General features: G+C 40.6%; 6 protein-coding genes across 14 annotated transcripts in view; 2 read left to right on the forward strand and 4 right to left on the reverse strand.

Annotated features, from left to right (window-relative positions):
- Positions 1-5,627: 5,627 nt before the first annotated feature.
- clic4 (chloride intracellular channel 4) lies at positions 5,628-28,408 on the reverse strand. Its single transcript, XM_037796364.1, has 6 exons — positions 27,972-28,408; positions 12,643-12,752; positions 10,487-10,612; positions 9,458-9,564; positions 8,209-8,390; positions 5,628-7,423 (listed from the first exon to the last, which is right to left on the reverse strand). The coding sequence occupies exons 1-6, from the start codon at positions 28,038-28,040 to the stop codon at positions 7,259-7,261; spliced, it is 759 nt and encodes a 252-aa protein (XP_037652292.1). The 5' UTR covers positions 28,041-28,408; the 3' UTR covers positions 5,628-7,258.
- Positions 28,409-31,128: 2,720 nt separating this feature from the next.
- Positions 31,129-44,106, reverse strand: srrm1 (serine/arginine repetitive matrix 1). 7 transcript variants are annotated; one of them, XM_037747527.1, is made up of 17 exons: positions 43,966-44,106; positions 41,955-42,044; positions 41,056-41,178; positions 38,596-38,766; positions 38,333-38,427; positions 38,002-38,226; positions 37,461-37,646; positions 37,215-37,334; positions 36,803-37,011; positions 36,433-36,513; positions 34,800-34,886; positions 34,458-34,587; positions 34,246-34,332; positions 33,681-34,160; positions 33,362-33,548; positions 32,126-32,299; positions 31,129-31,968 (listed from the first exon to the last, which is right to left on the reverse strand). In XM_037747527.1, exons 1-17 carry the CDS (start codon positions 43,984-43,986, stop codon positions 31,858-31,860), a joined length of 2,577 nt encoding a protein of 858 aa, XP_037603455.1. In that variant the 5' UTR covers positions 43,987-44,106; the 3' UTR covers positions 31,129-31,857. The 7 variants fall into 7 exon arrangements, with proteins under 7 accessions (XP_037603455.1, XP_037603457.1, XP_037603454.1 ...); XM_037747529.1 differs by having other exon boundaries at positions 31,129-31,961; positions 34,458-34,593; XM_037747526.1 differs by having other exon boundaries at positions 34,458-34,593.
- A 2,264-nt stretch (positions 44,107-46,370) lies between these two features.
- tdh2 (L-threonine dehydrogenase 2) lies at positions 46,371-51,527 on the reverse strand. 2 transcript variants are annotated; one of them, XM_037747535.1, is made up of 9 exons: positions 51,095-51,527; positions 50,798-50,983; positions 49,751-49,793; positions 49,598-49,668; positions 49,328-49,477; positions 49,063-49,235; positions 48,884-48,974; positions 48,515-48,784; positions 46,371-47,360 (listed from the first exon to the last, which is right to left on the reverse strand). In XM_037747535.1, the coding sequence occupies exons 2-9, from the start codon at positions 50,967-50,969 to the stop codon at positions 47,215-47,217; spliced, it is 1,116 nt and encodes a 371-aa protein (XP_037603463.1). In that variant the 5' UTR covers positions 50,970-50,983; positions 51,095-51,527; the 3' UTR covers positions 46,371-47,214. The 2 variants fall into 2 exon arrangements, with proteins under 2 accessions (XP_037603463.1, XP_037603464.1); XM_037747536.1 differs by lacking the exon at positions 51,095-51,527 and having other exon boundaries at positions 50,798-51,061.
- A 129-nt stretch (positions 51,528-51,656) lies between these two features.
- zgc:154055 (uncharacterized protein LOC556036 homolog) lies at positions 51,657-59,668 on the reverse strand. 2 transcript variants are annotated; one of them, XM_037747533.1, is made up of 11 exons: positions 59,167-59,668; positions 58,563-58,622; positions 58,082-58,190; positions 57,810-57,935; positions 56,868-57,041; positions 56,563-56,783; positions 56,317-56,478; positions 55,507-55,648; positions 53,741-53,961; positions 53,490-53,641; positions 51,657-51,942 (listed from the first exon to the last, which is right to left on the reverse strand). In XM_037747533.1, the coding sequence occupies exons 1-11, from the start codon at positions 59,349-59,351 to the stop codon at positions 51,842-51,844; spliced, it is 1,653 nt and encodes a 550-aa protein (XP_037603461.1). In that variant the 5' UTR covers positions 59,352-59,668; the 3' UTR covers positions 51,657-51,841. The 2 variants fall into 2 exon arrangements, with proteins under 2 accessions (XP_037603461.1, XP_037603462.1); XM_037747534.1 differs by lacking the exon at positions 58,563-58,622.
- A 2,084-nt stretch (positions 59,669-61,752) lies between these two features.
- fam167b (family with sequence similarity 167 member B) lies at positions 61,753-65,691 on the forward strand. Its single transcript, XM_037747538.1, has 2 exons — positions 61,753-62,242; positions 63,387-65,691. The coding sequence occupies exons 1-2, from the start codon at positions 61,904-61,906 to the stop codon at positions 63,648-63,650; spliced, it is 603 nt and encodes a 200-aa protein (XP_037603466.1). The 5' UTR covers positions 61,753-61,903; the 3' UTR covers positions 63,651-65,691.
- Positions 65,692-68,490: 2,799 nt separating this feature from the next.
- The window catches only part of lck (LCK proto-oncogene, Src family tyrosine kinase), a 15,137-nt gene continuing 12,971 nt past the window's right edge, over positions 68,491-70,656 (forward strand). Inside the window, exons 1-2 of the mRNA XM_037747313.1 lie at positions 68,491-68,749; positions 70,478-70,590. Of these exons, the coding sequence (XP_037603241.1) occupies positions 70,483-70,590 (108 nt within the window). The 5' untranslated portion in view covers positions 68,491-68,749; positions 70,478-70,482. The remainder of the gene's footprint in view (positions 68,750-70,477; positions 70,591-70,656) is intronic.

Below are 70,656 nucleotides of genomic sequence, written 5' to 3' on the forward strand. Positions count from 1 at the left end.
GAGCGAAATGGGACACTGTTCATGGAAAGATAGCTGTTGTACTTTTTACATGGGATTTTTCAATGGCATATGAGCACCACAAACACAATTCTTGTCACCTGCATTGTATTGGAGTGGCAGAGACACTACACTACTTAAGGAAAATACAGTTTTCTGTAATTTGGGTGAACTGAACCCTCTAACATGCATCTCTAATAACACGTGAACCGTTTTATTCTAACTTTGACTCCAGATAAATTGCCAAACTATTGAGATTCATTGCACTTGAGCCCCATTTTAAACACACCAAATACATAGAATATTCTCCAGTTTCATGCTTTCCTGCAGTGTGCCACTCTGCATCACTCTTAGCACAGTGATGTGTTTTTCAGAGCTATCGCAGTAACGTTATACAGGCCTATTTATGAGGAACTGTATGCCTACCAGACAAAAACCCCTGTGTTGCTGCCAAAAAAGACTTACAAGATGATGGGTCAATGACAGCTGTACAACTTGGAAGAAGTTTGGCAAGAAAAACACACCTTTTTGGAGGGTCGACGTCGACATTAGACTCGGCTCTCTTGCTCTCTTGAAGCCAACATATTTTCTGAATAAAGGCCAACATTACTGAAGATGTAAGGAGCAGATAAAGGCCAGGGAAGACTTTATGGGGGCGGTGAGGCCTACAGTACATAGTAGTCTGACAGAAATGCCTGAATTTAACCCGAGTTCACTGTAGCCAACAACAACACACTGTGTGGTCTGTGCCAGGCCAGACTGGCAGCAGGCTGTGTTTAACTTCTGCTACTTGGCTCTGATTGGCTCATTAGCTGTAGTAAAAGACCCATGATTCACACCTAGAGCGGACAGCAGCTATTTTTGAATATTAACGAGCTATTATGGTGTCATATCAATTCTTTTAAAATCTTTTATAGACCTTTTTTCACTAGCTAACATTATGGGTTCTCATTACAGTGAATGTACAGGTGGAACTAATAACATTAATTACGGTTTGGTTCCATGTAAGTGGGCCAGCATCCTGCACACAGGAGCCAATACCAAAAACTCTTGAGAACACCTGAATGGAATACAGCCATTATTAATGTTATTAGTTCATGTACAAGTGTGCTTTTTTCTTACACTGTTTTGACAGCTACAAACATTTTATTTTTGATTCAAGGTGTGCCATGAAGCACAAGCTTGGCCTCTAGCTGCTTGACATAACATGTGTTTCCTAATTTTAATTTTAATTAGTTGAATGCTGTAGGCCTAACTGCAAAAAGATATAGGAAATGAATGCTTTCATGGCTACATAATAGGGCCTTTTCACAGCATCCGTTTTGACATGTCATTGCAGGTGTACACAGATGTGAACACTAACATTAATTATGGCCCCGTCAGGGCTGTATTGTGCTAGGCCAGGGGTCAGCAACCTTTAAATCAAAAGAGCCATTTTAGGAAAAAAAAAAAAATAAATCTGTCTGGAGCCACAAAACATTTGAGCATTGTGATGAAGGTAACACAGTTTATAGTCTAAGTATATAGCATATAAGTCTAATGCAGTGAGGGCCAAAGAGCTAATGTACTACGGAGTGTTAGGGCCACATTGAGGGAAAAAACATCTGAGATTTCCAGAATAAAGTTATAATATTATGAGAAAAAAAGACTTAATATTATGAGAATAAAGTCATAACTTTATGAGAAAAAAATCTTAATATTACGAGAATAAAGTCATAATTTGACGAGAAAAAAAGTTGTACTATTACGAGAATAAAGTCATAACTTCACGGGAAAAAAAGAAAATAACACGTAAAATTACTACTCTATAATATTCTGACTTTATTCTCATAATACTACGGCTTTTTTTCTCGTAAACCTATGACTTTATTCTCGTAATATTCAGACTTTATTCTTTAAATCTCTGATTTATTTTTTTCCCTTAATGTTGCCCTAATACTCCGTCGTACCGTCGTACCAAAGACCTACAACAATGACAAATAAAAATTAAAATGTAAAACAAAAAACAGTTATTCATTTAAAAATCCACAGTGAGCCACTGGAGAGGGGCTTAAGAGCCGCACGTGGCTCCGGAGCCGCAGGTTGCAGACCCCTGTGCTAGGCCTAATGAAAGAAGCTGGGACATGGGTCATCGGGTATGGGGTACAGCACATGCGCAGTGTAACTGGAGCTGCGGCCGTGCGTTGCGATTGGCTCAATTTCGGTGAGTGCAGACCACATTTTATTGTGTTGTACCCCAAAGATATGATAAGTTGATGGCGCGTGACCTCGCCTCTTCCACCCTCCAAGTGGCCTCTGCCAAGGCCGCCTCTAGCTCTTCTGGTGCCTTAGGCACACACATTCGGACACACATCAGATATCACAATGGCTTTAAGACAATATTTTTTATTTCATAAATAACTGTATTTGTTATAATATAATTATCAAAAATATATATTTTTTAATTATTTTGCACTTTTATTAACAAATAAGTGCGGCCGGGCAGATGAAAAAGTGTGAGAAAGAGTTACAGAGGTGAAAAGTGTATTTTTTTTCTTTATTTGTTAATTTGTAACCTCAATGTAGAAAATGAGCCCATCGGCATTTTTTAATTTTTTAATTTAAGTTTTGTTTTTGTTTTTTTTCTCTTAGAAGGCGACCGCCTATATGGCGTATGGCTTAAGCCGGCCCTGTACTCTGCTTTATTATAAGGGGCCACAAAAAGGTTGGGAACCACTGCCTTATAAGTCCTAAGGCCTCAAGAACTTATTTTTATGATATATTTATCATTAAAACATGTAAGACAACCACTATAAAACCCAGCCTCAAGGCTACTTGTGGCTTATATCTCAAACTGATAATGGCTTTGAAAACTGGCAAACTGGTAGTGAAAATATCATTTACCCTTTCCTTTAATTTAGCTGTCATGATAGATTTGATAGTGTAAAAATCGAATATTATAGGCAAATACATTTTTAAACGTTATTCCCCAAAATACATTTTTATTTTCAAATTGAGAGAATCCCAGTATCCTTGCAGGCATTCATTTTCTACATATTATATTCCTGTGTGCTGTCAATCAACAGGCTAAACCAGATACAAAGCAAACTATGTAGCTGCCACATCAAATGTCAGGTGCACAGAGTCCATATGCAAAGAAGGGTTTTCACACATTGTAGGTCCAAAAAACCCAGTTGGGATATCACTGTGTACCCTTGAGCGAGCTACTTTACCAGTGTAAATATTTAGCCAGCTGTATAAATGGGTGTTGTGTAAAACCTGCAAACTGAACTGGCGCTGCAGAGAAAGAGTCGATGCCAAACAGAAAAAGGCTCCACTGAGTAGTGAAAAATACACAGCTGATTGATTTATTGGTTAAAGGGAAAGCCTGATGTATATCAAGGGGAAAGAAATTGCACTTTGGCTGCATACTTTTTCCTCATCCTAACAAAGAAAAAACCAAGGAAGCAACTAAGCTGTGTTGTTGGCTCCCTCTCATGGTGTGTAATATAGCTCTGCTCTTTACGCGCGCACACACACACACACACACACACACACGCACACACACACACACACACACAGTCAACATGTTGAGAAACAATACTCAGCCCCCTCTGGCCTCACCTTCATTACCCAATTACACTAATACACTCACCCTGCTTGTAATGAGTGTGTGGTCTGAACGATAGCCAGCCTTGTTGTGTCTCTTCTCTTACCTCACACTGACACACACACATACGTCTGTCTGTTTGCTTATGGGTGGATTTTCCTCCCTGTGTGGAGACCTTGTCTCAGCGTTCACCAGTAGAGAGCGTCTGGGGCTGAAACATGACACTTTAATGATCTGGAGAGCATCCAAAAAAACGTACGCCCCCACACCTTTTTTTTTCATTCTCTTGCGAAACTTTGGCTGCAATCAACCCTGCAGAATAGACTTGTTTGTGCTGCAGAACAGTAGGGAATTGGCTGAAAAACAGCATCAAGCTGACAGCCAGAGGGTGTCTTCAGGGGGGAGGTGGAGCCCACAGTGGGTGGACACCCACATGAGACATTCCTTGGAGAGAGAGAGAGAGAGAGAGTGAGAGAGAGAGCTGTAAACAAGCATGCTTTGGCCCAGGGGTTCCCAAACGTTTCTGTATTTCTTTATCAGTGACCTGAGAGATTAACAATAAAGTGTAAAGCATGAAACCCAATAAGATGTTTTTAATAGGGATGAAATAATACAAGAATGCAAAGCTTCCCAAAAACATTCATTTTTCAATTGATTTTACCTTTAAAGAGTGAAATAATAGTGAAGTTTCTTCTTTCCTCAAAGTCTCCCAGCCCTTGGGCGGTGTTTACACTGCAGGTAAAAATGGCCCAAATATGGATTTTCTCCTGTAGAACTGACACACATCCTCGTTTTTTTTTGTTTTTTTTTAAAGAATTCAGATAAAAACTGGTACATACCTGATTTGCGACGATGAAACTTCAGTTTGAATAGCTACATCAAAATTCATGTAACTTTTATGTCACTCCAGTGCATTTTACATCAATGATGCTTTAGGAATGATGGACAGGTGCAATAGGCTTTTTCTCGACTGAAGAGATTTTGACATGTTATAGAAGAAAACCACAGGTGTAACTAATAAAATTAATGTTTCAGTGTCCAGATCAGTTGAATGTGGCATCAATGTCAAGCCAAAGATGAGAGCCTTTAAACTAACTGTAAAGAATTTTGATAATACTTTTCAACTGTCCAACTTACTCTCGTGTTCTTCCTCAGGTGATGTAGTTGGCCCTTTGTCATCGCCATGACAACAAGATGCAGTTAAAAGCTTTGGAAACAAGTAAGTTGTACCCAATATTGAGAATATTTTTGTTAAACTGTTGTTTCCAAGTTCAAGAAAGAACCTTCAAAGAACTTAAAGACTCTAGAAAAAGGGTGTTTATGAGCCGCTAGAGTGAGAGAGACAACGTACATGTACATGATGACTTAGTTCGAAGTAGCCTCGTTGTCACTTGTACACGCATTAAAGGAACAGTGTGTAACATTTCGGGGAATCTATTAGCAGAAATGGAATATTTTCATCGAAATGTTTTCATTCGTGTATAATCACCTCAAATTAGGAATCGTTTTCGTTAGCTTAGACTGAGCCCTTCATATATACGTAGGGAGCAGGTCCTCTTCACGGAGTCCGCCATGTTTCTACAGTAGCACAGAACGAGCAAGAGCCTTTTGCATTTTTTTTTACATTACACAGAGACCACTGTAGTTCTCTGACACGCTCGTGAAACTGCAGTAACGTGGTACTGACAGCCGCCGTCAGACTTCTGTTGCTCCTAAAGAAATTAGTGTTATTATGGTAAAGATGTTACCTCAGTCTTGGAAAGGGAGGAGTGAGCGGAGGGGTACTCGGTTGGTTGCAATCTGCAACCACCCCACGAGATGTCATCAAAGCCTACACACTGTCCCTTTAAAATCTTGGATGTTAGGTCTTTCAACATTCTTTAAATTTGAGGGGGATCTTACTGCGATCGATAAAGTATATTGGTATGGGCTATGAATAGTAATTGAAAAACATGTAAGCAGTAAATAGAACTGAGGGCCAAAGTGAAGTCACTCATAGTAAACGACAAGACTGTCTTTTGTTTTTGTATAAGTGTTTTGACAGAGTGCCAATAAGTTTATTTCAATTCAGTAAATATTGTTAAAAAAAAAAAGCCATGACATAGCTCGGATATTTTCTTTGTACAACATCACACTCATGTTGTAATGAAACGATCTCTGAAAAACCGTTCTGCAAAACATCCGCAGAAAGAAAAACAAGTAAGGCAAAGAGGAGATGGTTTATCTAGAATTAAAATCCAAGCAGGCAAGAAATTAGCCCATTTTCCCTCAAAATTCAGATGAAATGTATAAAATTTACACATTGAATTCTGAGCAATCAAAACAAATATTTACAATTCCTTTTTTTTTTTTTATCAAATTTGTTTCATAACAAATGTCTGAAAAACATGGCAAACGGGAGAAAAAACAAAAACAAGGCTTTTGCTTAGTCCTCCACACTAAAGCACTTTTGGAGCTACTGTATCATAACATACATTCACTACCATAGAGATCAATCTACATACTGAAGAGAAAGGTATTCGTTTCATTGCTACTTTCCTCCATTCGTCATAAATATCTTTGTGTCCTTCATTGTGTACGCTATGGAGAAGGAAACAGTGAGAGTGTGTGGTTTCTTTTTCTTTTCGTTTAGTCATCCTATCCACAGTGAGACCAGTATAATGTGCCCCTTTTTTGGTCTGCCACGTGTAATCAAAAACTACCGCTACGGTCAGCACGACCAGAGACTTTCCTTCATGCTTCGCAAGAGAAGAAAGAGTCAGCGAGCTTTGCTGTGGTGATTAACAAAAAGGCCGCTCTAGACATCTACACCTGTACGCTACATACGGTTGAATATTTCAGGTTTGATTCGTCCTGAGTTGTTACTTCTGCAGCGGGGGACAGGAAAACACCCTACACTTCTACTGAGCTGAGCTACAATGAGGAAAATCAGAGCATGGATACCAGGTGGCTTTACCTGCAGTTACAATTATTTTGATTTATTTTAAGCAGCTCAACATTAAAATAAAAGCACCTCCCACTTGATATGTCAACCCCTCTGGTTAGGATTAGCTTCTACTGGAGCCAAAAACACTGAAGCTTCAACACTGTTTACAATGCCTCTCAACAAGCCAAAAGACAGAAAGAAAACTGCTTCTCGGTGTTCATTTTAAAGCAATCCTACAAAAGAGCTATATCAATATTAAACAGACAACAGAAAAATGAACAACAGCTCGTGACCTTTCCCCCTGCAACGCAGAGAGAAGGTCAGCTCGAAGGTCACTTATCAGGGAGCGTGTTTGACGAGGCTCCCGACATCGATAAGCACTGATACACGCTTCCGGCTGCTTCTCCGTCGCCTCGCCATCTCGCAACATTCATCGGCAAATGAAAAACAATTAATGATGAAAAGGTGGAACGACGGTGACCTTTTTTGCTAAATCAACTAAAATGAGGTCTTTGTAAAAATCTGGTGGGGGAAAAATAAATGATGGAGAAGGGTTCATGCATTGCTCTAGATGAGGAGAGAAGGAAAAGAAGTCCAGAGTTTTTTCTTTCTCGTGAATGAGCACATCAGTCCAGGTGCTGGGGAGCGGGAGGGGGCGTGTAGAGAGAGAGAGAGAGAGAGAGAGAGAGAGAGAGAGAGAGAGAGGGAGGTTAGGGGGTGTGGGATGGAGGTCAGGACAGAAGAGCTCATTTGACCAGCCTCTTGGCTACGTCTCCGTAGGCGATCTCGATCTCTTTGTCGCTGGGGCAGGTGTTGGTGAACTCTTCGCGCGTGTAGGCGTTGTTCAGGTACTTCCAGATGGCGGTCATCTCTTTGGGGATGTCAAAGCCTCGGTACTTCTTGGCCACCACCTGGAGGAAGGTATGAGAGGTTAGAAATGTCACCAACTGAGCAGCGACCAGCTCTTTTATAAACTCCAGCAAATAGACGGGTTTAGTCTCTGTGAAGCACTGTGATGCAGTTGTGATTCCAAAATCATCGGTCAAGAAATTAAAGTTATATATTTAGTTGGAGGAATTTAAAAAGTGTGGCACATTAACCATTAATGGAACAGTTATTTTAGTCATTTTTTTAGTAATTAATAATTAAATTGCTATTAAATTGCCCACAAGGCACCGCTGTTGTAAAGCTGAAACTTTATAACTTTACTTTAACTTCAGATAATGATAAGATAAAATCTCACGTGAACTCATTGGTTTTGTCTAGACTGGATTGACTGAAATGTTCAATAACATTTTATAATAATTTTTAGGTTAACATGTTTTCTCTCTTAATTTTGTCAGCTATTTTTTTAATTTATTAAAAGTAATGACTAAAAGTTGACTAAAATGTAATGACTTGTTATCAACTTAAACTGGACTAAAGCTATGAAGGATAAAATGACAAAAATGTGATTAAAACTAATAAGCATTTTTTGTCTAAAGAGTAAGACTAAAGACTAAATACCTGCCAAAATGAACACCGACTGTTAAGTACAGTCTGTGCTCTCCTACACAGTCCTGAGAGAAAGTTTAATTAGGTAAATTAAGTGAAATTAAGTGCCAACACCTGCGGTGATGTTCCATGGGTGTGTCGTGTTACACCAAAATGTCACAATTAACTCGATGAGTGATGTTTAAATTACTGGCTTGCTCACCTTGACTATATGCAGCTTGGGCAGCAGGTTACAGTCGGCCAGGGTCATTTCATCGCCGTCCAAGAATTTGCGCTCGGACACCTTGACGTCCTCGATGCTGTTGTGGTCGATCTCGTCGGGCAGCGGTGAGCGAAGATACTCGTCCAGCTTCTGCAGTGTCTTCAGAAGGCCGCGCTCCAGGGCTGCAAGGAGACACAAGGGATATTATAAAAACGGGTTTAATTCATGTTTAATTAGATATTCAGTGTGAGCAAATATTAATTTAACAGTGTTAAATTATCATGGCTTTTCCTGAGGCCTCCTACTGCAGCTGCTACACCCATCCGCAACCACATGGGGGCAGCATTTCATCAGGAGACAAGCCCTTGTGTGGATGTACACAGTGTACATTATAAATGCAGGAAACAGGCACATAATGGACACACCTCCAATCTATGACACTAGCATTGTGATATAATGGTGTGCTGCTGTATCCACCACAAATTTGAATGGATTGCAATATGATTGTACAGGTGTTGTCCTCACCTAATATCCCTCCATCTATAGATCATTCATTAACAATTTCTATTGTTTGAAAATATGATATGAATGTTCGATCCTGTAGTTCAACAGTAGACTTGAACTGTTAACTTTGGAGAGCACTTATCATTGAAACATGACATTTAGCCTCAAACTCTGTTGACACAGCCTCGGCTTTCACATCCAGCTCACCGTGGTTCAATATTTTCCCAGGGTGGAGAGCAGCCAACTAAAACATGATACTAAATCTTGGTATTTTGTGAATACCATAAACATCCTTCAAGGGGAATAATTCCACAAAATTATTTCACCCAGGATGCAACAGAATCTATGAGACAATAGACTACATTTTTTCACCATAATCTTATCTGTTAAGTTTGTGATAATATGACCCCTCTGTGACAGCAGGGAGCATGAATCAACAGCGGGAGGGATGAGATTGTGAGCGCTAGTCAGCTCGTGATGGCTGTTCTGTGGTTTTCCAGAGAGCTCCACCAGGTGAGACGGGGAGCACGAGGACAAGAGGAACAAAAGCTCTGTGTTCCTGACTGAGGCTGTAAACAACCAATCAGGGCAGGGCTACCAATGTCGCCTAGCAACCAGAGAGCTCTCCCTACACAATGTGAAGGTTTCTGGATCTCTGCTCTTAACCCAATGCACCCAATCAAGTGTGTGTGTGTGTGTGTGTGTGTGTGTGTGTTTGTGTCAAATACAGATAGAGGTAACTTACCCTCATTTCCATCTGGTTTGGAGTTCTTAATGAATGCTGAAAACTTGGCGAAGATGTCCATACCAGTTGTGTTTGACTCGGGGTGTCTTGCACCAAGCTTGATGTACCTGCACACACATATACAAGTAAATACACATATGCATGTATGTATGAGGGGGTTAAAAGATAATTCTGGTATTATTCTGTAATTTCTGTAATCCTAATTATTGTCTGTATAGCCAAACCCTTGTATATCATATTTCTCTGTGCCACAGGCCTCCACTGTTGTCCAAAAATGACCATGAACATGGGCACTGCCGTTTATTGTGAGCCACAAAATGTGTATTGTTTCGCCACTGAAAATAGTTCTCATCAAAAGCTCTATTTACTTCTGTTTGAGTATTTTTTCTTAAAAGCTACAGTGCAACAGCTGTCCAGTTGTTTAAGGCTGATTATTCAACTTAAAAAAAAAAAAAAAAGTATATATTTGTGACCCATTTTTGAAGATTTATGTCTCCAGGAGGAACAAATGGGCTTAGTTATTTTGCTGGCAATAAGAAAAATATAGAATATTGCAAACCTTCAGTAAAACATTTGTCTCAGTTTAAATCCATATAAGGCCTCTGCTGTTAATTACATGCTAACAGAGCAACAGCGTGCAAAGCCCAGTCTGCTCTGATTGGTCAGCTGGCCCACTGTTGTGATTGTTCAACCGAAACCAAACTCTTTGGCCTCCGCTCCAGCTTCGCTCGAACTAGCTTTGTTTGAGGGCGTGCCAAACTTGCCGCTAGGCAGGTATTATTCAATCACCACGTTACGGAAGAAAAGGCGGGACTTCAAGCGAGGCGTTTCAAACAGTTCAGGAGCAGTGCTTTCTGTGGGGGAGAGTAACTCCCTTTGGCGTGGACTTTGGGATTTGTAACTTTGCAGGCCTTTACATGCACAAAAAACACTACATAACACACTAATGGAAAGGGAAAAAGCACAAAAGCACAATAGGTCCCCTTTAATTGCGTCAAAGCGTGGCCACAGGGATGAGAAAGCACTCACTTGGGTGGGCTGAGGACATCCTCAAGGAACTCCTCGATCTTGTTGACGTCAGTTTTGACCTCGCCGTTGAAGGTGACGAAGGGCGGGTGTGTGCCCGGGGCCAGGTTCTGGAGGTCTGCGGGTTTCCTGGAAGAGAAGTGGAGCAAATTTAGTTGATAGAAGCAAACGGAACAAAGCCCTGCAACCAATTAAAACGTTTTTTTATAATGCATGTGGATCTAACAACAAAATAACTGGTCTGCTGTTCCCTGGTTAAACACATTGAATACAATAACATATTTTAAACTTTATACAGTTCAAGCAAGTTCAAGCAATTGAGAGTGAAAACCACATTGTTTAGAGCCTTCCAGCCCTCCTCCATCTCCAACTATAGCCGCTCGGCGCAGTAACGGTGATTGTTCATCTATCTCCACGAGTGTGTTTACGTGTCCCTTTCTCTCTGCGGCCTTCAAACCAGCACATTTTGTACCAGATGTCTCTGGCAGGCAGATGACACTGACGCACACATAAACAAAAAAAAATTAGCATGTGTTGAATGAGCTGTGTGAAACACAACTGCCTTGTGAAATCCACAGACACCAGATGCTTAAATCCCTCCAGCATAAAGACATAACATAACACACAGCAGTGTCTGTTAGAGCCTAACAGATTGGTGTTAGCCGGCAGAAAGTGTGAATCCCCTTTGACCTAATGTAACTAGCAACAACATGGATCATATAGAGACTCTTAAATGGTCCCAGGTCTTTGGTATGACAATGATCCCAATAATGGTGGCTGGGTTTTAGGAAAAGCCATCTGAGGGCACCAAAAAAAAAACGGGAAATGACTTCAACTCTCTGGCATGCGAAGGGGAAGTGGCACCCATACCCAAAGATATCAGAGAGGAGTGGGTAACTAAGAAACAAATATTAACATGGTTGCCTTGATAAGACGTAAACTCAGGTGAGGATAAAACATTATGGCAGCGACATGTGACATTCACGTCCTACAACGTGCAGTGTTCCTCCATTTAAATACCACAATAAAAGAGCCATAAATATGGCAAACACATGCCTTATTTTACAACACATGGACGCTTTATGTTTACTCAAGGTTACAGACACTATATAGCATGGAAAAAAATGCAAAGCCTGGATCACATGTTCCTCTGGAAAGAAATAAAAAATAAAAACACCAAGTACTGACTGCAGCTGAACAAAGGGTTGTTTCAGTACCGAAGGGTAACAGACACTGCTAAGTAGGCGGACATCCTACTTTGCCTTTTACAGGAAGCTCTGTTTTATGCTACTTGCCCTTTCTGCTAGGGAAAACATATGCAAATATATACCCAAAGCTATGCACTCATATTGGTTGTGCAAAGCAATATGTGGAAAAACCATATGACTAGTCAAATGGACAGTGCTTTCCTTCTTTTAGTTGTACAAAAGAGGCCCAGTATTTATCAAGTACATCTCTGTTGTTTTGTCAGCAAGCAAGTGGTCTCCATGTCCCAGAAGGAGGAACCAGCTGCCACATGGATGAACCACGTCAGGAATCTTGAATCTCTGAGTCAAACGCACATAACGAAGAAAGACCGTATAAACCATCTGACCATGACTGAAAATAATCTGGCACTTGCCTGTCCTGGCTTAGCACGTGGAAAAACATTTAGGGGAGCATTTAGATGAATCACACACACACAGAGAAACATAGTGGGTTTTTGGTAAAGAGCTTCTGGTACTGGAATCCACATGGGAAAAGTGCGTTCACTTGCAGTCGGAATTGCAGGGGATTACCGTTTTTTTGATGCTGCTGTGGTGAAAAATAACATGTTGCCCACCAAAATGTAGACAGGAAGTGAGCGGAACTTTGAGAACCTTAAATAGCCTCTCCGGAGTCTGTGTGTTTATTTTCCTCCCGATTTTCTACGGCCTGAGAAAAAGGGTCATGGGAAAACCAAATAAGCAGTGGGGAAGCAGCGAGCGTGTCAGAGGTGGGGCTGGATCAAAGCGTTACGGAGCCGCCAAGGCCTTTGTGGAAACGCCCAGAAAAGCTGTAGGAGACTATGAAAGAGAGGATTTTGTTTTTTATCCTCAGCCAATGTAAGGGAGGACAAGCTGCAGAGGAGGATGATAAGGAAGAAGAGGAAAAAGGAGGAGGATGGGAGTAGGACTCACCTCTTGAGGTCCACCGTGGTGACGTTGAAGACGACTCCTTTAAGCCACAGGATCATGAAGAGCCTCTGGGAGAAGGGGCAGTTCCCGATGCTCTCTCCATCACTTCCCGCCTTAAATAAACACACAGATAGCAGAGTAGATTAACTATCAACAATATGTTACAGGTACCATTCCTGAAGACTGAGTACACAAAGATGGCACCAGTTTTTATCTCAAGGAGAACATTAAGCAGGGGAGGAAACATCCCAGATTTAATTATCGTGAGCATAAAACACTAGATAGCAGACCAAGATCTTAAAAACATCTGTAACAGGTTTCTACTTCAGGCCCGAAACAACAATCTTGATAGAGATCCCATCTCTGTTGCACAACCTTTATGACCCGGGGCATTTTACTGCACTCACCCAGAGAGGGCCCGTTTCAGACAATGACTCTTTCACGCACATTACAGGCTGCCCTCGAAAAACACTTTAAGTAGGGAGGGAAAGAGTGGAGCGAGTCGACCCCCTTGTCTTAAATACTTCAGCACACTTCCCCCCTCCGTTAATGTGCACAACTACTGTCCAAGAGTAAGAGGAAACTTCTGGAGTGATTAAGACTGGGGACCGCCTCTTGTTTCCTCTTTTGCTAGACTGCACAAACACAACACTGAGCAGCAGCGCTGGGATTGGCATCAATGGAAGCGGCGCGTGTCCTCCAAATTAATGACGAGCGCTCGTCGGTTAGCACCAGACCGGAAACAGGACAGAAGAGATCAAAACACAACAAGTTGTTTTTTTTAAAAGCTGGAAGTACTGACAGAACAGTCTGATCACTCCATGGAGGATGAGAAAATAAACAAGAGCAGTGATTTCTGTGTCACGCACGCACACACACACACACACACACACACACACACACACACACACACACACACACACACACACACACACACACACACACACACACACACACACACACACACACACACACACACACACACACACACACACACACACACACACACACACACACACACACACACACACACACACACACACACACACACACACACACACACACACACACACAGCAGTAAGCAGACTATGGGAGGGTGCTGCAAACTGTCAGAGATATCTCCAGTCTTCCCAACAACCATCCATTTCTTTGTCACGCGCTCTCCAGTTTCTTTCTCCAACTCTATGAATTATCCCTCACTTCACAGCCATGTATGGAGTGAGGAGAGTGTAGCAGAGGACAAATATGGTTTGGACTCACGTTACATCAGAAGGCAGAGTAAGCATTGCGTTTAATTAACTGAACTTTGCACAGTATCTTAATGAAATATTCTATGCTGCTAACGGGCGCACAGCAATGTCTGCTCCAGGAAAACCTATTTCATTTTTAGTTAAAAAAAAACGGAGAAATCATTATGAAACCGAAATCAGATATTGTCCTCATTTGGAAATGTTTTCATTCATGGTGTATTGACGGAAAAAAATGTAGGGCTGTCAAAATTAACGTGATAACGCGTTAACGCAAATTTGTTTAATGCCACTGATTTCTTTAACGCATCTTGCGATTCTGGAGGTTGTTCGGGCTCAGTTTTAAAGCTCGAGTGAAGATGCTGGTACCATATGAAACTAAAAAACCTAAGGAATCCATTGGTACCAACCATGTCATACTATACGCTAAGGAGGCTGAATAACCCTCCAAACTTGTGCTAAATTTTGGCAAGGAAGAACAGTTATGGCCATTTTCAAAAGGGGTCCCTTGACCTCTGACCTCAAGATATATGAATGAAAATGGGTTCTATGGGTACCCACGAGTCTCCCCTTTACAGACATGCCCACTTTATGATAATCACATGCAGTTTGGGGCAAGTCCTAGTCAAGTCAGCACACTGACACACTGACAGCTGTTGTTGACTGTTGGGCTGCAGTTTACCATGTTATGATTTGAGCACATTTTTTTATGCTAAATGCAGTACCTGTGAGGGTTTCTGGACAAAATGTGTCATTGTTTTGTGTTGTTAATTGATTTCCAATAATAAATATATACATAAATTTGCATAGAGCAAGCATATTTGCCCACTCCCATGTTGATAAGAGTATTAAATACTTGACAAATCTCCTTTAAAAAGGTACATTTTTAACAGATAAATGTGTGATTAATCGCTTTTACTATGGAAAATCATGCGATTAATCATGGTGAAATATTTTAATTGATTGACAGCCCTAAAAAAATGTTAATCTTCATTTGACTTCTTAAATACACCACCAGACATACCACAACCTTTATCTTAGACTTGGTGCAGTGCTACGTGACTCTGTGCATACGAAGCCTGTTGAGGTATGCCATTGTCCAGGCAAGGCGAGCCAAGAAAGAATACACCTTATTCATCTATTCACAAGGACAAACATGGAGGTCACTCAAGTATCGGCGCTCTGGAATGCACCTCTTCATTCAGCGTATTACTGTCGCTGAAACCTCTGCGAAACGGCTGAATCTCTTTTTTGTCTGCCTCTAGTGTCAGTCAGTCAGTCACTCCTCATTCACTTCTGCATCTGTCCTGCATGTGCGACGTGTGACCACATGTGTAATGCAAAAGACATACACAAATCAACTGTGTTTTCACGCAGATTTGCACAAAGCACTGAATCAAAAATAAGATTCAAATCAGTTTTAACCCGCAGAATATTTCTTTAATATCAGGCTCTGCAGCGTCTTCAATAGTGGACTTTGTTCTGGAGTGTTTCAGTCCGTCCAACAGCTCCTTGCTGGTGCGGACAAGCTGGCTGCTGTTGTCCTCCGTGTGACGCCCAGTGGGATGGCTCTGTTTGATCTGCCTGCTGGCTTCCATTGTACTGTGGCTGTCCTCTCTCCCCCTCCCCTCTGAATTCAATATGTGAAAAGCTTGGATTAGATCACTGCCTTTGTTCAGCAAATGAAAGTCCCCGGTTGCACCTTACGCGATTCAATTCTAAAATAAAGCTTCGGCCATGGAGTGTTTGGGGGGGTATCGCGGTTCATGGCCATCGCTAGACTAGACTCTGATCCTTAGCGGATCAGAAAAAGACATCAATGGGGATGATCACTCCATTTTTCCCCCACAGCGCTACACCTACAGAGAACCATTCAGTTCTGGATCAAGGGGTGGCAATGCAGCGCAGCAACTGTTCCCATGGCAATCGACAGACACATATGACAAGGAAAGCAGAGCGCACACACAGTGTGAAGGGGGGATTACCAATTCACAGGTGAGCTCCCTTTCTGTAGGGACAGAAACTCAAAACTACAAGACACATTTGTAAATCAAAAGATGTCTACTGTACTTCAACATAATGAGCTGCTTTTAAAGCTCAAGTTCTGTGTCTCAAGTGGGCCAGGAAGAAGGCCACAGCAGCTGAGAAAGACATTTCACAATTTTCTTTTCTCTCTCAGTCTGTCCTCAGAGCCACGGCAGTGCTGCTACCCTCTGGAGTCTGCAGCAGAGCAGACTGCAGCTTTCTGCCAGACACTGACAGCAGGGATCTGCAGCAGACAGCTAGACAGAGATATTGCAGTAGATAGGGAGGAAACTAGGTATCATTAACACGGAGAACAAGTGGTAATAGATGCTCTAAAGCGGCAGTAGGCAGAATATTTTTGGCATCATTGGGCAAAAAATCCATAATAGACTTTCAGTATATTGTAATTCAAGTGTTCTGAGAGATAACTAGACTTCTGCACCTCCTCATTGCTCTGTTTTCAGACTTTAAAAAATCGAATAAAATTTGCCAATTACAGGTCATTTCAGAGAGAGAGCGTTCCTATTGGCTGTTCATTCAACGGAGGCAGCTGTCAATCACTCACAAACTCCGGTGAAACGGTCAAACTAGGCAGCGCTGATCAAATATGAATCAATATTCTGTTACTGTCATGACTATTTCTCGCCTCAAATGTTTTCAGAAACATTTTGAAGTGTACTGTTTAGCTGCAAAATGAAAAAGTGTGCTCTGGCTGGTGGGCGGTGCTTGGTATTTCCTCAACTGATCTCAACATGGCGGCCAGGTCTCATTTTACAGCTAAACAGTACATTAAAACTTGTTTCTGAAAAACTCTTACGTGAGAGATGGACATTACAGTAACAGAATATTGATTCATATTTGATCAGGGCTGCCTATTTTGACAGTATGATTGGAGTTTGTGAGTGATCGACAGCTGCTCATAGACGGCAGAATCCAGCTCGGCTCTGATTGGTTGTTTTCCTCCGGTCTGTGAAATCTTGCAGATGCCATCAGGAGCACCGGAGGACACAGAGGCACATGATTGTTTTCAAATGACCTGTCTCATGCACTTCTGTCAGGATATAGTGTTGTATAAAAATACATTTTAATTAGGCATACTTGCTCCAATCTGCCTACTCCAGCTTTAAGTGGGAGGAAGAGAAAAGATAGCAAGCTTCAGAGGCTGTGTGCTGTTTGTTTCTTCCTCCTTCTCCTCCTCCTCGTCTTTCCCCTTATTCTGGGCCCCTCTGTGGAGTCAGGGGGAGGGGGGGAGGTTGCACATTTGGAGAGGAGAGAGAAACTATTCCAGAAATGTCCTGTTACTCCTGCCGAAGAGGGTGCTTTGTTTAGTTTAAGTGATGATGCTGGCGGAGCTGCATTTTGGCTGTGTGTGTGCTGTTGAGGAACGGCTGTACTACATTTCAATACAGGGACTCAAGGCAGGTGGTCTTCAGCAATAATTGAGCTGAATAACATTTCCAAGTAGCACCTTAGATGATGAAAATTAAAACAAGATTTTGAAGCCTATGGCCCTAAAACAAGTATGAAGGTTTTTCTCAACCCCACTAACACTTTCCAGAGTGACGCTATTATAGTGTGACATTCAGAAAAGGGCTTCTGGAGAACCTCCTATACAGCAACAACACAAAGCGCTTTTTGTTTGTAGAGTTTTAGGTACGTCATCACCAGTTAGCAGGGGGGGGAGGAGGGGAGAAAAAAGAAAAAAACACCCCAATAAAACACACAAGCAAGGCAAGAAATTATTTCGAGCGGGCCCTTATAAGGAAAAAGTTTTTCCAAGAAGTAAAGCAGCGATTCCAAATACAAGCGGCATTCACAGGAACATTTAGCAGCAGCGGTGCCCAGTGTGTAGCCTGCTATTTTGTGTAAAAAAGTGACTCACATCTTGCAGATGGTTACACCATCTTTCACTGAGATTTCCGAGCTATAACAACGTCTGTGGCACAGAAGCAGCTGACTGCTGCTAACAGACTCTCAAGCTTTATTTAGGCTCAATGGAGGCACCGTGAGTCAACAGATGCTTGTTTATTTAATGCCAAAAACACACACAGCTGCCCAGCGGAGGGTGTGATTCAAGCTCAAGTCGGATGTTATCTAGGAGTCTGTGTCCAGGACAGCGTGGCCTCGCGGCAGAACAATGAGACCCTCAGTCGGCGAGGGGCGTCACTAAAACACTTTTACTTTTGTTTTATCACTTCCCTTATGACCAACTTGACACATCTCAGGAGTAATGAGGAGGATGCTAGGACTTGAAGGTATGTGCACTTTTAACAGGAACAAAAGGTGTCCTCTTCACGAGTCCAATCCTATAAAAGTTTATGAGCAGGCATAAAATGTAAGAGCCGTTCAAGTAGACCTCTACCTCCATTACTCTCACACTTTCTCAATCCTTTATTGATATTTCTTCTAAGTTTCTTCTATATTTCATTAAGACAGAAGTTTCCCTGTTCTAGATGATGTGAGATGACTTTACAGTAGTCAGCGTTCTGGGACAATGGATCCTGTTCAGGCTGCTTGGGCACACTCCTCGTCCCAGCCTCTGCTCACAGCCTAATTTTAGCAACATGGCTGCGGTGCCCTTCCCCTCCCCAACACACTTCATGTTCTAAATTGGGTGGGCTGCTCAGCGAGTTCAAGCCACACTTTGACCGAATAAGGAACTGACGATATAACAAGCGCTGCAGCTTTCCTCCTCCTGCTCTGACACACAGCAGGAATGTCCGTCCGTTTGAGAGTGGGCAGCCATGGTAACGTCATGGCAACGCCTCTCCCTGTTTGCTGGACGAGTATACAGTCTGGGCTGGCTTTGGGACTGGGACTTGACGGAGCAGTTGAACCCAAAGCTGGATGTACAGTATTAGACAGGGTTACTCAGCCCCTAGGTGGTCTTAGGACGTTGCTGAACTCAACCAGACTTGTTACCCCCTATACGTTTTATCATAAGTCCTACTCCAAAGTAGGGTTGGGAATCACCAGAGACCCCACAGTAAGATATTATCACAATATGATGTTATTGCGATTTGAAACATTTTGCAATATACTGAGTATTGCGATAAGATACTGTGTATTGCGATTTATTACCTTTTTTGAACTGCAAATCATGCAGTTTGTCAACATAGGTTTAAGATACAGTTTTCCCTCACTTCACCTCAGGGTCTTCATTCAAATATCTTGAGGTCAGAGGTCAAGGGACCCCTGGCCATACCAGTTTTTCCTTGCCAAAATTTAGCGTAACTTTATTTAGCATTCTTCCCGACAAGCTATATGACATGGTTGGTACCAACTGATTCCTTAGGTTTTCCTAGTTTCATATGATACCAGTATCTTCGCTCTAGACTGACTGACAACACCAGCAACACTACAGCAGCCCTACACCTGGAATGATTTGATGCTTTGCTCAAGGGCGTGTCAGCAGGGTAGATACTTGCCAAGACAGAAGAACCAAGGTCGTCAGCATGAATTACAGACTGTCTAAGCAAAAGGCCACTAACAATATTTTTAGATTCAAGCTGCTGATGTATTAACTATTCAATCAATTACTCGTTCTTCAATGCCATCCATTCTCTGGTTGCAGCTTCTCAATTGTGAGGATTTGCCATCTTATGTCAGTGACTCCCAACCTGGAGGTCAAGAACCATTTCAGTAGGTCACACAGAATAAATCTGGGGTGTTCATGAGATGCTTACTGTAATATAAAAGAAGACAATATTCGGCTGAATTCTTGTCTCCAACCTGCTTTTTTTGTGTGAAATATAGTAGTTTTACTTCTTTGGGCCTCAGAAATGGACTCAAATAAGACAATCTGAGAATTTTAGAGTCCAAAACATGTAATTAATAGACTGACAACTTTTGTTTCTTGACATCTTTACTTTGTGTTATCTTTTTCTGCAATACCCTTATTTCACAAAAGAAGCCAAATTTCTCAAACATTAATTGTCCAAACACAAGCAGCCTTTCAAGAACATTTCCCAAACAAAATAAAAGTTATCAGTAGAGTAGAGTACAAATTCAACCAAGCATCTTATGCCACCTTTTGGTACTCAGTCCTATGGGCAGATTTTGACCATCCCAAAAAAGGTATTGAAGTTTGTCCCCATGTCTGAATGACTGGTGCTGGACTGGGTGTGGCTGGGTGAGTCCTCCTGAGACAACGTGCTCAGAGAGATGAGGTTACGAAGGAGTCAGATCCTGCTGGTATATGGAAACGCCATCACATCCTTGGTGTGGCTCTGACTCAGGCTGACATCATTCAGTGGAAACCTCGAGACTTCCAGTCAGACACAGGCCTACTGTGCTGGAGCACAGGAGCGCTGTCTAAGAACCACCGCTCTCTGTGGAAAGTTGGAGAAGTCTGAAAGAGGCTTACTGCACTATCGTGCTAGGGCAATGATGTAAGCCGAGTCAATGATGTTATAAGTATTACCTCAGTGTAGAAGAGATAAGACAAATAGCCAGTTCGGGTTTCTAGAAGCACAGGACGGGCGTTTGGTGATGAGTAACACAGATCCAATATGATGGAAAAAACAAACGGACAAGCCATGTGGGAGATCAGCGTGAACCAACAATCACCTCTCGCTCTGACTGTTGTTTCAAGTGCCTAACACAAACACCGGGCTGCATACGGAGGTCGGCTCCAACTCTCCACTCACTTACACACTCAGAAACCCCAGTCTGATGACTAAGGCAGACTCATGTATTCACACCCGCATACACAAAACTCACACTTTTAATCTTCATTCTCCCCATTTCTCCTCACATTATTATAGTAAGTAACATGGAAAACTAGCCTCCACGTGTCAATCAAAGAGTGAATCCTGCAACAATTCCTCCAGGACACATGTCTCGTCTAGACAGCTGTGAACCACCCTTTGGCACCGACACAATGCCAGCAGGCTGTTACCGCACACATGCCAGATATGCATGGCAGCAAAAGCCTGCACTGTGGTGGCCACACTGGTGGCCTCATCAGTAATTCTGAGCAGACAGTGAGTCTCTCTCTCTCTGGCCACTCGCCGGTTGTGTCCACTCGGACCTGCAATTGAGTTTCCTTTCAACTCAGTCCGGGACACGATGTCGGGCTTTTCATATCATAAACATCAAACATGCAAAACAATTGAGGAATAGCTCACGCACAAGCCTTTTTGGTTTGCATGAGTCCATTTATATATCATATTACCACATGGAATTGGGATTTCTGGTGTAGTTGAAATTTTAAACAATCAATTTTAGTCCTTAGTGGGCAGTCGTGATTGGGATGTTAACATTAACAAGGGAAGTGCTGCATTAAGGCCTTTACAAACCAGGGGCGTGACGAATAAACAACTAACAAATGCGAAATACTCGCCTGTCAATAATTCGCATCAAAACATATTATACAGTCAGCAAATTTGCAATAGTTGCAACACTTTTTCAATAAAAGGTTGGAATAGATTTGCTCAGGCAAAGGTCAAAACCGGGATCCTAACTACTGTGAGCTATTTTAGTTTCCTTTTAGCCTCTGGTAAACAGTTACGCAGTGTATATGTCTAGGGCTTTTATTGTGAAAGGTAAGAACGAAAGGAGTGGATCTGGTATGCGCTGCCTTTGTCGAGGTTGAAAGGAGTAATTAAATAAGTTTGCCATCTTGGTTCGGACTACGGAGCCTCGGCGTTGTCCGTTCCGCACAAAGTGATTGGTTGATGTCTACATTTGTGATCCGAAAGCTCCGAAAAATCAACCTCGTTCTGGAAAAAAATCGTCACTTTTTCTCTGCGTAATATTCACGTTGTGTGAAAGTATTCATGACAAAAACAACAGTTCAAAAAAAATATATTGACGCGCGAATTAATCGCCCCCCAGTGTGTGAAGGCCTTTAGTCTTTTTCTGCCAGGGTCTCAAATACAAAGAAAGCCTGGATGGATATTTCGGAGGGACTCTCCACTGGGCACCTTGAAGGAATGCTGAAGCCCCTGTCATCCTATCTGCCACGTTCAGGACCTACACTTTAGGTTACATACACTTCAGTAGGCTCTGCTATGAAGAACGCAGGATGTGAAACACAAGCAGACTGGATCATGTTGAGACGGATTGAGTTACATGTGTTACACGAGCAGAGCAGATTCTCCCATCATTTAAGGGGTCACACACCTCTTCTGACAGTGAGAGGATGATGTAACAGAGAGGTACAGTCAGTCAGGGGCTCGTTTTTCCTTTGAATCCTGATCTGGTAGGTTATAATAATTGCAGCAGTAACCTGTACAGCCCTAATAGTCAACAAGTAAAGCACACCAACCCATGACTCTCTGTTGGGATCAAATCTTCAGCGTCTCGGATCCATGTTGTTCTAGGGTGGTCTCACTTCCTGTCCTTGAGCTCATAGGAGAAATGCCTCATTAGCCATTGACTTCCTTTTTGGGCTGCACATATGAGACAAGCCTTTCCTCCTCCAGGGCGAACTGAGCTTTCCCTCAGGCTATATTGGCACAACATGATATTATACAGCACATTTTTAATCAGACACAACCGGGAACAACCCAGCCTATACCGACAAGAACATGGAGTGAACTTGCCGCCCCGTAAAGATGCAAAGATTGATCTGAAAGCTCCTCTTCAAATTGGTATAAATAGTAACACAAAGCCAGATCGATCAGGCCAGTGTTCGGAGTCAGTCAACCAGACAGCTACAATGAAGAAGCACTGGTCCAGGTGCTGCAAAAGCAAAATTCACAGTGCAGAAAAAACAACAGCACAGCACTCTACAACAGTAACAAGCCATTAATCTTTGTCCCCTAACTCGTGATGCTGACTGCAGCATTGTTGCTTATATGCTTGGGAAAAATAAACTGCTCTATTGATTTTCCTATGCAAAAAAAGCAGTACTCAATTGCCTCCAATACCACTAGAGCATAGTAACTAGCAAGAAAAGGGTCATTGTGTTTCCATAAAACGGCAACATCACAAGGCATAAGTCGGATTGTCACATGTTGTGACTGATAGCACAGCTCTTCCCAAGGCCTTTAGAATAAACCTACAAGAACAGAGTCTACTGTCGACTAAGGAGATCAGGTTGTGACACATGAACCGTAACATATTTTCTCATTTCAGAGGGAAGAGAGACTTAAATCTGAGTGGGCATTGTGATGCATGTTGAGCATTAATTCGTTCTACACTACACTTCTACAGAAGTGCTGCTTTGTAGGGACCTTGCGCCGGCATGTCGCAGGCCTTCCGTCTCCACGGTTCCCATGGAATTGTCCTGAAGGACGTACACACAAACACAGACGGGCTCTTATGCCATCCAGACTTAAAAAGCACTTCTCCAACATGTTTACTGGCTCGGTTGTTGTTACTGCTGGCAAGAAGCGTAGAAGTCTGGAGGCAGCAGAAGGTTTTGTAACCGGCAGTGTGATCTTGGCATACTTGGCAGCCAAGAGACGAATACACAAGCAGAGCCTGTCTGTTTCTCTGGACTCATCTATATGCTGTTCACCGTCTTATAGCCAGGTCATATGCTGGTGGAGAAGGACTCCAAACTGTGATAAACTGAATGAAAACATAACCAAACTTGTTATGATTTAATGATGATTTGCGCCCAAAGACCATATTTAGTATGATAAGGAAAAATACCACAACATTTGTTCCGATTGGTCAAAAGTCTTGAAATTTGGTGCGGATGTACTTTGGGGGCAAGTATCTAATAGTACAACTTTGACGTTTTTAGATCACATGAAAAGTCACTTTTATTAATAGTCAAAGTCTGGATTTTTGAAAAATTAGGAAAAGCGCTAACATTAAATGTTTTCCATGTGAAATTTTTTTAAACTGCACATATCTGCATATCTTTGATATTCAACTTGCATGTGTTCATAGATACCCAAAAATACTTGATTGCGTTCCTTGTAGTTTCTGAGATACAGACATTTTCTTATCATACTATTGCTGCGTTCCATTTGAACTGGAAAGTCGGAATTTCCGTGTTCCTATTCGGAATGGCTGTTCCGCGCATCAACAGTGAAAAAAGTTGTAATACTATACTCTTTATATTACTTATGTCTTATTTGTGTCTCATTAAATCAGTCGTACACACAGTACTGTCCAACTTCTATCTGTGGACATGTTGCTGCGGTGTTTGTATGCACAAAATACCGGAGTAATGCACTGTTATCAACTGACTATTGAAATAAGCCTTAAAAAAGGTTTTCACATTGGATTTTGTATAATAATGTATAAAAAAATGTCTAACCTGGCTGGAGCAAACCCAACAAACCCCATCAACAATTCCAACTTGTTGTACTAGAATGCGGTAAACTCTGTGTGGCGTCATTCCCAGCTCTAACTGCCGACTTCCTAGGTAAATGGAAGCATATATCTAGTCTTTAGGCACATGGGACTACTTTTTTCCTCAGATATAATGGAGCCTGTTGCAAAAACAGTAGTCCCATGTGCCCAAAGACTGGATATAGTATGATAAGAAAAACTCACTTTCCAGCCGAATGGTTTGTACAATTTTGAAAATGTCTTCACATTTGTGCTGAAGGCAAACCCAGAGAACACTTCCAAAAAGGAAATTAAAAGTTTCAGTTGCAGGCACAAATGGGTTGGTCCCCATCCTGTAGGAGTAACACGAGACAACCACCTAAGTGATGTCAGAGCAGCTTTCAAGAAAGTCCCTGATTCAATCAGGTAGTGCTGTAATCAATAGAGACGGCAGGATGGACCTCGGCTTAGAAGAGGAAAGATTTCAAATACTACATAACTATATGCAGCTGTGCCCTTTCATCCCTTTCGGCTTCATGTCAGAATACACTTCCCAACTATCACAGCACATAAATACATCAGATCTCTGGTTTCATATTAATACCACTTCAGCCATGTGATGCGTGGAAGACAACGTGCCAAGTGAAACAGTCATGGGTGGATGCTGGCAAGTCACCCTCCACAGCACACCAGCTACACCACTTGTGTGTGCAAAACAATATCTAATCTGCCGCACTGTGATGAGTTCAAGGGTCGATTCCTCCCTATTACAGAGTCATTATATCATGCTCATTTGCAACCGAGAGCAATATAAACTGACAATGATAAACTTCACATCCACGCCCTCAGAGATGAGCACAAAGTGTTGCCATAGCAATGTGACAACTGTAGCTATAAACACTACAGGTAGAAAAGCTGCAAGATCATCTAAACTGGGACAGACAGCTCCTTTTAATGGGTAAACAGTGTTTACAGACACAGTGGCCAACTCATGCTCTGGAAGCGTAATTAGTCTGCTTTGATATGTGGCGGTACCCTGACAGATCTGACACTGTTGTGTGTGTGGAGAGCACACAGTTTTGTTATCAGCTGTTTCCCAGAGGCCCAGCTCACAGCAGTGTGCCTATGGCAACCTGCATGCCTGCCATTGTCTCCCATGACTGTGTTTAACGCATCACAGTAAGAACAACGGCCTCAATAATAGATGTGGACGTGTCAGACGCTGGCACGTTAACACAGCGGCGCGCAAGGGTCGATAGAGACGAAAGGCTATCTCACACACAAACACATCGAGGAATGGAAGAACTTCTGTGCACAAACGGGGCTGCACAGTCCAAGGAGGGAGGGACTGAGAGGGAAGAGTTGGCCACAATGTGTAAACCTTCCAGGCCTGGAGATGATGTAACCTCTCCTGTAAGCTGTGAGAGGTAGTTAAGAGAAATGGTGCGGGCCAGTGTGTTTCCATTTGTTCTGCCGCTCAGCCTCATCAATGCCTCACAACAAAGGCTTCTCTTTAAGGAGTCAAACAGGAACAATACAAGTAGGACAGAGGTGTTTTTGTATTTCTACTGAATCTGAAAAACTGCTACTCTCTGCAACTAAAGAGTAAAACTTGTACAGGCCTCAGCTAACAGTATCCCAGCTCCAGACAGTGGGCAGGTACACGTGGTTACAAATGCATGATTTGATTATATTTAAATAAAAGTAGATTTGCAGATAATCCTCTTTTTTATTATGCTTACCACAAGGGCTGCAAGCATCCACCATCACCATTACTATTAAAGTAGCAGTGGGTAGAAATGGAACAAATGATTACAAAAAGTTATTTTTCAATAAACGGTCACTATATCCTGACAGTAGTACATGAAACAGGTAATCTGAAAATGTCCCTCTGTGTCCTCCGGCGCTCCTAATGGCATCTGCAAGGTTTCACAGACCGGAGGAAAACAAACCAATCAGAGCCGAGCTGGAGCCTTGCCGTCTCAGAGCAGCTGTCAAATACTAGCGAACTCCGATCCAAGCGGTCAAACTAGGCAGCGCTGATCAAATATGAATCAATATTCTGTTACTGTAATGCCTATTTCTCGCATAAAATGTTATCAAAAACATCTTGTACCATACTGTTTAGCTGTAAAATGAAAAAGTTTGTGACCCAGCAGCCATGTTGAGATCAGTTGAGGAAATACCAAGAACCGCCCTCTAGCCGGAGCAAACTTTCTCATTTTACAGCTCAACAGTACACTACAAGATGTTTCTGAAAACATTTGAGGAGAGAAATAGACATTACAGTAACAGAATATTGATTCATATTTGATCAACGCTGCCTAGTTTGACTGTTTGATCGGAGTTCGCGAGTGATTGACAGCTGCCTCCGTTGAATGAACAGCCAATAGGAAGGCTCTCTCTCTCTGAAATGACCTGTGATTGGCCAAAGTCTCCCGTCACGGGCTAGATTTTTTTTTAAAGTCTGAAAACAGAGCCATGAGGAGGTGCAGAAGTCTAATTATCTCTCAGAACACTTGAATTAAATGCGCTGAAAGGTTATTTTGTAATTTTTGTCCAGTGATACCAAAAATATTCTGCCTAATGAAGCTTTAAGTGTTTACTCTTCTGGTCAGTGACACCCCACTCACATCCTCTCCCAGTCAGGACCCCATAACGCCCTCCCACTCCAGCTCCCCCCTATCCCAGCCCCAAACGCTCCCCCTTTTTCTTTCCTCTGCCATTTTCCCGCCCTGCAAAAGCAGCAGGCTGAATAAAAGGAAAACAGCATTCGCAACCCTCCACCATCACTGCTGCTGCTGCTGAGGCAATCTGATAACAAGGCTTACAGTTTGGGGGAAAGCAGTACTGATAGCATGAAAAAAAAAATCACAATCCATCAAGCTCTTTAATGCATCATCATATCTAAAATGTGATGAAATGTGCTTTTTCCAGAAAGCAATAGTAAAAGTTATATGACATTAAATAACACGATTAATGACACACGCCTGCAACATACAGTTGCAATAGCCCACTATTTTTCTTTCATCCCCTTATAGCCATAATCAGTTAAGTAAACTTGGAAAACTGTGCATCTCTCTCACAGGAATCTTTGATGGCAGACTGGGTGATGACAAGGTGACCCAACAACACACCAAACTTAAACAGTCAAATGTCAGGTTTGAGTGTATGTACCCCATCACCAGTATATCCATGGATGGCTGCATAGAAATAATGTATGCAACATATATATCCATCACTCTGCTTTGAAGCTTTAATCATAACCAGCATTAAAATGCAACTGCAGCAGGCCAGCACATGTTACAGTGTACAGTCAAATGGCAGGTTTGAGTGTACCCCACCAGTATAATATCCATGGATGGATGCATAGAAATAATGTATGCAACATATATATCCATCACTCTGGGAAGCTTTAATCATAACTAGGATGAAAATGCAGCAAGCCAGCACATGTTACAGTGTAGAAAAAGGCTGTTATGGTCCACTACTACTACTACTGGGCTGCTTTTGTTAACGAATTAGCGCCCAGTCTTCAGCATGGAGGAGGAAAAGCTGCATCCGCCCTGCTGCAGCCTGTGTGACACTGCAGGCTCCACATGGCCACAGTGGAAAAAACAGGAATATAGATATAAAAACCTTAAACAAATTAAACTTAAAGCGACACAAGTTCTTCTTTTTGTCTATCAAATGTATAGAAAAAAAAAACAGTGAGTGAAACAACAACATATATAGCTATCTTAAACGGTTTTAGCTCAACAAAATGACAAAGCACTGATGTGGGTTTTTATCCAAGCTGCTCCAACTTGTGCTTCTCGGTCTTACCTTCACAAACAGCTCGATAACGGGCTCGTTGTCCGCCTTTACTCCGTTCTGCGGTACCGACAGCGACATGGTGGCTGCTACTTTCTCAAGTTTTGGCTAACAAAGATGAGGTTTTGTTTTTCTTCTTGCTACCACGCCCGACTTAGCTCGGACCTCTTCTTCTCCACCTCCGCACTGAGGAAGCCCAGTAGGCGCGTTTTCTCCCCCAGTAGGAGGACCTGGTCAGCGGACAGTGAGGGCAGCGGTGTCTGCTAGACTAGATACGGTTGTTTCAACTTGAACCAAAGCTACGAGCTACAGACACATCGTTGGTTGAACACCGTGAGTCTCTTTCTTTCTTTCTGCTGGTGGAGTAGTGGTGGTGGTGGTGGTGATGAGGACGGTGGGAATAAGCAACGGGAATATTTAAAGCCGTGATGTCATCTGAGAGGCGCACACACACACACACACACACATGTGGGAGGTGTCTGAGGCTCTGAGGAGGGCAGTCTGCTGCTGGGAAGAGGATGAGGAGGAGGAGGATGCATCAGAGCTGTCTTCACACACATATACACTATATTTTGCTTTTTGTCAAGCAATAACATCATTTTTTTAATCTCCATCCAGCACTACATTTTCCCTTTAAAAAAACGTATTTGTTTATTTAATCTATTATTACTCTCTTATTTTTCTATTATTATTGTTTTTTTTTTGTTTTGTGTGGTTTTTTTAGGTTTTTTTAAAAACTTTATTATTTCTTTTTATCATTATTATTATTATTATTATTATTATTATTATTATTATTATTATTATTATTATTATTATTATTATTATTATTTCTTTTCTTAATTTTATTTAAATTTTGAATGTTGAAGTTGTTTTCTGTGTACTTAATGAGTTTGTCTACTTAAAAATTGGTTGATAAACTATTGTAATTACTAACTGTAAATTGCATATATGAAAACAACCACGAAAAATGGGAAAAAATAAAGTATATATAAAAATAATAAATAAATAAAAAACTCAGCAGATATTTCTTTATTAGTTATTTGAAGGCTTCGTATCCAAAAAAAGGTATCTTTATATTTTTTAATTTATTTTACTTTTTTTTGTGCTCCAGGGAATATCAGCCAAACTGCTTTTAGTCAATAAATAAGACCATTTTAATCCCCCAACCAGCACTACATTTTCCCTTTAAAAAACTCAGTAAAGATATTTCTTTATTCATCATTTGAAGGGTTCATTTACAAAAATAGATATATTTTTTAATTTATTTTCCCTTTTGTTTTTGCACTCCAGGGAATATCAACCAAACTGCTTTTTTGTCAATAAATAAGACCACTTTAATCCTCCATCCAGCACTGCATTTCCCCTTTAAAAAAATCAGTGTATGTGCCAATGTAAATGATATTTGCCCCCCCCCTTTTTTTTCTATTAACTTATTTGTTTATTTAATTTATTATTACTATCTTATTATTGTATTATTATTATTGTTTAGGGTTTTTTGATTTTTTTAACTCTATTCTTTCTTTTTATCATTATTATTATTTCCTTTCTTAATTTTATTTAAATTTTGATTGTTGAAGTTGTTTTCTCTAGTGTACTTAATGAGTTTGTCTATAAGCTCAACTACTTAAAAATTGGTTTATAAACTATTGTAATTACGAACTGTAAATTGCATATATGAAAACAACCTCGAAAAAGGGATAGTATAAAAAAAGAATTAAACAAATTAAAAAAGAAATTAAATTAAAAACTCAGTAAAGATATTTCTTTATTCATCATTTTAAGGCTTCATTTGCAAAAATAGATATCTATATATTTTTTATTTATTTGCCCTTTTTTTTGCACTCCAGGGAATATCAACCAAACTGCTTTTTTATCAATAAATAAAACCATTTTAATCCTCCATCCAGCACTACATTTCCCCTTTAAAACACATTAAAGATATTTCTTTATTCATCATTTGCAAAAATAGATATCTATATATTTTTAATTTATTTTCCTTTTTTTTTCACTCCAGGGAATATCAACCAAACTGCTTTTTTTGTCAATAAATAAGACCATTTTAATCTCCAACCAGCACTACATTTTCCCTTTAAAAAACTCAGTAAAGATATTTCTTTATTCATCATTTGCAAAAATAGATATCTATATATATTTTTTTTTTCCCCATTTTTTTGTGCTCCAGGGAATATTAACCAAACTGCTTTTTGTCAATAAATAAGACCATTTTAATCTAAAACCAGCACTACATTTTCCCTTTAAAAAACTCAGTAAAGATATTTCTTTAATCATCATTTTTGAAGGCTTCATTTGCAAAAATAGATATATTTTTTTTTATTTATTTTCCCTTTTTTTTTTGCACTCCAGGGAATATCAGCCAAAATGCTTTTTGTCAATAAATAATACCATTTGAATCTCCATCCATCACTACATTTTCCCTTTAAAAAACTCAGTAAAGATATTTCTTTATTCATCATTTGAAGGCTTCATTTGCAAAAAATAGATATCTATATATTTTTTTTATTTTCCAATTTTTTTTTTGCACTCCAGGGAATATCAACCAAACTGCTTTTTGTCAATAAATAAGACTATTTTGATCTCCAACCAGCACTACATTTTCCCTTTTAAAAAAACTCATTAAAGATTTTTAAAGGTTTCTTTTTCTGTTTTAGCAAATTAACTAATTTACTTTAATCTAGGCAGTTCACTTCACTTTAATTTGCATGTAGTATTTTTTATCCGACTGCTCCATATTTGTTTAGTTATATACAATGCATTGTGCTTTGTCTAGTTTTTCACAATATTACTTGCCATTTTATCATTAAAATCAGTCGGTGATTAACTTTCACTGGTGTGAAAGGATTACAGAAACAAATTTAGATCGGCAACTGGGATTTTCATAACTAATGCTAGTGTGTAAGTAAATTCAAAGTTTGTTTTAGCTACAATGAACAAATTCCGTTATTAAATATGCTGAAGCATGATGTGCAGTGGTAGGTTTTGAGTTTGCAGGTCCCGTGGGTCGCTCATGTCTCATTTCAGTTATTAGGCATCATCCCAACCCAATAATTAACTCTTTTTTCTTAATTTATATTTCCTAAATTAAATTATGTGTCAGTTTGACAGATCCCATCAAAAATAGAAATGACAAAAACATAAAGGAAAACACAAATCCTATAAAAAGGTTTTAATTCTGAAAGGATGACAAGATGACAAGAGCCAGGGGTACTAAATACAAATCATATCGCAGTCCCACAGAGATTAGCTTGGTGCAAGGGGTGTCAACATAAAATTGCATATCAATCCATTTGGAAAAATTAAAGCATACTCTGTTATCACATCAGGTTGTTTTAGTCTTAAAACAAGACAATTTCAAAGTCAGAAAAAACAGCAGGTTAAACGATGCTAAACACCTCTCTTAAGTTACAATATGGGACAAGACATTCTGTTACGGCCTCTTAACAGTTTCCACTACTAAAAGGCAAGAGTAACAGTATGTTACTGTATGTTGGGTTTTTCTCTACACTCCATAAGATCAGTGGTTCATGCACATCAGAGACAATCACTGCACATGCAATCATTTCTCAATGGAATCTATTGTAGGCTGTGGAAAGTATCTTAAACCTGCCCAACTCAAACCTCTGAGATTAAACCGTTACCCCGCTCAACAATTTAAAATTATGGACAACACAAGCTTCTTTACAGTTAAGATAATACACTAACTGACAAATCAAGCTCTTAATGAAACACACTCTTCAGAATGTACCAAACCAGTAAAAAGAAAACAAAAAAAAAAAAAGACTCAAGATTTAACAATTTGTACATTCTAAAGCTGAACCAGGTTGATGACAAACATCAAGAGTGAGTGGAAAATTCACAAGTGAGAAAGCCCCTTTGTTTTTCAGGACATCTGTGATGGAGACAATTGGGCCTTCCTCATGGAGCGTAGGGCTTTCTCTCTCAGGTGCTTCTCCAGGTCATCTAAGCTGTCATCTACTTCACTGTCTGATTCCTAAACGAAAAACAGCATGAAACACACGCCTCTCAACTTGCCACCTGGACACAAATAAAGAATGTTGGTGCGTGACAAACAGCAAAATCATATTCACAACTGTTGAGCAGAAAGCAAAATGCCTTGGTAGCTAAAAAACACAGAAACTAGACATCACCTTTCTTGACTCTCCATCCTCCTCCACGCCGTGGTTTTCATGTACATCTCCGGTCACAGTGGCACCACTCTTCTCCTTCTTGTGCTTCTTGTGCTTCTTGTGTTTCTTCTCTTTCTTGTGTTTCTTTTCCTTCTTCTTCTTCTTTTTCTTTCCACTACCGTCAACGTCGGAATTCTGCAATAAAACAAAGAAACAAAAAAGATTTTTATGAGAGCAACGTTAACGGTGCTAATAAATAACACCACAAACAACATCACAGGAATGATGTTTGAAGTATTGCTGTGCCAAAGATGGATTATGCCACAACAGGGTTCCCACTTACTTTAAGACTCAATTTCCAGGTATTTTTTTTAACAATCTATTAACTTTCTTTTTGAGTTTCAGAATGCATTCAAGGACTCTCAGTAATCAAGGTCATTAAAATCATTTAAGTGATGGGTTGCATATTTAATCTCCAGAATAAAGTTCACAATACTGTATATTTCCAATTTATTGAAGGAATTATTGAGATGATGGTGGGACGGCAAGATAATGATGGCTAATATAATCATACTAAGACAGTTTTGGCTTGCTGCATGCCTATTTACACAAATGCAAGGTACCTGTATACCTTCATTTAAACATCATCCAACAAAACCAGAATTTAAAGTGCCACCTGTTACAGGACACTGGACACATACTAATTTGATACGCATTGTATTTTTACATTGTTTTCCAGAATGCAGACTGTCCAAAAATACCCATAATATTCAAGACTCAAGTTATGAAACTGTATATATTAGGAATGTCATAAGAACCAATACTTTGGTACCAAGTATGTGCCAAAATTCTGAAAACATGACGGTACTCGTTTTTCTACAATACCACAGGTACCGTCAGGGCTCGAGACAAACGGCGTCCCATTTTCCTGGGGACGATAGAAAATGTGTTTGGGATGCAGTAAACTCACTATTGATGTGTCCAGGGGACGATAGTAGTTCAGACTGATTAATAATTTTTCCCTGATAATGTTACATTATGAACAACAAATCCGTGTTGAAATCAGCAGGACGAGAGCTAGTTAACGTTAGCCGTTAGCTAAGTGCAGGACTGTGCTGCTTACCGGCTGCTACCAGCTAACGTTAACTAGCTCTCGTCCTGCTGATTCCAACACGAGAGGTACCATTGATTTGATCCCTAGTATATATGCAGCCGAACTTAGAGACCCATTTTAGTCAATACATTTAAATATCAAACCTTGCTTGGGGACTGACTGCCGGAACCACTGCTGGCTTTCTTGGCTGGTGGTGGAGACCCACTGGCTGAGCGAGACGGTGAGGGGGAGGCAGATGCAGGGACTGGACGTTTCTGAGCTGCTGGTTGAGGGGAAACAGATCTGGATCTGGAGGATGCTCTCCTCATAGGCTGGGGACTTGGAGATGGTCTGTGGAGAGGACAAAGGTGTCGTTCAAAAGGGCAATGGCACATGTAAAAACAGGTTATAGAATACAAAAAATTTAAACTGCATTATTCTGACATAATCATAATGGAGATTTATGCGATCTGCTTTGCTTACCTCTGGTTGTTGCGTGGCTCTGGGGTGCGGGACACTCTGCGGATGGGTTTGCCACTGTGTGAAGGGGACTGCTGTCTCCGCTGGTTAGATGGAGATGTACTAGAGGTTTCAAAACGTCCCTGAGGACTGGTGGAACCCCTAACAGGGCGACTGCGGTTTGCAGGGGACGGGGAGAGGCGGCTGGCTGCTGCAACAGGGGATCGTGTATCCCTGCTTGGCCTGACAGAAGGCAACATGGGGCTCCTCCTGTGTCTGGGTGGAGAGGACGATGGAGACGTGCGTCTCCTTTGGGCAGGAGGACTTCTGCGCTTGGGGGACCTGGAGACGCGCCGCTTGGGAGCTGGAGAAGGGCGTTTTGTGGGAGAGCTAGACAGCTTCCTCTTCTGTGGAGGCAAAGGTGAGGGGCTGTAGCGACGCTGGATGGGGGGAGAATATCGTCTGGGGGATGGAGAGCGACGACGGGGAGGTGGGGAAGGAGACCTGGGAAGCACCAAATGTTATTGTCAGTTGTCAGGTTATTAATATTCAAATGATAGCTTTAGAGATAAAATGAAGATGCCTATACCTTCGTCTAGGAGGAGAGGGTGATCTGCGACGTCGTGGGGGAGATGGGGTGCGACGTCTGCGTCCAGGAGACGGAGAACGTCTTTTCCTGAAGGGGTACAAACACAAAAATAAATACTTACGAACAACACAGAATATGGTCAATTTAGAACATCAACATTTGATCAAGTCAAATCATTCAGATAAAAATAGGTACTGTGCTAAGTGTCCAACCTTGGAGAAGCATCTCTGTGTCGCCTCCGTGGGGAGGGTGTACGGCTGCGTCTCCTCCGGACTTCCCCATTTCTGGCGCCAGGCCCCGCTGTTGGTCTCTTGGGCCCCTCGTCTTCGGAGGAGGTAGAACCTGTATCTGAAACAAACCAGACAGAGATCAACAATTGTTTCATTGTAGCCATAACTGTATGAGGTGAGGAAAAAACACCAAGGTTGAGGTTAGGGCACAGCTTCAAAAGTCCATGAGACGATGAGGGCAAGATGACATGGACAGAGACTTTTGTTAGAGAAAGAGGGGTTGGGTATGGGAGAGGACAGAACGGGGATAAAAACGATTATAACCTGAGGACGTCTGTCGATTCTGCCTGCGATACTGACGTCGCTGCTGCACGGAATCTGCTGTTGCCCCTTTCTCATTTTTATCCTCCTCTGAAATGTAGAGCATTGAGTGTCTCATCAGTGAAACTGACTGCCATGGAAAAGTTCGATAACACAGAAAAAAAGATTCATATTCCTGTGTCTTGATTTATTATTAGGTGTCTACATGGTATAGGTAAGGCAAATTTATTTATATAGCACATTTCCACCTAAAGTGCTTTACAGATTGTACAGGAAACAAATGATAAAAAAAACAATAAAAGCAAGCAAGCAAAAGCACATAGAATAAAAACAATAAAAGCGAACAGGCAAAAGCAAAAAATAAGAACAATAAAACAAACTTAATTGAAAGCAACGGTAAACAGGTAGGTCTTAAGCTTGGATTTGAAGGCAGTCCGAATTGTCTCTAGTCTTAGCTTTTCTGGCAGTTTGTTCCACATTTGAGCAGCATAGATGCTAAAGGCAGCTTCACCACATTTAGTTTTAACCCTGGGAACAGCCAGTAGTCCAGAGCTAGCCAATCTGAGAAGTCTGCAAGGTTTGTACTGGGTCAGGAGATCTGATAAATATCTTGGACCTATACCGTTGAGTGATTTATGGACAAGCAATAGAATTTTGAAGTTGATCCTGTGAGAAACTGGTAGCCAATGTAGTGATCTGAGAACTGGAGTTATATGCTGAGTCTTTTCGGTCTTTTGTTACAACCCTGGCAGCAGCATTCTGGATGAGCTGAAGCTGTCTGATTGCTGACAGACCTGTGAACAGCCCATTGCAGTAATCCAGCCTGCTAGAGATCAAAGCATGTACAAGTTTCTCTAGATCAACATTGAGTCTCTGATCCTTGCAATGTTTTTAAGGTAGTAGAAGGCTGATTTTGTTATTGATTTAATGTGACTACTGAAACTTACGTCTGAATCCAGGATGACACCAAGATTTCTAACTTGATTTTACTCTTCAAGGACAGATTGTTATGGTAAGAACCGTCTTTCTTTGGCCCCAAAAACAATGACTTCAGTTTTGTTCCCATTTACCTGGAAAACATTTTGGATAGTGCATAATGCAATTTGACGATAGATTTAAACTACTATGGTCCTTTGTGTTAGTATAAAGTGTGTTTCATCATGTCGTTGTTCACTGTTTGTATTCATACTCTAAGCGGGATCAAAACACAATTACCAAAGCAGCTTAACAAACTACTATAACAAGGTTCCATCGCAAAAAAAAAGTATTTGCTACAGTCTACAATAATTTCTATCAAAAAAACTGATACCGAACTAAAGGGAAAATATTCATTTTCACACAAAACCCTGGAAATCAACTTTTTTTCTGCTCATCTTAGCTTGTAGTGCATTTTCCCAAATCCTTTTCATGTTATTGGCACAATGACTAAAATTAGGAAATTTGTCATGGCACATATTGTTTACACCAAGTATGGTAAAAGAACATCTGCCATCGTGTCCCTTCCTGCTGAAAACTGGGGCAAACGGACCTGACAAAAAGTGTCTGGGAACCCCATACGAGGCCGGTCATCACAGTTTGTGAGTCGTGAAGAGACGGGCCAATACAGTTCTTTAAACAGACATAATTTAACGCTTACCTGACTCAGACCCTTCAGAAGGTCTGGGCTTGGTATTATCAGATGGAGAATCACCCCGTCCTCCTGATTTACGTTTTAAACCTGAAAAACAAGACGCCAAGATTTATAGATGCACTTACGATAATCATACTCTTTTACTATAGATCTTGAAATAACGGCTCCTAAAATTAGGCACACTTTAAATGCACAGGAATAATTTTGCTCTCTGTAACCTCATCTACAAAAGAATTTAAGCATCACAAGATTTTAAATAATGAAATCTAATTTCTAAAACACAGAAGGAGCCGAGGAGCTGAAAGCATCATGTGGTTGTCAGTATGAGCCAAATATGTAAATATTATGAGCAATGAAAAACTTATAAAAATCCTACCGGATGATCTGGCTGGCGATGCAGAGCCTCTGCCCCTTCTGGCTCGTGGAGATGGTGATCGTCTGTCCTTCCCTGCAGGGCTTATGGTGTTGTCAGGGTGATGGACCTGTTTTCGGGGTGGCGTGTTAGATATTCTTTTCACTGCTTTTTTAGGTGAGCGAGAGTTGGAGGAGCTGCTGCCAGAGGATGAAGCAGAGCGGGAGCGCCTCCTGCAGGACACAAACACAGTAACAACATTAAAAGCTTATTCTCAAAAGGGAAAAGCTGGTCCCACATCTTCTGAATGGCCCAGATCTACTGTAACACAACTGCGGTGGCCAGTAAAATAATAAAAATAGGAAGATGTCATAGAGGAACTAAGCATGTAAGACTTAATGATTGTTCCTTTAACCACAAGGTTGCGGCCACTGACCTGCGGACAGGGGAGCGTCTATGTCTGTGTCTGGAGCTGGGGGGGCCACGTCTAGGGGGGCTCCGACGACGAGGAGACATCCTCCTCCTGGGACTCGGCCTTCTACGAGGGGAGTAAGATCTGAAATGGGGTATAGAGGGAGAGAAGATTTGAACTCTTTTCTATGTTTAAGAACTTTGAAGTTCTTGAATTTACACAAGATCACTTTTGAAGAACCAGAGGACACCATTATAACTTAGAATTTACCTGGAACGGGAACGTCGCCTGCGAGTGCGGGAATGAGAACGAGAACGGTGGTGAGGTCTATCCCTCCTGGTGTCCTTCTCCCTTTCCCGAGATCTTGGCCTTTCCTCTTTCTTATGAGTCTTCTCTGGCGAAGGTTCTTTGACTTCAGTCACTGGGTCTGGTTTCACCACCTCCACAACTGTGTCACTACAGGCCAGAGGAAGAAGTTTAAATTCTCAATGTTACACTTCATGTTATTTTTTTATATCTCAAATCAAAACTTCAGTATTATACTAATCGTTTCCAAGCTAAACTCAAATAACTATGGATAAATATTACTTTTGGTTTCCAGTGTACTTCTACAAAAAACAACCCCCTCAAATTAACCCTGTGTGAAAAGACTAATGTGGAAGAAATTGAAAAAAGTACGACTCAAATAAAACTGACATGGAATACAAAAAAAAAAAATCAAGTGGATACGAAACTAAAATTAACATTAAGAACAAATAACTACTGACTTTGTATCCCAGACAAAATGGTAAATTTCAAGTATTCTACAAACCAGGTGGGAGGAATTTCTTGGATGACTGGTTCTGGCAGGGCTCTTGCCAATGTATCTGGCTCCACAAGCTGCTCCAGAGGTTTTGTGGGCAGCTGCATCAGGGGTGGAGGGGGTGAACTGCCACCAACTGGACTGGGTTTGCGTCTTGGGGAGCGCGAGGCACTGCGTTTCCTTTCCCGCTTCACTGGCGACCTTCGCCGTGGTGATGGTGACCTTGTCTTCCGCCTGGACAGAGAAGAAGCAAACGGAATTTGTTTTCATGTCCTGTGATAAATACACAAATCCAACTTCTGTCCACTGGTGCAAATATTAAAAGACATATTTTTCTTACCTCCTTGGGCTTTTTGACTGAGCCCTCTCTCTCATGTCCTTTTCCTTCTTATCATCATCAACCTTCTTCAGAGAAGCTAGCTTCTCCTGTTCAATCTACGGGAAATGGGGGGGAAAAAATCACATCACTATCACCAACAATATATGTTCTATCCTGCAATGTTTACTGTATATACTGTCTTCTGGGGTGTCAACCACAGATCCATGACCTTCATAACAGCTAAGAAAGACAATTTGCCAAATTCACCTTGGGGAGAAGCTCACCTGTCTCTGTTTAATTTCCTCTTTCTTCTGTTCCAGAAAAGCAGAGGGGATGCCAGCAATGTTCTCCTGGGCACTCAGCAGCAGGGGCCACAGGTCCCTCATGAACTCTCTGGCATTCTTCCCATTCAGGAAGCCCGTCAGGTTGATCTGCATCATCTTGCTATCCGGGTGCTGTAACACACACACGAAGGGGGGAGAGAAAAAAACCATACGGCCATTGAAATAATGGAAGAAAAAATATCAGAGGGGGGTATTAGGATCCTGCCTACCCTCTAGTCCTCAGTAAACTATACCTGTGACTATGTAATTAACCTTACTCAAAACATGTAAGACACTGACTAGAATACTTAACATACCTGGGTCCAATACTTGATTCAATAACCTATCAAGATAAATGTGTGACTGATTTAAATCATACTCACAAACTCATCAAACTGAGAATGCGAGCTAGCTGAGGGGAGACATATCTAGTGATATAAAAACGGCATGCAATATTGCTGTTATACCAATTTCTGATTGTTATTCACAAAATATACAATCAATAACACAAAACAAATTGTCATTATTTGATTTCCTCAGTACTATCCCCACTACTTTACATGTGTGTCCCTACCCACCCCTTGATCTCCAGTCTCCCCACAGTCTACACTTCAGGAGTTAAAACAAATAGCCACAATACAGAGTGCATTAAAACCCAACACTGCAAGTACAGTTCCGGTGTCTTCAGTGAGTCCCGTGGGATCAGTGGGCACGGAGCTCCCTTGGCTTGCTTCCGCCTCCCTACTGCTTGAGACTCAACCACCTTGAGCTTAATGTTATATCATTTATCTAAATTGCAAGAGACGAACAAGCAATAATGAGTACACAGTTACACAAAAAAAGTAGTTTTATTTCAACAACTGATAGAATTATTGTGAGATGCCGTAATCTCAATTCAATTTCACTTTTTTACCATTATGCAAAAGTGCCCTTTAAACTTAGCTGTAACAGCCCGACCCACCCCCCAAAAGCTATGGCAAGCAAAAGATCAAAAAATTATATAATTTGATGTGCAGTGCTGGTGTCACATATGCTATTATTAAATAAATATGTGGTATTTAGCATCTTAGGAGAATGAAAGTCATTAATGTGGGTTATATGCATATATACTAAAACTTGCATTGAAGTAAACTATGGGATGGAATTCTTTAATAGTCTAAAGAAGGGTACTTTGTATAAATTACCTGTTTCCTATTTCCAAAAGGAAGCCGGTGCAATGGAAATTACCCATTACCCAGACATCCCAAGTGGTTTGACATATCAGTGGGGTACACATTATAATTAAATAAAGGAAACTCTACTTAAATAAAATAGCCAATAGACCATGGGATGAAGAACATGCACAATTAAGTTATCAAAAATGAAATACATAACATCAGTGGGGCTCAGCATTACAGCTCTACTGGCAAGAAGGATTTTGTTATGGTCAAAAACATGACCATTAAAGATATTTCAATGGCATTCCAGTTTAAAGAGCTACTTAATACCAAACAGAAAAGTATCGTTTAGGTTTAATAATCTCAAACGTGTTGCACATCTGACGGCACGCAACTGAGATGCTGAGTGCTGTCAGAGGTTTAACCAATTCGTTACAGATAACTCAAAATCAGATGTTTTTTGTTGACCTCCAGAGGTTGAAGTTCTCAGCTTGCTACAGTGACCTGGGGTGTGTGTTCATGGCACCCTCACATCACTGTAAGGTGTGGTTACAAGTGCAACAGAAGACACTTCTGACCACACCCAACGAAATTGCAAAAGACATGAAACTCAGGAGGTGGCAGTGAAACGATACTTTTCAGCTTGTTTCAGCTTTTCAGGTGTTAAAATACTCCTAAAGTTACTCTTTAAAGAATGTGTAGGAGACCCATTACTCTTAACAATAGGCTGTGGCAAATTGTTAAACCCTCCCTACTTTCAGCCTATAATTCCAGTTACATTTAAAGGGATCTGGGCAGTTAAAATTATGCACTGCAAATACCTACGGAACATGATTATGGCATTGTTCAGGTGTGTCTTTCACTGACATAATATTGGTAATCCCTGCATATAACTCACCTCAAACCACACACTGCATCATGAAGGGAGAGTTGGGCTCAGTGACTTTGGGCTCAGGAGAGAGCTAATTAGGTGTTGGTGCTATACTTCTGATGCAAGGTATAACATCCATATTGGTTCAGGCCTTTTAAATCATAAATCACATCATCATTAGAAGTTTGCTGAATATAGGCACTTTGTCACATAACAGCAAAACATAGTTATGTCATTATCAATCAGATTTACACCAATTGTAACTTTACCCATTCAATTTCAATTTGACTAGGATGTGCAATCATTTGCTTATATCCCTTCTTACTGACTAAACAATGCCCTCAAATTTATGATAGCTTTGAAAAAACAAAACAAACACATTTAAGACATTACCTTATCCTCAAGCTGGTTAAATATGAACTCTATGACGACGTCATCCTCGAACCCCAGAATCTCTGTCACTCGCTGAGTAATCCAAGGTTTGATGACTTCCAGGTTCACTTTGGTCATGTCCACCTGGTGGTAAAACAAGCAACCCATGGCAGTTAGTAAAGACAATCAATGACTAAATGACCTGAGGCTACAGCGTCCATGTGTTTCACAGTTTCATGCGATCAAAAACTAATCTTTATAATAATAATAATAATAATAATAAATTCAACTTATATAGCGCTTCTCAGGGACTCAAAGACGCTTTACACTATAGGGGGGAAACGGTGTGAAACAAACTGCAAACAAACGACAACACAGGCGCACTCTCATACATACACACGGACAAATGGGTAAGGGGGGGGGGGGCTTGGAGTAGGCAGAGGAGAAAAGATGGGTCTTGAGGCGGGACTGGAATAGGGTGAGGGAATCGGAGTCTCTGATGTGTTGTGGGAGGGAGTTCCAAAGCTTGGGAGCTGCCCTGGAGAATGCTCTGTCCCCAAAGCTGCGGAGGTTGGACTCGGGGGTGGAAAGTAGACCAGCTGAGGTGGATCTGAGGGACCGTGGGGGTCGGTAGGGGGAGAGGAGGTCAGCGAGGTAGGGGGGGGAGGAAGGTATTGGAGGGCTTTGTAGGTGAGGGACAAGATTTTGTAGGTGATCCGGTGGGAAACAGGGAGCCAGTGGAGGTCTTTGAGGACTGTGGTGAAGTGATGCCAGGATTTGGTGCGAGTTAGGACAACAGTGACTTACACGTCACAAAACTAACTAGTCATTACATCTTTCAAGGCTACAAGTTTGTTTGGGAAAGAAATGAGTACTGACACAGTGTAAAAAACATATTACAAATGTGGATGATCATATACCTTCTTGTCCAGACATTCTGCAAACTTCAGCTGCTTCAGCAGTTTCTTCTGCTTGTTGCTGAAACGGTTGTCTTGCTCCGCACTTGTACCCTAAAAGAAACATCAACAATCGACTCTTAGATGGCTTATGCTGCTGCTCCCCAAGTGCTCCACAGACAGACTCAGAAAATCCTTATACAAAGGAGGAAATACAAAGAAGGACAGTCTGCAGGACAGATAATAATGCACTATATTCACTTTTTTTAATAGTCTTGTATCACAGCTGTTATCCTGCAATATATTCAGTTTTAACAGTTTTCTTCATCTCCTTGTATTTTCACATCTGGTATATTTTTTGTACTTTGTACTAACTTTTTTTACTGCCTTTTTATTAACATGTTTTGCACAATGGAACTGTGATGCTGGAAACTTGAATTTCCCTCAGGATCAATAAAGTTACTATCTATCTATCTATCTATCTATCTATCTAATGTAAGTTGACTATCACATCTACATGCATATATGCTTGAAACATGCCTTCGCACATTATTTAGTTCAGTTTCAAAAGAACTTCCTTGGTAACGTATTTGGCCTGTGATATTGACATAGAAACCAAAACACTGAGTTAAGTTAATTTTGATACATGTGCTAACATATGGCGTTACGTTGAAAGCTTAAACATTAGTTACGTTCACGTGACCATACACTTTTAAAGCACAACTTGGTCTGACCCCAGAATACATAATGGATCTCTTATCATCCTATATGCCTGTACGTGGTCTGAGATCATCTGATCAGCTACTTCATGCTGGTCCAATTTTGTGAGGAGAGGCGATCAGGCTTTTGCTGTCAGGGCTCCTAAACTCTGATATGTACTTCCTATAGAGATACGATCATCTAACTCTGTATCCACTGTTAAAACACTTTTGAAAACACATTTTTTTAGGATATAGCATTCCTTTAAGTAGAAGGGTATACATATCTGTATGTATACATCCGTTTCTGGACGCACGTGTTATTGATATGTTCTGTGATGTTGTGTTTAAGCAGTTACCATATATTTTACTTTATTTATCTGCTGTTCTGTTTTAGCAGTTACTATATCTTTTACTTTGTTTATCTCTTGTGAAGCACTTTGTAACATCTGTTTTGAGAAGTGCTATATAAATAAATGTATTATTATTATTATAATATAACCACAACGTCAAACTGAGTCAGTTATGACACTGATAGCAACGAGCTAACGTTAGCTAGGCTAGGCTAACAGTTAGCCTACTTAATCCTCCAAAGGGAAACAAGACATGCTAATATATTAGCATGTTAGCCTCGTGGCTATCTTCACCGGCTACAGCGCTGCCACAGAGACAGGACATAAAAAGTCACGTTTTAGTGGCGTTTTATATTTTAAATACACATTAACTTATTCTAGCCATCGTTATTATCTCAGCAGTGGTCGTGACTATCCGACATAGAAACGATGCACCGCCCGGACGCCATCTTCAGCCGAGGCTAACACATTAGCAGAGAGCTAACGTTAGCTAGCTCGGTTCAAGGCCTATTAAAGGAGGTTGGGTCACGGCTCTTGGTAAAGGGGTATTACGCATGCGCAGTGTAACTCGTTTTTTACTGCGCATGCATTTACCCGCAAAAGATATGACGCGTGTCTTAGCCTCCTTCTATAGGCCTTGGCTTGGTTGTGCTCGTCTATTTCCTGCAAATGCGTGTGTCTTGCAGATAAATGTGGAAAAGCTACGGCGTGTAGACAATGTATGGTCACATAAAGCTGTAAGGTAACAAACATTCATTTAGTAAAGATGCGTTAACTGTGGAGATAACCGAGTGGAAACACGGCTGTTGTCGAGTAACGTTTATCAGGTGATAGACGGAGCCCGGACCATAACGTTACCACTAACGTCTGACTGGCCCTTACACCCTAAACACAGCTTATTAATGCTCCAAACGAGCAACATATCTACATGCAACTTATCAGTAAGACACTTAAAAGGTTTGAAGTAAATTTCCAAGAACTTACGCGGAAGAATCCCGCGTCCATTATCGGAGAAAATGGATGTTAACAGGCGCTGTTGAGAAAGACGGTGCGTGTCTCCGGTGAAAGTCTGAGAGGAGAGCCGGATGAAGGGTGCGCCTCTAGAGGAGGAGACCAGCACTGCAGCTACTCTAATCACTGGAGAGGAGAGGAGCACGTCCTCTTCGTTTATGAACACTATACACCAGGGGTCAGCAACCTTTACCATCAAAAGAGCCCTTTTAGGCAGATAAAAAAAAAAAATCTGCCTGGAGCCACAAAACATTTGAGCATTGTGATGAAGGTAACAAAGTTTATATACTATATACTATAAGTATATAGTATATAAGTCTAATGCAGTGAGGGTCAAAGAGACAATGTACTATGGAGTATTAGGGCCACATTGAGGGAAATAAAATCGGAGATTTACAGAATAAAGTCATCATATTACGTGAAAAAAAGTAGAAACATTATGAGAATAAAGTCATAACTTTACGAGAAAAAAAAAGAAAATAGCACGTACAATTACTACTTTATAATATTCTGACTTTTTTCTCTTAAACTTATGACTTTATTCTCATTATATTCTGTATTTTTTCTCATAAACCTTTGACTTTATTATCATAATATTCTGACTTTATTCTCAAAATCTCAGATTTTTTTTTTTTCCCTCAATGTGGCCCTAATACTCCGTCGTACCGTCATACCATAGACCTACAACAATGATAAATAAAAATGGAAATGTAAACAAAAAACAGTTATTAATTTTTCCATTTTTATAAATCCTCAGGGAGCCACTGGAGAGGAGCTAAAGAGCCGCATGTGGCTCCAGAGCTGCAGGTTGCAGACCCCTGGTGTAGTACAGCGAAATTACATTGTGACAATCCCATAGGTGCTAATGAAAAGATAATACAATTGAAAAAAAGAGATAGTGCAGTATAAATATTAAAAATATAAAAGATAATACAATATAAATTATAAAAAATTAAATATGTATATTGTTGAGATGACAGTTTTGCCAGATTACAGTTTTGCCAGATTATTGCACAAAGTGTCCATCAGATAATTAAATAATTATTGCACAGCATTAGTATTTACATTGCACGTGCTCAACTCAGACAGAGGAGATGTCAAAGTTCAGGAGGTTTATGGCAGTTGGGAAAAAGAGAAAAAATAAATATATAAAGTATATAAAAAAATATATATCTTATATGTTTGTAATTATTGTATATAAAGGTGTTTATGCAAATATGGTGAATTTTGACTCTCCCAAATAAAGAAAAAAAAATCAACCTAAGGAATTTGAATTTTAACCATCAGAGTACGTAATACATATAAACAGATACACAAAATGACATATACAGTAGTGGTTCAGATTTTTTTTTTTTTTTATGGTTTCCATCACTTGTTTTCACTAAATGTTAATTTTATACATTTTCCTTTTTTATTTCTATAATATTTTCAAGACATTTTTTTTTTTTAAAATAAGGGATTTCATGATTTTCTCTACCGCCTGAAAAAATGTAGACAGTAATCATAGATGTCAGTCTTCATACACAAAAAAAAATCTAAAATATATTGTGTTTTATGACAGATATTGCAATTCTAATGTCTAATGTATTTACCATAACACCTAAAGCTGTTGCGGTAAAGACATTTTTGCTAATATTGCAGATGAATGGCAGCTAGCAAGGTCTGCTACATTAGCTTTGAATCTTAACATCTACTATACATGAATTCAACAGTAATATTAAGTTATTTTTTAAATGTAGTTCAAAATACACAATTACTAAACTGTATGGTAAGGACACACAATAAATACTCCAGAAGAAAAGTGGTGTTTGGACCCATAAAATGCTTCATAAATTAGATTAAATACCATTATTTAGTATTTATTTTTTATGTCAGGATAGGTAATAACACTGTGTATATATGTATCATGCATTGTGCTGCTAATTTTAAAATAAATCCCAAATTTCACTGCTGGGACTTAAAAATGCCCGTAGTTGCAGAAACACCCATATTATCTATTTTTGTTAGCAGTTTTTTTTTAATGTAGCTATCGAGGTGGTGCCAATTTTAACTACTTCATAAACTTCTGTGTAGTTGAGTCCATAACAGTGCATCATATTGTATTTGTTGATCATGTGTTTTGTAGGTAAAATCTGAATTTGCAAATTAAGGTATTTATGCTGATGAAATAAAAGGTTGTTGACTAAAAAAATACCACAATTCTCCCTGCAATATAGTAGAGTAGACATACAAGTACCTTAAAATAGTACCTATAATTAACACCATAAGCAATACTATTATCCGCTTCATCCTAAACACCATCATGTCCCACTCAGTTGTAAAATTACCTTCTTCATGTAGAATCCATGAAGTTCAAGAATTTGCAATAACAACTGCTGTTTGAGTAAATTATATTTTTATTATTCAAAGTACACTGCATTTTTTATACATTGCTTTCCTAAGTAATCTACAGTAAATAAGGCTTCATTTATTATCATACTTGCCAACCTTGTAATAATATAATAATAAATTATTATTGGTGCACATTCATAACCAAATCAATCACACTGTTAGCAAAATAAAGGCTTACTGTTAGATGCCACAGCAAGGGTAGTAGAGTTGTATACAGTGTGTGATATTCAGTTGATAGACTACTAAAAAAGACTGCCTTTTAAAACAACCAGAATACGTGGTGAGTCATTACAGTCCAAAGCTAACTGAGCCAACCATTTCAGATGATCCTGGAATCAAAGTGTACAACAGATTTGTTCCTCTAAATGTGCAACTGGTCCATATTGTATTAGACATTTTCATAGACGTTGTAACAGACTGTTGCTGTCCATTGATGCGATTAACATGAGAAAATCTCTAAAAGTCTTTTTCTGTTCCGTCTGAGGCAACATGTGTAAAGTGATGCTTATACCATGGTAACAATTAAAAACAACAAAGATGAAGAGAAGGTTTGACAGCATATTGTTCCCTGAAAGAGACTGAGATGTGTGTGTTTGAGTGCATGTGTAAGACGTCTCACTGTCCACTGTATATTGAGAGCATCTGACTGAGAATTCCTACTTTACTTTACAGACAGTCCCTGGCTCATTGCTGTAATGTGCCAGAGTAACGGAGGATACTGGTTGAAAACATGTGAAAGTGAAGTGAAAGAAAAGTGTGTCGTTGGTAAAATGCAGGCGGTGGAGAGTCAGGAGTAGAGAGCATTGGCCAGTCTTCGTGGAGCAGGTTTCGCTAGCTGACTGGCAAACCCTCGTTTGTCCTCTTCTCTCGAATGGAGCGCAGCATGTCTGAAACCAGCTCCTCAAGCCTGAAGGCCGGCGCCCAGCCCCAATCTCTCCTGGCATTGGAGTCATCAAACCTCACGGGCCAGCTGTCGGCTACAAAGTGACAAGCAAAATGACCACATTACTTCCATCACATCGGTTTACATTAAAGGTGCAGTGTTTAGGATTTGGCGTCATCTGGTGGTGAGGTTAGAGATTGCAACCAATTGAAATTTCTCCCGTGTGCTAAGCGTGTTGGAGAACTATGGTGAAAATGTGAAAAGGCGACTGGCCCTCTCTAGAGACAGTTTTCGGTTTGTCCATTCTGGGCTACTGTAGAAACATGACGGCCGGCTCCGTGAAGAGGACCAACTCCCTATGTCGATATAAACAGCTCATTCTTAGGTAACAAAAACACAATTCTTATTTTCAGGTTATGAAGAAGAAAGAAAACATACTTATAAATATCATATTCCATTTCTATAATAGATCCCCCTAAATGCTTCACACTGGTCCTTTAAAGGTGCAATGTGTAGGATTTGGCAGCATCTAGTGGTGAGGTCGCAGATTGCACCCAAATGTAACTTTTCCAGTGTGCTAGGTGTATAGGACAACTATGGTCGCCGACGTGAAAAAGCGAATAGCCTTATCTAGAGCCACTGTTTGGTTTGTCCGTTCTGGGCTACGGTAGAAACGTAGCAGCCCGTCCCGCATGTAGCTATAAATGGCTCATTCTAAGGTAACGAAAACACAACAATTATTATTTTCAGGTGATTATACACTAAAGAAAACATACCTATTAATATAACATTTCTGCCAATAGATCCCTGAAATCCTACACACTGTTCCTTTAAAGATATCAATATGAATACCACAAATCATTTAAAAATAAAACAAAATAAAACTTAAAGTAAAAATAAATCCAAGAAAAGATCATAAGACTTAAAAACCTTACAGATGTAGCTTTTTCTTAAAATGCCACACATGTTAACATGTCAATATGTTATCTTCCATGACATGAATGATAAATCTCTCCTTGAGCAAGTGAGAAAATCATCAGTTCATGCCGCTTTTGTCACGGTTAAGTTAAAAATTGTGGCTTCTAATCTAAGTCTCAATATATTCGTTAAACAAAGCTGGATTTGTGTCAGTTAGATTTGGATCCCAATTTTGCCAACCAGTATAATGTTTTGAACTAATTGAAAACATCGCAATAAGATGTATAATCAACAAAGGTGTTGTGTGTAGGCATGTGCACCACCTCGTACCAATGGTCTGGCGGACAGAGTCAGGATTGTAGGTGACCTTGAGGTGAGGGAGATGCTTGCGGATCTCTTGGGCCACCTCTTCTGGAGTGAAGCTCATGGCGGCGATGTTGTAGGTGCGCAGAGACAGCTGGCACTCCGGAGCCTGCATGAACTCCACCGTGGCACGGTGGCAGTCAGAGATATGCATCATGGGAAGACGTGTGTCGGGACGCAGGTAGCACTCGTGGTGGCCTGTGCTGAGAGCATCGTGGAAGATTTGAACCGCATAGTCTGTTAAGACAAGAGGTCCGGAAGTGTTTAATCCATATAACATCGAGCTGATTGTGCCGAATATGATGTAGCATGTGCAGATGTGAGGTGATGCAATACCTGTGGTTCCTCCTCCGGGGGGCGTGTTGACCGATATCACTCCTGGGTACCGCAGGCAGCGGAAGTCCAGACCATATTTATGATGGAGATACTAAAGAAAAAGAGTATTGAGATGTTTTTACAAAATCGATATTTCAGAATACTACATGCATTTAAAGATAGCTTTGAGATAGACACACCTCCCCCATCAGTTCTCCATGCACTTTGGACACGCCGTAGATGGTTCGAGGTCTTTGGACACAAAGGTCAGGGGCCGGGTCACGTGGAGAAGAGGGACCAAACGCACCGATCGTGCTGGGGACAAAGAGCCGCAGGCAGTTCTCTAGAGCCAAGTCCAGCACGTTATGAAGGCCTAGATGGACAGCAGAACACCCAACGAGGGAGTTTAAACATAATAATCCCTAAAAAGACAGTACAAGTAAATGGTGTGTATATTCAGCAGACCCGTGATGTTGATCTTGCGTGCCAAAGCCACATTAGCTTCGCCCACAGCACTGAGCAGAGCGCTGTAGTGGACCATCCAAGTGACGCGGTTGTTTACAATCAGTTCTCGCAGATTTTTGTAGTCCAACACATCAGCGTATACAAATGGGCCTGATGGGGAAAGAGAAGAAGGTGGAGAGATCGATTAAAAGAAAGTAACTAATGATTTAAACAGTGAGGAAATAGTTTAAATTGGAGATGAATGTAAAACATGATTTTGATTTTGCATACCACTGTTGAAAACATGAGGCGGAGGCTTCTTGATGTCCGACAGGATTACATTCTCCGTTCCGTACTGTTTCCTAGACATTAATAGAGATATGATGTTCAAATCTCAAACACTTTGACAAACTTTAACGTCTCAGGAATTTCTGCGTGTCTCACCTCAGTATATCCGCCAGCCCCACACCTAACTGCCCGAGACCACCTGCACACAGAGACACCGTTTAAGATTTTATCTGTCCAGTCAAAACAATATTTGGAAGTTTGGTATGAATCAATGTTTTTGGTGCACCACGCTTCAGCTTTTTGTTTTGTTCCACAAAGCTTTATCCTGGAACAAAAAGTGACAGCGGGCTATTATTCTCCCCTGCAGTCACTCATTGGCTCTTTTATGTCACCAGCACTGTCTGCATGCACCCTTTTGTGATGAGTCAAAATGGGGTCCTGCTGCTGGTGCACAGAGTGAAAACAACTCGAAAAGAAAAAAGCGACAGCACACGTGTCTAGTGTTCCACTCATGCAAATAATGCCACAGTGTGAATCCTCCCTAGGGACTCTCTTGCATTTGATTTCATTGAACCACAGGATCTGTTTCTCTCAGCTCCCTTAAAGGGGGACATCACCTAAATTAAGAATTCCAATATGTTATTTCCATGGCCTAGAAAAGTTCAATCAATATGTGTGAACATGAGCTACTCTCTCTCAAACCCAGAAACCACAGAAGTAAGTCTCAAACTTGTGATCATATGGTATAAAGTTTATATCCAAATGAGCTTTATTCTATTGTATTGTTCTCAGTTGTGAAGCAGGGTTACCTATACCATTACCAATTAATTGTCTATGGAGCGGTTCCACACGTTATACCCTATGACATCACAAATTTCAGTTTTAGCACTCTAGTTTTTGGATTTGGAAAAGACTTGTTCATGTTTACTAATATTTTTGGACTGTCTCAGACCATAGGAATAACATGTATCAATTTTGAAAATGGGTGTAGTGCCACTTTAAAAGGTGCCCTTAAGCAAGGCACTTAACCCCTATTGTAACTGCTCTGCGGCCAACAGTACAAAACAGTGGCTGCACAGTGAAAGTGAACAATGAACAAAGAAAACAATGGTAGCTTCCACAGGTTCAGTGTTTGTGTAAAAGTCCAACTTACTATCCATCGTTAGCTGTTATGAGTACATGACAGAAAATAAACTGTATTACCCGTGATGAGGATGCGGGGGTTTTCCTGAGGAGATGGGGTGCTGCAGGTCTCCCTGCTGTTCCACCTGCTCATCTGCCTAGGCAAACAGCTCAGGCTGTGCACTCTGCTGAGACAACCTCGGCAAAACAGGCCCACCGCAGCCGCGGCGGGCACAAAGACCCCCGATTGCATGCCCAACAGCAGTCCTTGGAAAAGTTAAATTGGACAGATATAGAACTTAAATATCATTGGTGCATATACAAGCTGTGTTAAAATAACATTACAGACACAACTTAAATACAGAAAATAATGTTTACCTGTATGCTGAGAAAATCAGAAATCCCAAACAGATGATTTTTGGTCCAAATCCAGCTGATGCAACTTAGTAGAACTATTCCTCTGAACTAAATTACGAATCAAGAGCAGATACGACAGTTTTCGAGGCATTTAAGTGTTAAAAGATTCCCATCCTATTGGTCAGTGTCTCAGTTCACCCAATGACCACTGGATAAATAAGCAGGAGTAGAGAGTCATGCTGGGCTATGTGGTTCGTTTCCACTTTGTGTAATCACCAGGGCTCGTGGCTCTTGACTGAACAGGACTACAGTCTCCAGCTTTGCTGTGTGCAAACATGCTGACTTGCAGTGCACAGGGATTTGTATTGTGGAGGGTGTTTAGCTGAGCTTAACAGGACAGGGAGGTGTGTCAGTTATACAGCCTTCTTCTATTGACAATATCTATGGGTGAATATATGTCAGAAAATACAAAAAAAAATATGCAAAACATGAAAAAAATATAACACTCCTTAAGTAGATTTTAAAGAACTAAAATATGGTGTGAAAATATAGAGGGATAAACAGCCTCAAATGACATCAACAATTATTTTTCTTATACAATTTTTTTATAAAATAATAAAAAATCACATTAATGTACATTAAAACACAGTAGGTTGTCAAAAATTCTGAAATAACATTTCCAGAGTCAAAAGGCATTGCACATTGGTTACATCCCTCCTTAAAACATGCTCTACATGTTCAGGCTGAACATCTTCACTTCTTCGTGCATCAGCTGATTGCCAGCTTGCCCCACTCGAGGACCATGTTCCTTATTTCCTCCTGAGCCTCTTCAAGGTGGCGATTCTGTGGCGTCCACCTCAGAAAAAAGCCTTAGGATGAGACATGGGCTTGAGTCAGCATCAACGCTTGAAATTAAATCCTAGAATCATCAAAGTTAGCAACACTGTAGGCTTAAAAGTCTATATAATGAAAGCATTGGGCTTACATTAGAATATTGAACGAGCATCACTGCTGATACTAACTACAGTTATAAAAAAATAGAGATCATGTTCGAGTCAGGGTTATTATAGTAAACCAAAACTAAATGAAAATAAGCTATGAAAAACTATTATTAGTAAACTGAAACTAAATAAAAACAGTGTCCTTTAAAGGTCCAGTGTGTAGGATCTGGCGGTATCTAGCGGTGAGGTGAGGAGATTGCAACCAACTGAAGCCTCTCCCGTGTGCCATGCGTGTTGGAGAGCTACAGTGGCCGACGCGAAAAATGCGAATGTCCCTACCTAGAGCCATTTGGAGCAGAGCCAGTGCATAGAGTGTGTGTACCTGAGAAGTGAGTGGTGAAGCAAGAGAGAGAGAGAGAGCGGCCACAACGGCAGTGAGTAACGTTATCGACTCCGGCCCAAGCAGGAAAAGTTAACGGTGTTTGGTTTGTCTGTTCTGGGCTACTGTTGAAACATGGTGGTGCAACATGGTGGACTCTGTGAAGAGGACCTGGTCGCTAAGTAGACATAAACGGCTCATTCTAAGGTAACGAAAACATAATGATTTTTATTTTCAGGTGATTATATACTAAAGAAAACATACTCATAAATATATTCCATTTCTGCCAATACATCCCCTAAATGCTTCACACTGGTCCTTTAAAGGTGCAGTGTGTAGGATTTGGTGGCATCTAGTGGTGAGGTTGCAGACTGCAACCAATTGTAACTTTTCCAGTGTGCCAAACGTGTAAGAAAACTATTGTCGCCGATGCAAAAACGCAAATGGCCCTATCTAGAACCAGTGTTTGGTTTGTCCATTCTGGGCTAGAAAACACACTTATTAACTTTATATTCTATTTCTGCCAATAGATCCCCCTTAATGCTACACACTGGTCATTTAAGAAAAATTTAACCTAAACTGAAACGATATTGCCTGGTTAAAAAACGAATAAAATAAAATAAAAATGAATAAATTAATTTCAGTGTTAGTTTTTTAGCTATAATATATCACTACCGAAAAAAGGAGACGGCATAAATTCACGTCAACTCTCGTGACATTGAACCACAGAAATTGAAGGGACTTGAACTACCAGGAGATGGCGCTATGCCGCAATTGCTTCACTAAAGTAGCGCAAAGATTTAACATTAAACAGCATGGCCATCCCTACACAGTTCTCCAACCATATATATTGTATGTACAGTACAAAGCTACATACTTCTGAGACAGTATACCTGGCCCTAACATAAACTAAAAGTAAAACTAAAACTATATAAAAGAAATGTATACTAATATAACAACTAAAACTAAACCTCTCTGAAAAACTGAAACTAAAACTAGCAAATTCACTCTGAAAAGAAACGAAAACTAAATTACAATGACATGGGAAGGCCAAAGCTAAAATAAAAAAAAACCTGATTGTGATTCAAAAGCTCACCTCTCCAAAGCTGTAGGGACTGAGGGTGGACTGAGGGCCAGATTGCCAGCTCAGTGGGCTCATACAGGGGGTTGGAGTAGCAGTCTCTCTCTCTGGGCCTCAACAGGGCCTGGAACAAACAGTGAGTGTTCTCCGTCACTCCCAGAGCACACCTGGGAGAGAAGAGTGATGCAAAGATAGTTTGAAAGAATGAAACTGATGAGTTTTGCTTCAGCAATCAATGCCAAGTCATGACGAGACATCCGACTGACCTCTCTTGGTGGCTGTTACACAGAAAGGTGCCATAATCAGACGCGTAGGCCTCGGTGGCCAGCCTCAGGAGTAGCGCCTCAGAGAAGCCCAGTGCCAGGGGGAACTGACGCCACAGCTGCCACACGCAGTCCAGCAGCAGCAGGAAGACCGGGGACTCCTGCTGGAGACGGGCGTGGGAGTAGGCCGAGTGGGCACACCGCTGCTGGAATGGATGTCCTGCCTGGAGGGAAGGACACTTCTTCATATATACATGCATACAGTACACACTGTACTGTTCTGTGTCCACTCCAGCTTATTAAATGGGGCTCATGCTGGGGCACTATTGAAACATTATCACTCACCCTATTGATCAATTTGTACAACTTGGTTGGTCGATGTACTTCAGTCTTTTCTATTTGATTAACTCTAAAACGTGAACAACTGCTTTCCTCCATATGATTTTATCTTCTGTTTTAATTGAACATGAGATGTCAGCATTAATATTAATTGTTTGTTGGTTATTTAGTTGGTCTGTAAAATTGAAAATATTGTTTCATTGTTCTTGTGTGTAGACCAGGGCTTGTCAAAGTCCGGACCCAGCCCCAGAGTTTAGGGATGGGTACCGAAACCCGGTATTTAACGGGCAACGGTGGTAAATTATCAAAGACCGAAGTTATCGGTTCTTTTATCTGTACTTTTTAACGTTTTGGTGTAATTTAATATCACGCTGAGTTTATATAGTGACTTTGCTGTTGTAAACACTAATGTTGCTGCTCTAGAAACAACAGTTAATTATATTTAAAATATAAATAAATTCTAATCCTGTTATTGATGTAATCTTTTTTTAAATAATATATTAAAAAACAATTATTTTGTAATGAAAAAGAACCGATAAGAGTAATAGTATAAATAAAATGATACAATATCCAGCTCTAATCGTGTTATGAATACAATACATTATGAGGTTATTTTGTTATTGCCAATCAATCAATCTTGACCTCTGACCTTGAATAAAAATCAGATGTTGACCTTTGAGTAATAAGTTTAAGAACCCCTGGTGAACAGAATGATGTTTTTTAGCCAAGAGAGCTTACAAACAGTGAGCACTTGTGGATTATAAAATATTTAAGGATGATGATGAGAAAAAATTTGTTCCCCTAAAATTTGGAGAAATGCTGCACTGGAGGTAGAATTGTTGGAGAAGAGAAACGTTTTGAAACAGAGTCACCGGGGTCAAACGGTGACGAGAAGCACGTTGTGTTACATCCATGTCCGCTACATGCAGCATACTGATGATTTTTTTTTTCCTGAAGACATTTCCTGTTAAGGGTAGAGTGTGGAGCAATATCCTTTTAGCAAGAGATTTGGTCATAACCACACGTGAGATTGTGCTAAAGAACAGCTCAGCAGCAAAACTGCAACTGTCAAAAGTAATACAATTTTTCACTTTGTACTGTTTTTTGAGGGCCTCCTTTTGATTTAAATTCTTAACTTTACTGAAATCCTTAACCTAAGCATTGAGCTTTATTTAATAAGATAAGATTATTTGTAAGCACAAAGCTGTGCAAAAAACAAATCATAGCGAGGGCATTCTGTATCTGAAAGATAGAAAATAAGAAATACATACTTATTTTTTGGATGAAGTGACTCTGTGCTACTGATACCATGTTCATGTGTCTCAATCTATTTGAGGATTTGTATTTTTTTCTAAAACCTACAGAATGACCAAGATGTACTCCCACAAGTCTTTGTAAATGAGACATTTAGGTGCTTTCCACACACTGACCTGTACCCACTCCCTCTCCAGCAGAGCCAGGAAGCCCTCCAGTGTGCGGCAGCACGGGTCCATGATGAGCTGAGCCAGAGTGCTGATGAGCAAAGTCGAGTCTGTCCCTTCAGAGCCGTGAACCAGAACCGAATGGCCGTCCCTGGAACAAAAAGCAATGGATATACTACAGTGCAGTCCTGTTCCTCTACATGCATTAGAAAATACACACATGCATTTATTTGACACGCCTTAAATGAGTTAGAGGCGTCTTCGCTGGTGCTCGCATTATTTGTTATGTTATCCTCATGTCCTTACATGCATGTAGATACGATACGAAGAGTGCAAATACAAAGCATCAAAGATAACAATATTGGGCAAATATATACAATATATACAATGTTCTCTTCTTCCGAATACCATTTGTTGGACTCTGGAGCTTCGGTAGTAAACAGTGTCTTTAGGTTTAATTAAAGGCTTTCATTTTTAAGAATTCTGTTATTTGACAGTATTGTTGTTTGTAATGTTATTTGTTATTGAATAAGAAGCATTTTCCTAAAGGTCTGGTGTGTTTTATGCATGTTTATAATCCCAAGGGGTTAAAAAACAACAACTTTGAATATCCGAATACCAAAAAATCGATTACCTACCCAATGAACAAATAAGTGAATAGTCCAGCCCTATACACAATGCCAAAATCAGGTTAACAGTAGGTATCAAATATACCCAGTAGGGATCAGTCTAGGTGGGGTTGCATATGCCCTAATTTTATAGTAAGAGGTAAAAAGTCTTGTGGCAAACTGTCCCTATAGACGAGATTTTACTTCCTACCTCTCCACACACTCCGCCAGCAGGCCAGCAGTCGACAGGGCAGTTTGAACGTGAGACAGCCACTTTGAGTTTTCCAGCTTACTAAGCCAACGGTCCATGTTATTGGACTCGTCACCGCAGGCCTCCACCAGTTTGATTAGACTCTCCTGCAGCGCTTTACCCCTGTATATGAAGACAATGAGGTGAGGGGGGTTAGTTTGATGGGACGTATCAGTATCATAAAACACTTTTCACACACACACACACCTCTCCATCTGTCTGTGCAGCCTCTTCCAGTTGCTATAACACGATTTGGACTCGAACCCTCCTCCGCCTGTCATCCGGGCCTGCAGCGCCTGCTGAGTGGAGCGCGTGTCAATGATGTAACCTTTGTCGGAGCCGTCAATAGCAGCCTGGAGGAGGCCTTCGTCTTCCTTGCAGCGCTTCCTATTTGCTCCCGTCAGCGGCTGACTGCAGCGCATGATTACCTGAAAAGTCAGAGTAGAATTGTTTAGTTGCATTGTAGTATGAACTGTGGGCTAGCAGTGGAGAGACACATGAAACCACCTCACCGTGCCGTTTTTCCTGTGGTAGTAGCAGAGGACAGGGAAGCGTCCTCCCTGTCTGAATTTGGCCACCTTCTCCAGCATTTCATCATCTGTGCTCTTGGGGACGATGACAGCCGGAGGGTAAGAAGGACACACCGAGTAGTCTCTGTTCACAAAGCTCAACCTCCACCTATCATGCTGCAAACAGAGGAGAGAGAGGATGATGATGTTTTTCTCCACTGGAAGGGCACCCTAGAAGACACTTTATCATGTTTTCTCTTCTGGAAGGGTACCCTAAAGGACAATTTATCCCGTTTTCTCCACTGGACGGGCTACCTCGAGGGTTTCCTACCATAGGGGCATCCAAGAGGGCACTTTTGCTGTGTTTCTTTCGAACATGGGGAGTTTGGTCTGCAACGGCTTCATGTCAAAAGAAAGTTACAGGAAACAGCTCAGACATGAGTGGGTCCACCTTCCTCTGCATAGAGCACTTGCTCATTGCTGATTCATTCAGGCGTAAAAGATAAAGATAAACTTTAGCGTTTCACTCTTGATTTTCCATCTGTCACTCCGTATGAGAGGCCAGACTGAGAGACAGTCACCAGGCCAGCCTGATGAAAACTAAAGATATCTACATGTTCTGGAAACATTGTGTATAAAACAATGCTGCCCTCGGGGTCCACCCCTCACCATAGCAACACGCTATTCCCAGAGGAAGACTGTCCGTCTATTAAGCACGTATTCCAGCTGTGTACAGCACATTCTGAAGTTAAGGGAAAACAAATGAAAGCTAAGCAACGGGGATATCCTGAATCTTGACCCTTGCTTTCAGTTTTCCTGGCACTTTCCTGTCATGCGGTTGTTGGATCACTTTTGGGATGAGTTGTTAGTTTATGGATGTGTGATTACATCCTTGTGTGCAGCAGAAACAAGTTTATAAGATACCGAGTTTTATATGTTACTTACAAGTTCCTTCATTTGACTGTAGTGCTTTTCAGGGGACGAGAGACCCCACTGGTCCCGCAGGCTGACGTCAGAAGGTCTGTAAAAGAAAGGATACATCTCCGACACAGCGTCCAGACAGGACAGGGTCTGGAGAAAGAGAATGTTATCAGATGTAAAGCACTGTGAGAAACGCTGTATTCAAAGAAAGGATGAATGATCTCATCGTAAGACGGAAAAAATGATTTCTTGTTATGTTTCAGGGCTTGGTAGGATTATTATATTATTTATTATACCTCGATAGAGCGGGCAATGTTGAGACACCGCTCCATGCCTGGGATGTCAAGCTGGAGCACTCGCAGATCTTTACACTTGATGGTAATCGTCCCTGAGGATCCAGACATCCTACACACACACACACACACGATTATGACTCTTATTGCAAAACAATGCAAACAATACCACATTGTCCACTTCCTCCCTTGACGCCTCGTGTTTTGACTCTAGCAGTGCAGAGAGTTGGACTTGCAGCAGAAAAGAAAGGTGAAACCAGTTAGGGTTCTTTCTTTGTTTGGGGTGTGCAACCCCTTACTCTCTGTTGCTGACCAAAAATACATAAAGTGGTTTCAGCAAGATAAGAAAAAAGCTGTTAGCAGCAAGCAAACACGGTTTGGTGATAAGAAAAGAGAGTTGCTGTAATTTTGTTAGCAAATTTCCTCCCTCAGCACTGTGGGCAAAGAGAGCAGCAGACACATGGCAACACATATGATGTCCAACCTGCTTTGACTGCGGCCTGCGTTAGAGAAGAGGCCGGAGCAGGCCAAAAGGTTTTCCACACTGGTTAAAAAAGATTTGAGGAATAATGGAATTAGACATTAATTTATTAGACATTCAAGACAGCTTTGGTGTTGATTAACTGTGTTGATTAGTGTGGTTAATTGTTTGTGATTATAATCCTTAGAATAAAAAGATCCATACACCCTTATTAAATACTGTAATGATAGAAATGAAATTCATCTTTAAAGCTGTTAATTGAATTCTGATGAATCAGGCATTTATGGAAACAAATAGAAGCTGTATACTACTATTTTATATCTATCATTTCACCAAATAAAAAAAAAGTTTGTACACGTCTGTTAACATTATATCATAGTTTAATTTATCCATATTTAACATAATGTAATATTGTTTGGGCATGTGCTTTTCCAACTTATCTGAACAAAAATATTGCTGCTACAGAAACTGTTTAGTAGATTTATTGCTACTGTAGTGCATTTTCTTTTTCTATGTGTGAAACAAATAAACATTTCATGATGCAATGCTCAACTAAACTACTTGATAAAGATGTATATATTGTTGCAGTGATTTCACACTCTCTCACCTTTTCTCAATGGCATCGATGTTCCTGAGGAGCAGCAGGACCTGCCGACAGCTGCCCTCCTCCCTGTCCGAGAAGAGCAGGTGGTGACCGGTGATGCACAGGGTGCCTCTGAACGGCGGCTGGAGCTGCTGCCGGAGCTCAACCTCCTCCACATTGGCGGTCTTGATGTGCTCAGAAAACTCCATCACAAAGCAAAAACACCTCACCTTCTCACTGCACAAGCGGCCAAATCACTTCCTCGCGTCTCTAGAGAGAAAACGAAAGCTCCCTCCTCTCTCTCTCTTCTCTCTTCTCTCTCTGGGTAGCAGCAGTTGCGCTCTGTTTGTTCTCTGATAAAGAGCCTATAAATAGATTCATTTTTCTCTGATCACAGCCAGGCCCAGATGTTGCTACACCATCGAGACTGCACTGGAAAAGAAGATGTGTTTTTGCTCGAGATGACAGAAGACGGAAGTGCACATTTCCTGAGAAGCAGTAGCAGCAGCACCGATATGTGTCACATCTTGCTGGTAAAAAAAAAGTTTTGCACATTTGAGGGGGAGAGAGGCAGTGGAGGCTGTGATGTGCTTGTTATATGATACATGACCACTAGATGGCAGCATGCTCAAATGCAGAAAGCTGCAGGTCTTAAATCACCACCAGCCTTTAGTGTGGCTTTAGTGTGCAGGGGTGGAAGAAGTATTTGAGTATTTTACTTTAGTATGAGTGGCAATACCACAATGTAAAATACAATTACAGGTAGAGGCACTACTTTTAATAGTTTTCTTTGTAATTGTAGGATATTATCAGCAGCTAAATGTAAAAGTAAAGGCACTCATATACAGAATGCCCCATTGCAAAGTATTATAAAGTAGTATTATATTATTATATCATATTATACCATATAATATAATATACTATTTTATTATATTATATTACATTATATTATTTTATTTTATTAGGGTTGTAGCCCTGAAAGGGCTATAACCCTATTGAGTTTGTGCTGGTTTATTATTCTCTGTTGTCTTATGCCGCGGCTCAATTTGCTGTGAGCTGGAATGAGCTAGAAAAATGAAACTTGGCACAATAACTGGAAATGATGTGCATGTGCTTCTCAAGAACTATGACCCCAATCGACCACATGGTGGCGCTGTAATTAACGCCCAAACATGCGATTTTGGAAAGGCCACGCCCCGCACACCGTAAGTCCGACAGACTTGAAACTTGACACACATGTGCAGCTCCGTGTGATCTACAATAAAGCCTCTGGGACCACTAAAGTCCGCCTGGCAAAATTTTCCGCCATATTGGATTTTATGAAAAACACATTTTTGACATCTCCTCCTAAACTGTAGGTCTGGCATATTTTCTGCGAATCATTATTGGACCAGGCTCATCAAAAGTTGCATTAAGCTTGTTGATATGTTATTGTGTTGTGAAGATATTGACCAATACATTTTTAAGGGGCGGGCTCAGCACATCAATAGACCTAACTTCACAAGCCTTTGGCCCATCATCTCCAAACTTGCAGCAAATGATCACAAGAGTAGCTGGAACATCTGCTGAAAGTTTCATTCAAATCGACCACTAGGGGGCGCTTTGAGCGGGCGAAAGCTACAACCCGCGTAATGCCGCTTGCGGCTTTAATTTTATTTTATATCATATTATACTATATGATATAATATTATATTACTTTACCTTACATTATATTGCATTACATTATATTACATAACATTACATTATAATACATTACATTATATTATGTTACATTATATCATATTATTTTATTGTATTGTATTGTATTGTATTGTGTTGTATTGTATTGTATTGTATTGTATTGTATTGGTATTACAGATGTGCAAGCAGTATTTCAGTGTTTCTACATTTAAATTATTTTTTATATTGTGGGTAGTTTATTTTTTTTGCATCATATTTTCACTGATTAGTTGATCAGTTTTGTATGTAACATGTTTTTCTGCAAAACAACTAGTAACTAAAGCACTAAGATAAATGTAGCCCTTGGAAAAAGTACAATATTTCCCTCTGAAATTTAGTGTATAGTGGTGGAATCTAACCAAGTACTAATGTAGCCTGCTTAAGTATACATTTTGAAGTACTTGTACTTTACTTGAGTATTTCCATTTTATGCTTTTTTATACTCCATTATATTTCAGAGGGAATATTCTTTGTACTCCACTACATTTATTTGACTAACTGTAGTTAATTTGCTGATTGCAGATTTCACATATACAAAACACATGACAGGCGAATGAATACAAGTCATTGTAATAGATTTAACCTCCCAGCAATATAAAGTATCCCCACATCGATTAAAATGCTTCTTACACATTAATATTTGAATGCAGGACTTTTACTTATAATGGAGTATTTCTATTACTATTGTAATGATACTTTGACTTAATTAAAGGATTTGAATACTTCTTCCTCCACTGGTGAAGTAGATGTATAAAGTAACATTATATATATAAAGTAGCTGCCTTTAAACTGTAGTGTTACTTTCCACCACTGAGTTTAAACACAATAAAACTTTTTTTTTGTTATGTTTTGAGGAAGTCCAAGGAAATGTGTCTTCCTTACAGGCTGTAAATGATCCAGCCTCTCCAGTGTGTCCTGTGCCTGATGGGCGGTCACTGCTCCTGTTCTCCTTCAGTATAAAGGAGGTGAGGAGCGACCTGTTGCGCTCTTATAGCCAAGTTGCCAAACCAGAAAGAAGAACTTCACCAAAGACTGCAGTGCGATGGATTTTAAAGAGCTTGGAGAGGAGTCCTCCGAGGTTGACACCGAGGATCTGGACAACGTGAAGGCGCTCACAGAGAAGCTGAAGCTGCAGACGCGCAGACCTTCCTATGTGGAGTGGCAGGAGCGCGTCCAGAGTTCACCGTGGAAGGAGGAGAGTAGTCACCCAGCAGCAGCAGCAGCAGCAGCAGGAGAAGAAGACAGCCCTGCACCGGACTCTGAAGGACAAGTAGTCTCCGTGCCTGAACTTATGAGAGATGAGAACTCAGAGCTGGTTGTGCGCAACATCTGTGGCTTTGACACTATTGATGATGCTTTGGACTTTCTGAGAAAAGAGCTGGTGAGTGGAGCAATTTATTTGAACCAAAATCAATCTATTATACTGGAAAATTATATGATATCCATTGTAGTACAGCTTTGTCAAACCCAAAATGATTTCCAAAGTTCCCTATGTACACTGTTAAGAATTTCCCAGAAAAATAACAGTAAAGAACTGGCAGCAGGGTTGCCTTTATGTTACTGTAAAATTAACATTATTATACTGATTATTTTTTTGCCTAGATGAATAGACTTAGCAGGTTACAGACATAGGAATAGTCACACTAAATACAATTAAAGGCACTTAGTTAGGAAAAAGGCTATAATAGACTTGTTGACACTTTTCCCAAAATGTATATCTATAGCTACAAGCACAGAATGCAAACCATAACAACATGTGAGTGAGGAACAATAAAGCTAATTCACTGATTTTCCAATCATGTACAATGTACAAGCCTCACATGTGCAGATCAGGTCCCAGAATTAAAAAAAATACTGCATGAAACTGTTACTGATGATACTTTAGACAGTTGATCAGCAGTAAAGTGCTGTTTTTTAAGAATGCATTATAGTTCAGTTAAAAAACGGCCTATGAGCGTAATTTAACAGGTTTTCTTTTGTATTAACAGGAAAGCACTGTTTTTAGCAATAACAAGTTAATACTGTTGAAATCCTGCTGTAAATTAACAGCAATTGTTTACAGTGCATGTGTGTGAAATAGATATCTATCTCATTACTTCACCTCTAGTTGCCTCTTCAGGTGATCTGCTGCATGCATGAATGCCTTACTTAACTTAGTGGGGGGTAGGATGACTGACTTCATGCAGTCCTCACAGTCCAAACAAACAGTCTGTGAAACAATAAGATGTGTGTTTTCTCACACTCTCAGGCTGCAGCCCGTATATTCCACGTGCCAGTGACTTACGCACTTTGATAAGAAGATTAAAAACTATAATAAGAGCCATTCAAAGTCCTCATATTTTCTGGTAGGTAGGTATGTAGGTAGGTACTTTATTAATCCCAGAGGGGGAATTTCTAAGTCACAGCAGCAAAAGATAGAACAAGCACACAAGAATTAAGAATAGAATATGGTATAATAATAATGGTATCTCACTGATGCTCACTTTCTCCCATCCTCACCCTCCCTAAAACCTCCTCCTCCTCAGAGGGAGATGCAGGTCCAGGACAACCTCCTGGCCCGTCAGCTCATCCGTCTGCGTGCGGACATCCACCGGCTGAAGGTGGAGCAGGTGTGCGACCGCCACAAGGAGATGCTGGACGATGCCACGTACGAGCTGGAGGAGTGTGGCGAGGAGTCGGACCTGCTGTGTGACATCCCCATGAAGGCCGCCTTCGCCCTGTCCGGCCCGCTCAAACACCTGGGCCTCACCAAGATGAACATCAACTCCAGACGTTTCTCACTGTGTTAAAACAAACTTATACTGGATGTTCCCATGTCCTCCTCCTCCTCCTCTTCCTCCTCCTCTGTGTTTGTGTTGGCTTAGGCTTATTTCCTCCCCGGGAGCTGTTTGATGAAGTGAAGAGTGACTGCTAGCTATTGGTGCCCTGGGTGGAAATGAACACGACTGTGCACCTTGGCTTGACATGCATTGGGAAGCCTCAGTGTGCAGACCTGTAGGGGCACACACACCCTTACTATAATACAAACACACCTTCCTGCTGGATGGAGCTGCTCTACTGTTGACTCTGCTTTACCATGTTAACCAGAGTAGAGAGACGAAGGCTTAGAGCTACACTGAGATGTAGAGGTAGATACATAATTGGCATTATATCTTATACCCAATGATTTGGTATTGTAAAAACAAATTTTAACTTGTGCCAAAGAAGTGCCAAACAGTTGTGAGGAGAGTAGAAGAAGAAGCTCACTTCAGAAAAGAAGCTTCATGGTCGCAGTTACATTAGACAGGTGAGACTACTTTACATTAGTGGTTCCCAACCTAGGGGTCAGGGCCCAGACAAGGGGTTGCAAGATAAATGTGAGTTTGTAATGCGATTAACAAGATCGGAACCAGAAAAAGATTTTCTGCTAGTTTTTTTTTCTCCATTGAATAATTCTCTTCTACCCTCTGGTTGGACTGGTTAAATCCAGTGATGAGGGTTTGCAAGTTGCATTTTAAAGGAACAGTGTGTAACATTTTGGGGGATCTATTAGCAGACATGGAATATTCATAACTTTGTTTTCATTAGTGTATAATCACCTGAAACTAGGAATTGTTGTGTTTTTTGTTAGTTGAGAGTGAGTCTTTCATATCTAAATGGGGAGTGGGTCCTCTATACGCTATGTTGCTACACCATGTTTCTACAGTAGTAGTAGTAGTAACATTGCCTTTTTTTTTCTTTTAAGCAAATCACTAATTAATTTCACCTCTTCCACCCTCTGGTTGAACTGGTTATATCCATTGATGAGGGGTTGCAATTAGATATTGTTTAATTTTAAAGGTACAGTGTGTAGGATTTGGCGGGCATCTAGGGGTGTGGTTGCAGATTGCAACCAATTGAATACCCCTCAACTCATTGCTCCCTTTCGGATAAGGGTAACGCAGTTTTGCACTCTGCAGCTCGCGTTACCACAGTTTCACAAGCGTGTCGGAGAACTGCGGTGTCCTTCAGGTTACGTAGAAACGCAAAAGGCTCTCTCTAGAGCCAGTATTTGGTTTGTCCATTCTGGGCTACTGTAGAAACACGAAGGAGCAACTTGGTGGACTCCGTGAAGAGGACCCGCTCCTTATGAAGGGCTCATTCTAAGCTAACGAAAACACAAAGATTCTTGGTTTCAGATGATAATACTCCAAAGAAAACATGCTTCCCTGAAATTTTACACACTGTTCCTTTAAGAGGTCACATGACAAAAAGTTTTGGGATAACTGCTTTACATCACTAATACATTTTTTGTGCAGTAAAAAAGTATGACGGTGGCACGTCTGGTCAGATAAAGGAAATGTTCAGCACCACTTTAAAGTAAATAATACAGCAACATATTCCAGCTGTTGAAGCCTGCATCAGGGCATTGTCCCTGTCACTATCCTCAAAGGAAGTGGAAGGTCACACTCCAGCATTTCTACGCCTCTTCTTCACAAACCAAATATATCTTTATTGCCTCAGCGCTGCAGTGACAGGACCCAGGAGGCTGTGCCTAAAGCATTTTGTTTTCCATTACCGTGTCCAGATGCTGCAGAGCACGGGTTGGAAACTGGACAGTGACCAATAAGATGAAATGGTTTATTATATAGCTCGATATTATTAGTAACAGCAAGTAGGACGAATGAGATATTTTTGTTGAGTTGTAACTGTGTTAAATGTTAAACAAAAACAACTATTATTATTGCTAAATCATTCTTCTGTAATATGAATGTATCTATTTGACAAATGAGTATGTAAAAGAAATGCCTTAAAATGTAAATGTTTTCTTGCACATACTGTACAACACAATATTAAAGAGACTTTACCATATCTCTGTCACTTGTAAATTATGTTGTAATAGCATTTAAAATATGAATAATTACATGGTTAGAACTTTATTCTGGTTCTGTGCATGTGTCTAATCTACTATCAACCTTATCTAGGCTAAATGTCACCATATGCTCCACCAGATCCATCCTTGGTCTTGAAGCCATCTTTCACAATAGTCTCTTCTTTCCTGCCACGAGACATTCACGACCCGGTGTGATATCCTAACATAAGAATGGGGCCCCAGAGGGATGTGCAGAACCACAGACATTGTTGGGCATAATTAGTCGAACAAGAAACCAAATATGCCTCTGCAGAGTGCGGCCACTGTGTGAAATGAGAGCACAACCAGGACCGTTGACAGATGACCTCATGTGTGACGTTAGACCTCGATAGTGGAAATGAATATCATATGGAAAATGTAAAGAGGTCGAGGTATTGTACCTCGAGGCCTCGTTCTTCAGTGAATGCTTTTACAATAAAGCTCCGCAGACTTGTGTTTCTCATGCCACTCAGCTCTGCCCTGCAGATAGTTTCACTTGACCTTTTCCCCATATCATACCACATGTCATCGCAGAAGCTAGAGTGTTTGTTTTGAAACTAAACACACTTAAAAATGCACAATATTTGAATTGGTTATAGCTGCAGTTGGCAGAATATTTTTGGCATCATTAGGCAAAAATTCCACAATAACCTTTCAGCATATTGTAATTCAAATGTTCTGAGAAATAACTACACTTCTGCACCTCCTCATGGCTCTGTTTTAAATAATCTTGGCCGTGATGGGAGACTTTGGCCAATCACAGGTCATTTCAGAGAGAGAGAGCGTTCATATTGGCTGTTCATTCAACAGAGGCAACTGTCAATCACTCGCAAACTCCAATCAAACAGTCAAACTAGGCAGCACTGATCAAATATGAATCAATATTCTGTTACTGTAATGCCTATTTCTCTCCTCAGATGTTTTCAGAAACATCTTGTAGTGTACTGTTTAGCTGTGAAATGAGAAAGTTTGCTCTGGCTGGTGGACGGTGCTTGGTATTTCTTCAACTGATCTCAACATGGCTGCCGGGTCACAAACTTTCTAATTTTACAGCTAAACAGTATACTACAAGATGTTTCTGAAAACATCTGAGGAGAGAAATGGGCATTACAGTAACAGAATATTGATTCATTATTGATCAGCGCTGCCTAGTTTGACCATTTGATCAGAGTTTGCGAGTGATTGACAGCTGCTCAGAGACGGCAGACTCCAGCTCGGCTCTGATTGGTTGCTTTCCTCCGGTCTGTGAAATCTTGCAGATGCTATTAGGAGCAGTGGAGGACACCGGAGGACACAGACACATGATTTTTTTCAGTGTAATAGGTCCTCTGTAAAGACTGAGTTAATATGCACATGAGTAAGCAATAGCAACAAAACAAAAGCACACCCACTCACATGAAAGAGGCCAGCACCTGCACCGTGAAGCGTGGGGGTGGGAGGGTTGGAAAACTTTCTGTGTATTGGTAGCATCTCGATTCGATTGCGTAACAGAATGTGATTTCCAACCACATTTAGATGTAGCGACAGCTGTGGTCCAAGGGAGACTAGGAATACCCTTAAAGGCTCATACAAGGCCTGGCAAAAGCTGATCTCCAAAGATGGTGAGGCTCTTTTAGGTATGTGCCAGAGGATCCACACTATTATTCCATCATATTAATGAGGAATTTGTGTCTGACAAGATTCTGCCTTCAGAAACAGGTTATGGATGCAGATGTCTTATTGAAATCAGCTCAGTAAAAGACTATATCACTATCAAAAAGCCCCCAAAACTACCTCACCCACCCTCCTAGATTTACAGTTTACTCTCTCAGTTATGTGCTTTAACGGAAAAAGAGTGAGTTCAGGTGGTTTCACCAAGTGAGGCTTAATCTACGATGTGTCTTCTACGAACACACACATTTCTGTGCACTTCCTGTAAGGTTTGGACTGACTTCCTGCCAGTGCGCTCTCTGTAGCAGCAGCCGTTCACCACAAGGAAAGAGATGCGGCCCACAGCAGAGTTATCTGAAAGGTAAAAAAAAAGGTGCTACAGCGCAGGCTTTAGAGTTGTTAACAGTCTGAGAGATGTGTTAATTCACGTCCTCTCAGGGTTAAATGTGACCATTCAGCAAAGAGCTTTGGTTAAACATGGCGATTCGTAAGAGAGGGTCAGCCACTGATTGACCTTTGTTTGGTTTTTCCCTCTGTGGGTGTGATATTCATGACTCAATCTATTATTTTTATGTCGGACTTGGTTTTGAAAACCAAACTCAAAGTCTATTTTTAAATGGTTTGTTGGCCACAGACAAAACAGACAAATAACCGCATGTGTGACTGACAAAAATAGCCTCTTGATACTTACAACATGGGGCCTGAAACCACTACACCGGGAACTTGACTGTCCCAAATCGCCAAAACGGTCTTTTTTTTGTTTGGCGTTTACTTTAAATATGATAAATTATAATGAATTATAATACTGCTAAGATTAGTCTGATGCTCTATCTTATCAATTACTCTCTTGCAGGGTAAATTCTTTGGAATAACCCTGGACCGCCATCTCACCTTTAAAGGTCACTAACGCACAGATGTTACACACAAAAGTAACATATATAAATATAACTTCACAGCCTCCTTTTTTTTTTTTTAACTGTATTGGAAACATGTTTGGGAAAGGTGCTGTCCTGACCCCTTTACTACCATGAAGCCTGTAACTGTTCGCCCTGCTCACACACAGCTGCACGACGAAGCACCTGTCAGAAGCCTGCAGAGCAACCCTCAACGTTTCAACGACAGGAAACTCTGAGTCGCTCTCCTCCACTCCTCCAAGTGTGTGTGTTCAGACACACATCAGCACGTCTGCATTGACTTAGTTATAATAAGAGAAGCGAATGATGACATGTTCACACTTGGGCTCCTGTTGTGAAAAACAAACTTATTGTTAAATAGTTCTGGTACAAAAGATAACTATTTAATAAAGAGTATCTCTATGGCGGCACGTGGAATCTGATATTGTTGGAGAGGCATTTCATATTTCAAGAGGTAAGTTTCAAACTTGTACATTTATCAGTGTTACATTAGAATATAAAGAAAGAAAAGACTGTGACTAAGGTAAACATGATAATTTCCCTTTAGTTATCATATGTGTTATTATATAAAACATGATACATAAACCAGAGGGGTTGTATATATTTGGAGTAGAGTCTTTTGACTTTAATGTAATACATGAAAAATGAAGGTTTAGAGAATAATAATGTCTACACCCAGAAGTAATGTCCAATTAGCGTAAATACATATTTTGTTGTTGCATTATTTTAACATAAAGGCTAAAAATGAAACATATTCAGTTACTGATTGTGTCATCGTGATAAAAATCTGTATTACAAAAAAAGACGGGACCGTACAGGAACAATAAGAGGCTTTCTCATTGTAATAAAATATGCATCTGTATCTTATTAATCTATTTTTATTATAAGTTTATTATTATATAAACATTTATGTGCTTTTGAATTCATAGCTGTCACACAAACATGTCTATATGTGATAGATAATGTAGGTGACGGTGACATTTAAAACTAATTTTAATGTGAAATGTCGAAATTGGAACAAAATAGGTGCTGCAACAACAACAAAAAAATCCACATACAAATCTTTTTTAAATATGTAAATCTATTTTTTTTTGTTTATGTTCTCAGTGCCATTTGAAAAGGTATAGTTTATGAGCTTCACTCACAATGCCAAAAATGTGTTAGGTCTTTCTTACAGCCCTCACACGACCATCTACGTACTCATAATACTTTGCAAACAATAACAGTCATCAGTATTTGTTTGGAAAGGCCTTCAGCTGCAGATCATAAAAAGAAGAGGGTAGCCCCTCAATGGAAAATGCTGACTTTGTTTGTGTGACTCCCTGATTGCTGGCCAGTATGCGTAGGAGTGCTGATAATAAAATACCCTAGTGGACTCCTGTGATTCGTTCCTCGGGGGTCTCAGCACAGTGGTGGGTTGTTATTGCCGGGTCAGGCCTCTCCAGATTCTTCTCACGGCTCTGAGCCTTTGGGACAGGCGGCTGCTGCGATTAGCCCACTGACCCTGTTCCATGAGCGGCCCAATGGGAGCCAAATGAGCTTGAGAAAGCCAGCTTGTACAGTGCACCCATGTAAAACACAATACGGAACACGCGCCACTGGATTATACAAGATTAGTATTATTTTTTATACAGTCTACTGTTCAAGTCTGAATACTTGTGATTTACAATGATGTAAGTGGTAGTAACAATGTAGGTATTTGTCACAGTTCTGGATGGGATTTTATTAGACTGTTGTGTGAAGATTTATATGGCGTCAAAACAGTGCCTCAAATGAAAGCTTTTACACAGCTCTTAGTTTCCAGTCTGATTCACCACCGAGACTCCATTTTGAGGCGAGGCCCTCAATCACATCCGATTAAAGGAGTTTTCGGAAACGAAAAACATTTTGTGTCTTCTGTTAGTTTCAGCCACTTACAAATCTTAAAATGCAATTTTTGTTGTTTTTTTATGTCTTGTATTACAGTAATTGATGTCTGTAATTCAAAATACATTGCCTGATACATAAAAACTGTCTTAGAGAGACATTTATTTGAGGGCACAAGCTATCTAAGATGACAACCAAAATAAAAAACACTGTAAATAGAGAATTTTTGCCATTAAAATACGAGTAATCATCATTTTATGAACATGTTGATGCCCATAATACCTTTTGAAAAATAACTCAAACCTCTAAATTGCAGAAAAGATGGGGTGTAACTGCAGTTCGGATTACTCTGACAGCGAGTGGATTGAGAACCTGGATGAAATGTGTGAACACTGCAACTGCCCCATACCTCCCCAGTCATGCAATCCCGTAAGTGTCTGTGTACATTTTGTATGTGCAGGCCTGTACTTGTGTTAGTACATCACATGAATGAGT

This window comes from Sebastes umbrosus, chromosome 16 (assembly GCF_015220745.1).
Source record: "Sebastes umbrosus isolate fSebUmb1 chromosome 16, fSebUmb1.pri, whole genome shotgun sequence".
Classification (NCBI taxonomy): domain Eukaryota; kingdom Metazoa; phylum Chordata; class Actinopteri; order Perciformes; family Sebastidae; genus Sebastes; species Sebastes umbrosus.

Bases quoted from the DNA above. Each gene is read 5' to 3' on its own strand.
- clic4 (XM_037796364.1), bottom strand. From the start codon at position 28,040: ATGTCGCTGTCGGTACCGCAGAACGGAGTAAAGGCGGACAACGAGCCC. The intron at 9,565-10,486 runs GTGAGTGCTTTC...ATGTGTGTGCAG, and splicing joins GATGTCCTCAGCCCACCCAA to GTACATCAAGCTTGGTGCAA. The intron at 8,391-9,457 runs GTAAGTTACCTC...GTCTCCTTGCAG, and splicing joins CAAACCAGATGGAAATGAGG to CCCTGGAGCGCGGCCTTCTG.
- srrm1 (XM_037747526.1), bottom strand. From the start codon at position 43,986: ATGGACGCGGGATTCTTCCGC. The intron at 41,179-41,954 runs GTATATGATCAT...TTTTACCACCAG, and splicing joins CAGAATGTCTGGACAAGAAG to GTGGACATGACCAAAGTGAA. The intron at 34,887-36,432 runs GTAAGCGTTAAA...TCTACATTTCAG, and splicing joins TTCTGAAGGGTCTGAGTCAG to AGGAGGATAAAAATGAGAAA.
- tdh2 (XM_037747535.1), bottom strand. From the start codon at position 50,969: ATGCAATCGGGGGTCTTTGTGCCCGCCGCGGCTGCGGTGGGCCTGTTT. The intron at 48,975-49,062 runs GTGTGTCTATCT...CTTTTTCTTTAG, and splicing joins ATGGAGAACTGATGGGGGAG to TATCTCCATCATAAATATGG. The intron at 48,785-48,883 runs GTATTGCATCAC...TTGTCTTAACAG, and splicing joins CCCCGGAGGAGGAACCACAG to ACTATGCGGTTCAAATCTTC.
- zgc:154055 (XM_037747533.1), bottom strand. From the start codon at position 59,351: ATGGAGTTTTCTGAGCACATCAAGACCGCCAATGTGGAGGAGGTTGAG. The intron at 56,784-56,867 runs GTGAGGTGGTTT...CTGACTTTTCAG, and splicing joins ACCACAGGAAAAACGGCACG to GTAATCATGCGCTGCAGTCA. The intron at 53,642-53,740 runs GTCAGTCGGATG...CTTCTCTCCCAG, and splicing joins TGTAACAGCCACCAAGAGAG to GTGTGCTCTGGGAGTGACGG.
- fam167b (XM_037747538.1), top strand. From the start codon at position 61,904: ATGGATTTTAAAGAGCTTGGAGAGGAGTCCTCCGAGGTTGACACCGAG. The intron at 62,243-63,386 runs GTGAGTGGAGCA...CCTCCTCCTCAG, and splicing joins ACTTTCTGAGAAAAGAGCTG to AGGGAGATGCAGGTCCAGGA.